The sequence below is a fragment of the Salvia splendens genome, chromosome 2 (assembly GCF_004379255.2).
Source record: "Salvia splendens isolate huo1 chromosome 2, SspV2, whole genome shotgun sequence".
Taxonomy (NCBI): Eukaryota; Viridiplantae; Streptophyta; class Magnoliopsida; order Lamiales; family Lamiaceae; genus Salvia; species Salvia splendens.
Window position 1 is genome coordinate 23,577,727 of NC_056033.1, and position 72,089 is coordinate 23,649,815.

Genomic DNA, 72,089 nt, shown 5'->3' on the forward strand with positions numbered 1-72,089 from the left:
TATTATATTATTATAATTATATTTAATTATTTAATAAATTATTATTATTATGATAATAAAAATAAAAATAAATATTAATAATATAGTTATAATTATGATAATTTGAATTATAGTTATTTATTATCCTGAAATTAAGTATGGTTTATACTTTTAAATTATTTTAAAAACATTGTAATAAATAATACCAATAATAATGATGATAATAATAATAATAATAATAATAATAATAATAATAATAATAATAATAATAATAATAATAATAATAATAATAATAATAATAATAATAATAATAATAATAATAAATTGTACTATATTGCATTAAATATGTAAGAATCCTAAAACTGGGAAAAAGAATACCTATGAAAAGTTAGGATTCAGAATCCTGAAAAGTTGTACTAACTTTCCTTGTTTCAGGATTTTGATTACTTTCCCAGTTTGATTAAAAACGGAAACAAACACAGGAATTTAAAATTTAAGGAATCAGATTACTTTCCCAGACAGAATCCTGGCAACTAAACAAGGCCTTGATAATAAGAATAACGAATAGTATTAAAAAAAAGATTGCATAATATTTATCTCCAGTATGTGTACTCCATAAATTTCCCATTACGCGTGGGAAAAAAGTGGACCCTTAGCTTAATTTTCAAGCAAAATTCCACTTTTAACTGTATGGTTTACATTATTATCGATCGATCTCCTGCTTGTGGAATTTAGTGATTATTTTTTTTATACTCCTTCCGTTCCCTTATAGTTGAGTCATTTTTTCATTTTGGTAAGTTCCCTCATAGTTGAGTCATTTTTATATATAGTAACATTTTCCTCTCTCTACTTATTCACTTTTACTTTATTCTCTCTACTTTTTCCCTCTCTTACTTTTTATCTATTTATTTACATACTCAACATCCATTTCTTAATAATGTGATACATTATTACATTACATAAGATATGGTTACCACTGCAAATTGATAATAAAGTGATTACAATGTCTATAAAAGCAAAATATAGTTATCCATCTCATTTTAATACAGTTGGATTTGGTCGCCGATGATAAAAATTCAACAACTATTTAAATTTGTGATATTATATGTCAAGTTCAAAGTTTATGCAATTTTTTTTTAAAATTTAGTGATATTAAGCGTCAATAAATATGTGATAGCTTCAAATGTAGCAAAATTAAGTGATACGAAGAGATGGCACAAAATTATTGCACTAATACAAAAATTACTTAATGTATATTTTTATATGTAACAAAATATGTATATTTTCTCTCATGCATGAAAGGTATAAGTATACATTCTACTATTATAATTCAATTATATAACAAGTTGGATAATTGAAAAAAAAATGCACAAGTAATTATGAAATATAAATAATAAATATATGAATCAGTTACTTAATTCAAAACGATGTGTATTTAAGTCTGTGGACAACACCAAGAAAAAGATATTACAATAAATTTTTAATATAATTTAGATAAAGAGATAGCTATATATATAGGCAATAATAATAAGCAATACTTTTTTAGTATATACAGAAAAGCACACAAACTGACTAATTATGGATAGATTCAATTCATTTTAAGCTCTTTACTAGCATCCACATGAATACAAATATTTGTGTGCTGACCTAATTGTTAAAAGTAAGTGGGAATGGAATTAAACGCAAGTGGAAAATGAAAATAAAAATGAACGTGAAATTATAATTATGAAAATTTGCTAAAATTAATGATTTTTGAGATCAGACTTAAAATTTGGGACATAAAAGGAACACAAAACTATAATTATTTGATACCACTCCGTCCCAGATTTCTCACTTTTCTTTTTAGTCTGTCCCAATAAAGATGTCACATTTCAACTTTTAGAAAAAGATCACTCTCACATTTATATAAATATTATATTTTCTCTCTCAACTTAACTCACAAAACAAAAGCTCATAAAATCTCGGGTCGTCCTACAAGTGTGACATCTTTGTGAGACGGAGGGAGTATAATTTTTGTACTATTACCTTCGTCCCATTAAGATATCCATAATGCTACTAAGATATCCATAATCTTGAGTAGCATGAAGTTTTAGAAAAAAATACTAATATAGTAAAGAGAAAAAAGAGAAAAAGATAGTTGTGTGTTTAACGATGAGAGAAGAAAGATGAATTTATTTCCAAATATAAAAGTAGACATTTTAGGTGGAATTTTTAATTCCGTGTCACCATATCTCCCACTCTCTTCTTTGTTTTTTTTCTCTCTAATCTCCCTTTTCCGTTCTCCTTTTTGAAACTACATGTGAAAGATATAGGCACTCTCAATTTAAAATAATTTCAGTTAGGTAACAAATTTTCATACTTTTGCCTAGCTCAAAATAAATAGTTAGTGAATTGCCCAAAGTGGCATAAGGCTGATCAAGAGAGAGAAATAAGAAGAAAACGAGAGAGAAAAAGGATTGAGGAGATAAAAGACACATAAATTTGACATGTGTTTCTTAATCTTCGAGCCTAAAATTTTTAACTCAACTTAGTTGGGACGGATGAAATACTAAAATTTATAAAATAAATACATTTTTTCCTATAATAGAAAATAAATTGAATTGAATTAAAATTTTAAATATATTCACAAATGTAATTTTTATTATAATTAAAAAATAAAGGTAAAATATTTTATCAATTCTGATGTAGTTTTAACTTTTATTATATGTAAAAATATTAATAAATTATAATATTAAATTAATTAGGTTAATTTGAATAATTAGATTCATAATTAATTATCTAATATGGTCAACACACGTTTGATCGTTAAGTTTTAAAAAAAATGTTAATTCCGGATCATTGCTTAGAACTAAAAGATAACACACTTGATAACACACTTAATGTATAGGACTGAAAAGATTTTTAGAGCAAATATAAAAGATAAAATTTGGACTTTAGTCTTAGAAAATAGATTAAGACTATTAAGTTTTTCCGAGATAGAAAAACATGGAGTAGTTATTTCTCTTGAGAACTTTTCACTAAATTTGAGCATACTTTCACCGAAATGTTGATAGGAGCTTTTCTCTTTCAAGCGGAGCATTATAATTCACATAACTACTAACTTAACGTCACTGCCGTTCAATCATTGAGAAAACAAGAAACATAAAAATCATTATCTAAATTCAAAATGTTGGAAAAATTTGAGATACAAACTTGCCAAGTGAAAAAATTACACTGAAAATAAAGGAAAAATACATGAAACATAACTGAACAAATTACACGAAAAACTTGTGAAAAGTGGTAAGCCGAGTCGAGGAGTCCACTTTCCGCAAGACGAGATACGCCCCGGTATTGCTCTCGGTTTAGAGTGTCGTCCCCAAAGATAAAACGGCTTCGTCTCTGAAGTAGCAGTACCGCTAGCAGTAGAGCTCCGGCGAACGAGAGTAAGGCGGGGACAGAGCTTCGATGGGAAGATTATGCAGAGAGGGAGAGAGCGTGTATGCAAGAATGCTTGTGTATGTTCTTAATGGAATGCAATGGAGTCAACAACCATTATGTGTGCCATGATGGCTTAACTGTAACCGCCGGGGGTTATTGACTGGTGCATTAGCCATTGGGAACTGAGGAGACACGACGCACATGGACATGCTACACGACGGGATACACCATGGGCAATCGGGGTCCAACGGGGACCTTTTGTCTCCCGTTATGCGTCGGGGTGCAGCGGGAACATGACGTGGACCGGACCCATCGGGGACGCACAAGGCACACGTCACCCGACACCCGGCGCACGGTGCGCGGCTCGCGCGTGTGCGCGCGTTTGGGATCTGTCACCCGTCTTGTTCCATGATAATTATTACACATAATAATTCATCTTATTAAATCATTCATCAAAGAAGTTTATCGTCCCTAATATGGGAGAATTAACACTTGGTTAATTAATCCCTTACTTTTTCCCATAGATCATTTTTGGCTTTATTGTGACCAACTTTAATATATTATTTTTCACTCACCGGGAATAGGATTTGAGAAAATGAATATACTACGGTCATCTACTCGGAATGTAGATCGTCGCTATTGCATTTAATTTCATAAAATTAAATGTTGTAATATTTATTATTAGTCAAAGTCGTTTGACCAAGCACGATTCCAACAATCCCCCACATGAGTGGAAATTGTCAAATGCAAATGTATGCAGACACAAGCCCAACCCTCAAAAGGTATGTAAGCATAAGGATAGGTAGTTTTTTGCTTTGAACCATCCATAGTCAACACCATCGGATACATAGGCGGACTAGTAGCACGATGCTTTGAACTATTCCTCCACGGCGTGCACCGAGACAATGATGTTAACACTTAAACACCTCAACCTCACCCGTTCTCACGTTTTGTGTCCATTTCAGGCCTTGGACACCACTTTGGATTCATAAGTATATTGTTTGAAGCGGCCCCACTTCACACTTACATAGGTGATTCCTCTGTAAGTATGTCACGACCGCACTTGCTAAGGATAGCATAGTCGGAGAACCGTGACTATGGGTGGGGGTATAAGAAGCGGGAAAAGAATTTAGGGAAAATAAAATCAAACATTGGTTGCGAGACATGACTAATCAAGTGCTGATACATAGAAGAAAAGATACTCAATCATGAAAACTCGAGTAATTGTTTATAAAAATCAAAATATTAGAGTTTTGAACAAAATAGACCTGAGTATTTTAAGATGCACAACGGAAGCAAATGAACGCGGTTCCATGTATGAAGACATGAACCTCCGAGAGTCAAAATCTGACTGAATTAAATGTCTTGTCTCAATAGCACTTCCCCCACCACTTCGCGGCTCAACCTGCACATTTAGAATTATATGCAGGGCTGAGTACAAAAGTACTCAGTGAACACATTGCCGAAAATACAAGTATACATTTGAAAATATTGTCAAGCCATCATCACAGTAACACTCGGGGGTGTTTATTGAAAAGGCCCGAGCTTACTAAAAATATTCACATTGGACTGCAGTCCCTTTTTCTGTACTTAGCCATATCTGATCACATTGTGCCGTCGAGATGGTGTTCTCGCACGGTCACCTTCCCTGCCCATCATGTCAGAGGTATTCTTGTGCCGAGAAGGTGGCCACCTTCCACGGTCATCTTCTCTGCCCAACATGTCAGAGGTATCCCGTGTACACTAATCCGAGCGGGGACACCACCCTCACTGGGACCCGAATTCGACTTATATCATCATTCATAATTCACTTGGCCTTAGCCAAACAGATAGGCATCATACACAAAATATTTATGGCAAGACAACATCTTTAAAAATCACAAACATGTGTTCGTGTTTTCATAAAATACGATTTGTATTTTTAGTATAGGAAAGCTCACCTTGATCGTTTAGATTCCTTAACTTGAATCTTTCGTTCCGACTTTACTTGCGAAAGCACCCTTTAAAAAAAAATCACAATATAATAATACACAAATTATACTTAAGGATAAAACTACTTAAATTAGAATGCATGCACCCTCATTAAAGTCTTTTATCTCGTTTCTCAATTTTCGCGTATTTTCGATTATTCAGCGGCCGTCCAAGGCGTCGCGTGAGACGCCGGTCGGCCGCTTACGCCCATAATTCCTCCGTTGGCTCCTCGTATTTCCCTCCACGATATCGAATTAAAATCTCAAAAATTATAAAAGTGCACAATTAAATTATCGCAACCATTTCCCCTCAAAATATATTTATTTCGGACTTGGGATAAATTATTCATACTTCAAAAATTATTCCAGAATTTAATTAAATAATTTCGTCACGATTAATTATCGACCCAAAGATTTACTTAAAAGCCCCAAAACAATTAAATGGAGCCCAAACTAAATAAATTATCCAATTTGATATGTAAGGCCTCGTTTCTCTGTTTTTTTAACAAACAAAGGCCCAAGTCTGTAAAACACAAAAGGCCCAATAATTAGAAATGGGCAGCCCCACATTCATACTCCCTTTCACCCATCGTGACTTCTCCAGATTCTTCCCCAAACATTTCCTTTTCCTTTCTCCTTCATTAATTCGAGATCCCCAATTTGATTTCTCTCTCAATCTCTCCTTCGATCACTGTCGAGCTCGTCGTCCGTCCCTCGAGTCGGCGCACCAGGCTATCGGCTACCTCGTCGGCGCCCTCCTTTCCCTCTCACTCCTTTCCTATTTCTCATATGCAAATTTCTCTCATATCCCCAAATCTGAAAATCCCTAATTGAAAACAAAGAAGCAGCAACGCCTCCTCCGTCTTCCTCACGGCTCTTCGCCATTTCAATATGTCGTCAGACTCTGCTGCTGCTGTCGTCCAGCCACTGCCTCCGTCAGACGCCGGAAGAGCTGCTGCTGTCACCACCGGGTCAGGCTGCTGCTGTCGCCGCCGTCGTCCAATCCGTCGCTCTCCAAACTCGCCCAGCCACCGCCGCCGTCAGCAGCGTCCAGCCACCGCCGCAGTCAGCAACGCCCAGCCACCGCTGCCGTCAAAGCTCAGAGCCGTCGCCATCGCTGTCGGCTTCTCCGCTAGTTCGTGCAGTTGTCTGAACTGCCCCGAACAGCTCTGAAACGACACCGCACAGCCCCGAAACCAACCCGAACCACCCGAAAGGTTCTAGACAGGCCCCAATTAACTCCGATTTTGCCCCGAACAGCTTCGAATAGCCTCAAAGAGTCCCGATGTAAGTTTCTACTTGGTTTCATGAGTTAAAGTCTGGTTCTTGAACTCAGTTCGCTTTGATTAAAACGATTAAAGATTGATTCCAGATTGTTCATTTAATTCCGAGTTCAGCGTGGGAGTGTTCAATTGTGTTAATTGCTTGAGTTATGCGATTAGTTCGGATGATGGTATGCAAAAATTGATGATTAAACTTGAAATAGGGGGAAGTATACCTTCGACGGATTTTGAGAGGATTATCGATAGCTCTCTCTCGAATTTGGTTCTCGATTTCTTGAGTAGGAAAATTAAAGAATGAATCTTGTTTTACCGCAGAGACGGGAGAAACGGATTGTGCAGCAAATATTATAGAGGAAGAGGATTTGGTTGGGATGTGGGGGTGAGTAAAAGAAATTGATTGTGCATCTATATGCGTACTCACCAAGGCAAGGCAAGGCAGTGAAAGTGACGGTGGTAGCAAGTGGCTGACATTCCTCTCCCAAATATTATCCTTTGTCAGTAGATAAGATGGCCATGAAACTTATCCTTAAAAATATATTCGTTCAGAGGATATGATTTCCTCCTGCTCTCTAATTAATGCAGCATTAAATGCTGCATGATGGCATATATTCTCTCGGATCTTTCCAATGTTACACCTTATTTTATTCTATTTATTTATTGTAGTTGTGATGAATCAGCTGGATGTTAAAGTGAAGAAGAGAAGCTCACTCGAGCTTCAGCAGCCGTTAGATGAGGTTCATTAATTTGGGCCTTTTAATCTGGGTCGTTAGATAAAATAGCCGTTTAGCCTCAGATTAGTTTTAATAGTTAGTTAGTGATTGTAATTTCAGTTTCACACACACACAATCTATCTCTCTCTCTGTAATCGATCGAGCTCTGTAACTCCTCAAGATTTCTCATATATGCAAGTTCAATTTCCCATCTTCTTCGCAATATCCATTCTTTAACAATTGGCGCCGTCTGTGGGAATCAAAGTAGATTCCTCAAAGAATTTTTGTGGGGTTTGCGATCTGGAATTAGATTTGCGGTGAAGATGGCCTCCAGATTTGAGGCGGAGAAATTCACAGGAAATAATGACTTTGGGCTTTGGAGAATGAAGATGAAAGCCATGTTGATTCAACAAGGTTTGGCATCAGCGCTGGAAGTTGAGGCGAAAGATTCCAAAGAGAAAGGGGTTCTTGATGAGAAGGCTATTCAGAAACGAGCTGAAGTCGAGGCAAAGGCGCATAGTGCTATTGTGCTTTGCCTCGCTGATAAAGTGCTGCGTGAGGTCGCGAAGGAAAAGAGTGCTGCGGGCATTCTGAAAAGATTGGAGGAGCTCTATCTCACGAAGTCTCTAGCGAATAGGTTGTTCATGAAACAACGCCTCTACTCCTACAAGCTCTTGGAAGGAAAAGGGATATTGGAGCAGTTAGAGGACTTCAATAAGGCGGTAGACGACCTTGAAAACATCGATGTGTCAATCAGTGACGAAGATAAAGCGATCTTGCTGTTGAATGCGCTTCCTCGCTCATATGACCAGCTCCGCGATGCGATTCTGTATGGCCGTGAGGGATCCACTACCCTATTGGAAGTGCAGTCAGCTTTAAGGGCGGAGGAGTTACAGAAAGGTGAAGTCAAGCCTAGTGATGCAAGTGCAGAAAGCTTGAATGTGAAGAAATTCAAGGGCAAGAAACCGTTTAAGAAGGCCCAAGATTTTTCCAAAGCCTCCACCAGTGATCAAAAAGAGACTCGTTCTTGTCATTGGTGCAAGAAGCCCGGTCACTTGAAAAGGGACTGTTATGCTTGGAAGCGAAAGCACGGAAATGGTGGAGGGAAGGCTGTAAATACAGCAGAGAGTGTGGAAGATGAGGAGGTTTCTGAGGCCCTGAATGTGATGGAGAGAAAGGATTGTGGATCCTGGATTATGGACTCAGGGTGTAGCTTTCACATGAGTCCAGATCTGAGATGGTTTGATAGTATTGTGGAGACTTCTGGTTCTGTAATACTTGGCAATGATCAGGTATGCTACATCAGAGGCATAGGTACTGTGAGATTAAAGGTTGAAAATGGAAGTATGGTTACTTTGAGTGGGGTAAGATATATCCCAGATGTAAAGAGGAACCTGATTTCACTTGGCTCCCTGGAGAAGAAGGGATGCAGTTTTGCCTCGGTTGGTGGAGTGATGGAAGTTTGCAGAGCAGGTAAGGTGCTCATGCGGGCAACTAGAAAAGGGAGTCTCTACTATATGAATGCCACTGTGCAGAGAAGTAAGCCGGGTGAACTCCATGTTGTTGGGGTCAGTAGCTTGGATCTGTGGCATAGCAGGCTGGGTCATCCAGCAGCAGGATGTGTGAAAGAACTAGTGAAGAAAGGATTGTTGCAATGCTCAGATGAGTCAGAAGATCTCAGATGTGAAGATTGTATACTTGGTGAATCCAAGAAGCTCCCATACCCAAAAGGTGTTCACTCTTCTACAAAACCTCTAGATTATGCGCACAGTGATCTTTGGGGCCCTGCCCAAGAAAAATCTGTTGGAGGTGGGAGATACTATATGAGTATCATTGATGACTTTTCAAGGAGAATTTGGTTGTATGTGTTGAAGGAAAAGTTAGAAGCATTCCAGAGATTCAAAGAATGGTGCATAGAAGTGGAGGCTGAGAAGGGAATGTGTTTGAAGTGCTTAAGGACAGATAACGGTCTTGAGTACCTATCACAAGAGTTTGATGAGTTTTGTAAGCTCAAGGGCATCAAGAGACATCGTACGGTACCCTTGAACCCTCAGCAAAATGGGGTGGCTGAGCGTGCTAACAGAACAATTTTGGAGAGAGTGAGGTGTATGTTGCTGGCTGCTGGGATGCAGAAGAGGTTTTGGGCTGAGGCTGCTTCCACAGCAGTCAAGTTGATGAATAAATGTCCTGCTTCAAGCATTGGTGGTGATACCCCTGATTTTAGGTGGTTTGGAAGGCATGGGAGTTATTCTGACTTGAGGGCTTTTGGGTGCAAGGCATTTGCACATATAAGGCAGGGTAAATTGGAAGCTCGGGCAGTGAGGTGTGTCATGCTGGGCTACCAACCAGGAGTCAAAGGATACAGACTTTGGTGTACAGAGCCTAACAATGGAAGGATCATAATCAACAGGGATGTGATATTCAGGGAGAAGGAATTTCCATTCAAGAAGGCAGAAAAGATGATTGAGAATGGTGACACTATTGAGATTGAGGTGGAGCCCGGGAGTATTGTGCAGCAGCCTGGGAACTCTCAGCAGGAACATTCTGATAAAGATGATACTCCAGTAATGGAGCAAGGTCCACAGCAACAAGTTCTGCTGATCTACAAAACTACAAGCTTGCAAGGGATAGAACAAGGAGAACCAACATCAAGCCACCTGCAAGATATTCTGATGCAGAATTTCTATTTTATGCATTGATGGTAGCTGAAGAGGTAGAATACTCAGAACCTTGTTCCTACAATGAGGCAATGCAAAGTGAGGAATGGGAAAAGTGGCAGCAAGCTATGATAGAGGAGATCAATTCACTGTTGAAGAATGGAACTTGGGTGTTAGTGGAGAGGCCGGATGGCAGGAGGGTTGTGAGTTGTAAATGGATCTTCAAGAAGAAGATAGAGGCTGCTGAGAGTGGGAAAGTCAGATTCAAAGCTCGACTTGTGGCAAGGGGCTTCACACAGGAACATGGGGTGGATTTTGATGAGGTTTTCTCCCCGGTTGTCAAACACACATCCATCAGGATTCTGCTTGCTATTGTTGCAAGGAGAGATTGGTTGTTGGAACAATTAGACGTGAAAACAGCTTTTCTCCATGGTGATTTGAAGGAAACCATCTATATGGCACAGCCGGAGGGCTTTGTTGTGGCAGAGAATAAAGGCAAGGTATGTCTACTAAAGAAGAGTATATATGGCTTGAAACAAGCTAGTAGGCAGTGGCATATGAAGTTCGATGAGCACATGCTTAGGTCTGGTTTTCTGAAATCAAAATATGATGAATGTGTATACATTAAGAGTCAAGGTGGAGCTGTTGTTGCTTATTTGCTATTGTATGTAGACGATATGCTTTTGGCTGGCTCTTGCAGTATTGAGGTTCAGAAGGTGAAGAAGGATCTCAAGGTTGCTTTTGACATGAAAGATTTAGGTCCAGCTAAACAGATTCTGGGAATGACAATTCACAGAGATAGGAGCAAGAAAAGAATTTGGCTGACTCAGGAGGGATATGTATCAAGAGTCATAAAAAGGTTTCACATGGAAAATGTGAAAGAAGTCTCCACACCTATGGGCCAACATTATAAGTTGTCTGTTGATCAAAGACCCAAGAATGACGCCGAGGAAGAGGAAATGCAGAAGATTCCTTATGCGAACATGATTGGTAGCATCATGTATGCTATGATAAGCACTCGACCGGATATAGCCCAAGCTGTTTCAGTAACCAGTAGGTTTATGTCAAGCTATGGGAATGAGCATTGGTCAGCTTTGAAATGGCTGATGAAGTATTTGAAAGGTGCTACTAATATTGGGATTCTGTTTGATGGATTGAGCTGTCAAGAGGGTGATGAGCTTAAGGGCTGGTGTGACTCTGATTATGCTGGAAGTGTGGATACTCGTAAGTCTCAATCTGGCTATATCTTCACTCTCTATGGGACTGTGGTCAGCTGGAAGAGCAGTCTTCAAAGTGTTGTTGCATTGTCAACAACAGAGGCAGAATTTATGGCTTTGACAGCTGCTGTAAAAGAAACCTTTTGGCTAAAAGGCATATTAGGAGATTTCGGCATAAAGCAAGAAGCAGTGGCTATAGGCTGCGACAATAACAGTGCGCTTTGTTTAGCCAAGCATCAAGTGTACCATGAAAGGAGCAAGCACATCGACGTGCGCTTGCATTTCATTCGAGAAGAGATAGAGAAAGGAATGGTGAAAGTATTCAAGGTAGATACAGCCGAGAACCCGGCTGATATGCTTACGAAGCCATTGCCAAAGGACAAGCTTGAGTTGTGCATGAAACTTGTGAACTTGGGCAGAATGCAATAGTTACCAGCTGAGACATCAAGGTGGAGATTGTAGTTGTGATGAATCAGCTGGATGTTAAAGTGAAGAAGAGAAGCTCACTCGAGCTTCAGCAGCCGTTAGATGAGGTTCATTAATTTGGGCCTTTTAATCTGGGTCGTTAGATAAAATAGCCGTTTAGCCTCAGATTAGTTTTAATAGTTAGTTAGTGATTGTAATTTCAGTTTCACACACACACAATCTATCTCTCTCTCTGTAATCGATCGAGCTCTGTAACTCCTCAAGATTTCTCATATATGCAAGTTCAATTTCCCATCTTCTTTGCAATATCCATTCTTTAACATTTATTATTACTATTATAGTAATTATTTGAGAATTTGTTCACTTGTTCGTTTAATTTGGTGTAGGTATAATAGGTTCAAGTTCGTGACTGTCCATGTAAAAGTACCCGATTTTCATAGAACACAGGATGTATAAAATTAAATTTTGTTGGATTTTTGTTGAATGTATCGGACATCTAGATTTTAAATTTTAGGATCTTATTTATTATTTATTTAAATTTATTATATTCATATAGGTGTAATATATTTGCGTGTTCTATTCACTTGCCTATCGTCAAAACAAATAACGACGACAATCTATTGTAACTCGGATTTAAACGCATAAAAGTCACTTATAGGTAATCAAGCTAATAATATTGTTTCTAATAATATTGGCTTAGCGGGTCGTTACATACTACCCCTCTTAAAAGAAATTTTGTCCTGAAATTTAGGAAGTGTTTCGACAAAAAGCTCGGGATATTTCTCCTTCATTTTCTCTTCTAGTTCCCATGTTGCTTCTTCATGTCCGTGGTTTTTCCCAAAACCTTCATTGTAGTAATCGACTTGTTCCGAAGCTGCTGCACCTTTCGATATAGTATTTCTACCGGCTTTTCTTCGTAACTCAGGTTAGGCTCTAGAGTGATTTCTTCGTGGCGAATCACATGTTTTGGATCGAACACGTACCTTCAAAGCTGGGAGACGTGGAATACGTTGTGTACATTCCCAAAGTTGGGTGGTAATGCCAAGCGATATACTACTGGGCCCACTTCTTCCAGAATTTCATAGGGTCCAATAAATCGTAGTTTCAACTTTCCCTTGAGTCCAAATCTGGTTATTCCTTTGGAAGGGGATACTTTCAAAAAGACCTTCTCTCCGATGTTAAATTACAATTCCGTCCGACGTTCGTCGGCGTAGGAATTTTTTTTTGGCGTTTTCTGCAGTGGTCAATGTCTTGCCTCCCATGAGGATCTCACGTGAGGAAATATAGAGTTGATCTAACCGTTTTAACTTTGATAGGTACTGAATTTGGGATTCCAAGAGAAATATTCGAATCATTCTTGCTTTGTGTAGGCTCCAAGGTAGCCATGAAAATAAAACGATTATAATTATTTCAATTATGTGAGTGTTTGGTTCACCACAAACTTTCACCAGTAGCTTGCAACAAAGTTTTTCATGAAGTGCAAAGACTAGGCTCAATTGGGCTCATTATGCTCACTCTCAGAAAAGAAAAGATACAACTTCAAAGGGCTTAAGCTATACCCATAGAGCTTGAGAATTTTATTGTGGGAAGAGCTTGCCAGATGGAATAAATTGCAAAAGTGAGGGTATGATGAATAGAATGTAGATGTCAATAATAGGTTGCCAATAAAATAATCAAAATGAACAGTGAAGTAGAAAAGTTTCCAGTATCCCTAGATGATAACAGGAAGACCTGAGATGGTTGGTTACAATGGATTTGAAAAGAATAGGAAAAACAAACAATTGCAATTTGCTCGACAACACTGTGATAGAAGATCATATCAACGAAATTTTTAGAGTTTATAGGCAATTCAGGGAAACTAACTAATAAAGAGGGCAACAAGAGGAAACTAGCCAAGGGAGAAGCAATGTGACAACTTTAACATGGAGCTTGCAGGAAAGCTCAAATCAAGAGACAATAATCATATTTGAATTCAGAAGGTGAGAATACTCATGTAAAACAAAGAGCTTGTCAATAAGTATGTCTGAAAACACAAAGGGTCAAATTAAAAGGTTCAAGGTCTCACCAGATGGCTGCTCCAAAACAGTAAGACTGAAAATGATTGGGCTCAAGTGGATTTGAGAAAGAAGAATGACAAGGAACTACCCTTTTGGGTCAATAACATCGTGATACTATATCACGTTAATGAATTTACAAAGTTTATAACCAAATCACGGAAATTAACTAGTAGAGAAGACAACCAGAGCAAACTAGTTTGGGAAGAGAGCAAATTACTTTAGACTTGGAGTTGCTAAAGAGCTCAAAGCATGACGGAATAATTCTAGTGGGATTAAAAAGAGGTGACTATTTTGTATAACTTAATGAGTGTCAGCAAGCACACTTGAAAACACTAAAGGTCTAGTAATAATATTTGAAGAATATTATCATTGAAGAGACAATAGTTTAGTAAAACATGTTCATTCTGAAGGCTATAAATAAAGTAGCTCCTAGTATATGAGTTTGGTGGCAAGAATTCAGAGAGTCAAAGTATTGCTTTTATGAGTAAAGAAGGACCGTAGTCACTGGAGGTTATCAGAAAACATGAGGGAGCAAGCTCAAAACTGAAAGTGATTCACAACCTTGACATAGAAGAGGGAACATAATGACACATTACCTTGCAAAAGAAGTCATTTAATATCTTAATTCAATAAAAAGTATTTTGATCAAAGGGGATGCGAGAAAATGGAATTCATGGGAGCCCAAGTAGGCGTTGCTGATGAATCTTCCTGGTTAACTACAATAGTGATACTCCCTTGTTTAATTCTTCATAGAGAATGGTAACTGAGTTATGAGAAACTTTGGTCACAAGCTATTATCACTTTACGATCACGTCAGACGACCATATATGGGGATTATGACTCATTGGTACTCTCGGTTCGTCATAACGATCATCCTCGTAACACGTCGTTTCTGTTTACTTATATTGTAGATCTAGGTTCTTTGTTTTACATTGTAATCATATTCTCTTGCTATGTATGTGTACATCGCTTAGTTGGATCAAAGGTATGACCCTTTGGAGTAATTGGATTGTCCAGAAAGACAATGGCTAACCCAGATTATTCATGTCATTGGGACGTAGAGAATGGCATCTAACCCATACCATCTTTCTAGAAACATCGTTTTGTTCTATGTTGGATTGCTTTTCTTGTGACGAAGTTTCTTTCTTATCGCGTCCCTTTCTTTTCGTCGCTCGGGAAAGCGAGAAATGTTCATATTGTACGTCTAAGTTCGAGTTCATAATGTGTTCTAGAAGGAACGCATAACTAAGTATTCTAACTTCTTGGAAATTTTTATTTCCCCATACTAGCAACATGATTCAAAGACTACACAAAAGAGGTATCATTTCACAAACTCAAAAAGAGACATCATTTCAACAATTGGTATCAGACTCGTATACTTTATACTTTCATATTTCAGTACCTTTTTCCATTTAGGATAGTTACTTCTTTTATTCATACATTCACAGTCTTTAGCCAAGAAAAGACATACTAACTCTTTCTTTAAGCATGCTACCAAATCAAGAAACATCATCTCTTTCTTTAAACTTAGTATTTTCACTTGTTCATTCAAATTAACTGCATGCGTTATTTCTCCATGTCAAACTTTCAAACATCTTGACTTTCTTTTGAAAAAGAACAAGTTACCTTTTTCCTCATTGAGCGCGATTGGTGGGAGTGCTAAGAGCATTTTCATCGATTAGATAGTCTAGTGGAACAAGGCTAGACCAAAGATTTTCAAAGAAGACTCTCGGGTTCAGAGCGAGGAAGAATGCTCTGATACCACTCTGTCACGACCGCACTTGCTAAGGATAGCATAGTCGGGGAACCGTGACTAGGGGTGGGGGTATAAGAAACGGGAAAAGAATTTAGGGAAAATAAAATCAAACATTGGTTGCGAGACATGACTAATCAAGTGCTGATAGGTAAAAGAAAAGATACTCAATCATGAAAACTCGAGTAATTGTTTATAAAAATTTCAAAATATTAGAGTTTTGAACAAAATAGACCTGAGTCTTTTAAGATGCACAACGAAAGCAAATGAACGCGGTTCCATGTATGAAGACATGAACCTCCGAGAGTCAAAATCTGACTGAATTAAATGTCTTGTCTCAATAGCACTTCCCCCACCCCTTCGCTGCTCAACCTGCACATTTAGAATTATATGCAGGGCTGAGTACAAAAGTACTCAGTGAACACATTGCCGAAAATACAAGTATACATTTGAAAATATTGTCAAGCCATCATCACAGTAACACTCGGGGGTGTTTATTGAAAAGGCCTGAGCTTACTAAAAATATTCACATTGGACTGTAGTCCCTTTTTCCTGTACTTAGCCATATCTGATCACATTGTGCCGTCGAGATGGTGTTCTCACACGGTCACCTTCCCTGCCCATCATGTCAGAGGTATTCTTGTGCCGGGAAGGTGGCCACCTTCCACGGTCATCTTCTCTGCCCAACATGTCAGAGGTATCCCGTGTACACTAATCCGAGCGGGGACACCACCCTCACTGGGACCCGAATTCGACTTATATCATCATTCATAATTCACTTGGCCTTAGCCAAACAGATAGGCATCATACACAAAATATTTATGGCAAGACAACATCTTTAAAAATCACAAACATGTGTTCGTGTTTTCATAAAATACGATTTGTATTTTTAGTATAGGAAAGCTCACCTTGATCGTTTAGATTCCTTAACTTGAATCTTTCGTTCCGACTTTACTTGCGAAAGCACCCTTTTAAAAAAAATCACAATATAATAATACACTAATTATACTTAAGGACAAAACTACTTAAATTAGAATGCATGCACCCTCATTAAAGTCTTTTATCTCGTTTCTCAATTTTCGCGTATTTTCGATTATTCAGCGGCCGCCCAAGGCGTCGCGTGAGACGCCGGTCGGCCGCTTACGCCCATAATTCCTCCGTTGGCTCCTCGTATTTCCCTCCACGATATCGAATTAAAATCTCAAAAATTATAAAAGTGCACAATTAAATTATCGCAACCATTTCCCCTCAAAAATATATTTATTTCGGACTTGGGATAAATTATTCATACTTCAAAAATTATTCTAGAATTTAATTAAATAATTTCGTCACGATTAATTATCGACCCAAAGATTTACTTAAAAGCCCCAAAACAATTAAATGGAGCCCAAACTAAATAAATTATCCAATTTGATTTATAAGGCCTCGTTTCTCTGTTTTTTTAACAAACAAAGGCCTAAGTCTGTAAAACACAAAAGGCCCAATAATTAGAAATGGGCAGCCCCACATTCATATTCCCTTTCACCCATCGTGACTTCTCCAGATTCTTCCCCAAACATTTCCTTTTCCTTTCTCCTTCATTAATTCGAGATCCCCAATTTGATTTCTCTCTCAATCTCTCCTTCGATCACTGTCGAGCTCGTCGTCCGTCCCTCGAGTCAGCGCACCAGGCTGCCGGCTACCTCGTCGGCGCCCTCCTTTCCCTCTCACTCCTTTCCTATTTCTCATATGCAAATTTCTCTCATATCCCCAAATCTGAAAATCCCTAATTGAAAACAAAGAAGCAACAACGCCTCCTCCGTCTTCCTCACGGCTCTTCGCCATTTCAATATGTCGTCAGACTCTGCTGCTGCTGTCGTCCAGCCACTGCCTCCGTCAGACGCCGGAAGAGCTGCTGCTGTCACCGCCGGGTCAGGCTGCTGCTGTCGCCGCCGTCGTCCAATCCGTCGCTCTCCAAACTCGCCCAGCCACCGCCGCCGTCAGCAGCGTCCAGCCACCGCCGCAGTCAGCAGCGCCCAGCCACCGCTGCCGTCAATGCACAGAGCCGTCGCCATCGCTGTCGGCTTCTCCGCTGGTTCGTGCAGTTGTCTGAACTGCCCCGAACAGCTCTGAAACGACACCGCACAGCCCCGAAACTAACCCGAACCACCCGAAAGGTTCTGGACAGCCCCCAATTAACTTTGATTCTGCCCCGAACAGCTTCGAATAGCCTCGAAGAGTCTTGACGTAAGTTTCTACTTGGTTTCATGTGTTAAAGTCTGGTTCTTGAACTCAGTTCGCTTTGATTAAAACGATTAAAGATTGATTCCAGATTGTTCATTTAATTCCGAGTTCAGCGTGGGAGTGTTCAATTGTGTTAATTGCTTGAGTTATGCGATTAGTTCGGATGATGGTATGCAAAAATTGATGATTAAACTTGAAATAGGGGGGAGTATACCTTCGACGGATTTTGGGAGGATTATCGATAGCTCTCTCTCGAATTTGGTTCTCGATTTCTTGAGTAGGAAAATTAAAGAATGAATCTTGTTTTGCTGCAGAGACGGGAGAAATGGATTGTGCAGCAAATATTATAGAGGAAGAGGATTTGGTTGGGATGTGGGGGTGAGTAAAAGAAATTGATTGTGCATCTATATGCGTACTCACCAAGGCAAGGCAAGGCAAGGCAGTGAAAGTGACGGTGGTAGCAAGTGGCTGACATTCTTCCCCCAAATATTATCCTTTGTCAGTAGATAAGATGGCCATGAAACTTATCCTTAAAAATATATTCGGTCAGAGGATATGATTTCCTCCTGCTCTCTAATTAATGCAGCATTAAATGCTGCATGATGGCATATATTCTCTCGGATCTTTCCAATGTTACACCTTATTTTATTCTATTTATTTATTATTACTATTATAGTAATTATTTGAGAATTTGTTCACTTGTTCGTTTAATTTGGTGTAGGTATAATCGGTTCAAGTTCGTGACTGTCCATGTAAAAGTACCCGATTTTCATAGAACACAGGATGTATAAAATTAAATTTTGTTGGATTTTTGTTGAATGTATCGGACATCCAGATTTTGAATTTTATGATCTTATTTATTATTTATTTAAATTTATTATATTCATATAGGTGTAATATATTTGTGTGTTCTATTCACTTGCCTATCGTCAAAACAAATAACGACGACAATCTATCGTAGCTCGGATTTAAACGCATAAAAGTCACTTATAGGTAATCAAGCTAATAATATTGTTTCTAATAATATTGGCTTAGCGGGTCATTACTAAGTATCTTGCCATACTTGGTCTCCGTGAGAACTTCATTTCAACGAGATCCTTTAGGGATCAATAAAAGTCATAGACTTAACCTCACCACTAGGCAAGTTTTTCAACACTCTATTGCTCTTTAGAGAATAGATATAGATGAGTGCTTCACACGAACTCTCATAGCTTAGTTTTCCCATTGAACCAAGTTCTTGGGATCTCCAGTCATCATGGTTGGGTTACCACTACGACAATTCTTTAGTTTGTGGATTTCAAACCCATTCCCTCAAGCAATTTATTCATTTGATCACAATTTACCCTTTGGTTAGCGGATCCCCTAGAATATCCAATGACTTCACGTAGTCAATTGTAATCACCCCTGTTGTGATCAAATGTCTCACGGTATTATGTCGTCGACGGATGTGTCGAGACTTACCATTGTACAGGACACTGTTTGCCCTCCCAATAGTGGCTTGGCTATCACAGTGAATTAACACTGGAGGCACGAGCTTTGACCAACATGGAATGTCTTCAAGGAAGTTTTTAAGCCATTCGGCTTCTTCCGCAGCTTTATCTAAAGCTATGAATTCAGATTCCATGGTGGATCGAGTTATACATGTCTGTTTTGTGAATTTCCACGAGACAACACCACCCCAATAGTAAAGACATATCCACTTGTCGAAAGTGAGTCTTTGTTATCGGATATCCAGTTTGCATCGCAGTACCCTTCAAGTATTGGGGGGTATCTCGAAAAGTGAGCTCATGATTTTGAGTATACTTGAGATACCTCAAAACTCTTACAAGAGCTTTCCAATGCTCCTTGCTTGGATTTCTCGTATAGCGGCTCAACTTGTTCACGGCGCTAGCAATATCAGGTCGAGTGCAATTAGTAAGATACATAATGCATCCAATGACCCGTGCATAATCTTCTTGTGCAACGGGCTCACCCCTGTTATTGCTCAAGTGAACATTGAGCTCTATAGGCATTTTAGCCGGGATGCCATCATTGGCGTGAACCTCTTTAATACTTTCTCAACATAATGAGATTGTGTTAAGGTGATTCCTTCAGATGTTCTTAGAATTTTCATTCCAAGAATTACATCGGCTAGACCCATATCCTTCAAGTCGAAGTTTCTCTTTAACATGGCTTTCGTGTCGTTAATCAATTGGGTGTTACTACCCATGATTAACATATCATCAACATAGAAACACACTATAACGTATCCATTATCAGTGTTCTTAATATAGACACATTTGTCACATTCGTTGATTTTAAATCCATTTGATAACATCACGTTATCAAATTTCAAGTGCCACTGCAACGGTGCTTGTTTCAATCTATAGAGGGATTTAACTAGTTTACATACTTTTTTCTCTTGTCCAGGTACTACAAAACCTTCAGGTTGTTCCATATAGATTTCATCTTCAAGGTCACCATTTAGAAACGCAGTCTTAACATCCATTTGATGAATCTCAAGATTGTGTACAGCAGCAATCGCGAGAAGCACTCGAATTGATGTAATCCTCGTTACAGGTGAGTAGGTATCAAAGAAATTGTACCCTTCCTTTTGTTTAAAGCCTTTGACTACCAATCGAGCTTTATACTTGTCCAATGTTCCATCGGCCTTAAACTTTCTTTTAAGGACCCATTCGCATCCTAAAGGTTTAGCACCTTCAGGTAGATCAACCAACACCCACGTGTGGTTTAGCAAAATTGAATCAATTTCACTTTGAACAGCTTCTTTCCAATGCAACCCGTCTAGGCCAGCAAAGACTATTTTTATCGATGTTGGTTCTTCATCCAACATAAATGCAATATAGTCAGGACCAAATGTCTTTGGTGTTCTGACGCTGCTACCACGTCTTAGTACCGTATCGTTTGGATCAGGCCTTGTTCGCTTGCGCGATACTGGCTCTTCATCCACTGATTTAGAACTAGTGGTTTCATCCTTAATTCTTGTCTTATAATTGGGTGCAATATTTTCCTTGTCTTTGCGAGGAAATATATTTTCAAGAAATACAACATTTCTTGACTCGATTATTGTTCCCACGGTCATAGTTATTTCAGACTTATGTATAACAAATTGATATGCACTACTATTAAGTGCATACCCAATGAAGATGCAGTCAACCGTTTTAGGACCGATTGTAATTTCTTTGGGCGGAGGAACCATCACATTTGTCAAACACCCCCACAATTGAGGTATTTGTAGGATGACTTCCTTCCCTTCCACAACTCATAAGGAGTAACGTCCTTACCTTTGCGTGGGATTTTGTTTAGGATGTAGTTGGCTGTCAAAAACAGCTTCCCCCCACATGTTCTAGGGCATCCCCGAACTGATCAGTAACGCATTCATCATCTCTTTGAGAGTTCGATTCTTGCGTTCTGCAACACCATTAGATTGTGGTGAATTTGATGCAGTCGTTTGATGAATTATACCACTTGTGTTGCATAATTCCTCAAACGGGGCTACGTATTCACTTCCTCTATCACTTCGAATCATTTTGATTTTACATCCAAATTGATTCTCGACTTCGTTCTTATAATTTTTGAACGCTTCTATTGCTTCGTCTTTACTTCTTAAAAGATACACATAACAATATCTTGTGCAATCATCTATGAATGTGATAAAGTATTTTTTACCACCTCTCGTTTGCACCAACTTTAAGTCACATACGTCTGTGTGAATTAATTCAAGGAGTTTTGTGTTCCGTTCAACCGAATGAAATGATAACTTAGTCATTTTTGCCTCAAAACAAGTTTCACATTTGTTTTGTGTTTTTACTTCATTTGTCTTTAGTAAATCTAAACTTACTAATCTTTTCATGGCATTTGGATTTACATGTCCCAATCTATTGTGCCACAAGTTAGAACACTCAGCCAAGTAAGAGGAAGTAGATGCATTCTTATTATTAGCCAACGGCTTAGGGACATGGCGTGTAGCTACACTAAGCTTGAAAAGTCCGTCGGTTACAAAACCTTTTCCGAATGACTTTCCAAACTTGTACAAAAGAAAACCTATCAGATTCGAATACAAGTTTAAACCCCTTATTCACTAGTATTGATCCTGACACTAGGTTCTTGGGGATGTCCGGGACGTGCAGCACATCCTTCAAAGTGATGGTGACGGTGGACGTCATCATGAGAATCACGTCCCCAATGCCGAGGACTTGAGACGAGGTTTGATTCCGCATATTGATTTTCCTCCCTTCAACAGCAGTGTAGGAGGAGAACTTGCTTTTATCGGCACAGACGTGGGCAGTAGCTCCAGTGTCGATGTACAAGCCAACTTTGTTATCAACAAGGTTGACTTCTTCCGTGACCACAACAACAAGATCACTTTCATCCCTGTCCTTGAACTCTTTTTCAACAACGTGGGCAGTCGACTTCTTTTTCGGTCTGCGGCAGTCTTTGGAAAAATGGCCAGGTTTGCCACAGTTGTAGCAGTTGCCTTCAATCTTCCTCGCAGGCTGCTTCCTCTTGCCCTTGTCCTTTGCAGTTGGACAGAAGCGTTTGTTGGAGGGACCGCCCCGCTCCAATAGATTGGCCTTTGCAACAGGTGGGCCATGGCCCTTAGCCAAACCATCACGTTTGCGCACGTCTGACTCGATGCTCAGCTTCACGATCAAGTTTTCAAGATTCATCTCCTTTCACTTGTGCTTAAGTTAGCTCTTGAAGTCCTTCCAGCCGGGTGGAAGTTTTTCAATGACCGTGCCCGCCGTGAAAGCTTCAGGAAGAGCCATTCCCTCGGCGGCGAGGTCGTGGATGATCAGCTGGAACTCTTGCACTTGGTCCATGATTGGTCAGGAATCGACCATTTTGTAGTCCAAGTACTTGGCTATTACAAATTTCTTAGTGTCCGCATCATCACTACGATACTTCTTATCTAGAATTTCCCACACTTGTTTTAATGGGGGAATAGTACAGTACACGTTGTAGAGACTATCATAGAGTTTTTACAAAGATAGTCTCCTTTGCGCCAAGCGTCATACTCGACGTACATCTCGACATGTGCCTCGTCCTCACTTGGCAGGGTTGGCTCATTCTCCTTGAGGAAGTTCACGACGCCCAACGTTGTTAGGTAGAACAATATTTTCTGTTGCCATCTCTTGAAATCCGTTCCCGTGAACTTCGATGGCTTCTCGGCGGGTGGCATCATCCTTGGTACAATTGGTGCCGAGTTTGTCCCATGAAAGGGACCAAGTCCGTTGCCCCCGTAGGAGCTAACAATTGGGTGGGACACAGTACCCCCTATAGTTGCGTGGAGCATGTAGGCCCCCGCATTTGTGCCGACCCTGAAGGATCCAGCACCCGTGCCGACCCCGATGGATCCAGTACCCGTGCCGACCTCGGAGGGTCCAGCACCAGTGTTGCCCCCGAAGGAGCTAGCACCCGTGCCGACCACGGAGGGTCCAGCACCCGTGCTGCCCCCGAAGGAGCTAGCACTCATGTTGACCCGGAGGGTCCAACACCCGTGCCGTGCCCGAAGGCCCCGATACTCGACCCAATGATGGATCCAATGGAACCACTGAAAGTGGAACCGACTGATCCACTCGAGGTGAATCCGGAGATGGTCCCAAAGGGGTTCAAGCCCCACTTATTCTTTTAAAAAGCGTAATAAGCGGCACATGGGGCACGAGTCACGGTGCACGGTGCGCGACTCGCGGGCGGGCGGCGACGCACACGTTTGGGCTCTGTCACCCGTCTTGTTCCACGATAATTATTACAGATAATAATTCATCTTATTAAATACTTCATCAAAGAAGTTTATCATCCCCGATGTGGGATAATTAATACTTAGTTAATTAATCCCTTACTTTTTCCCATAGCTCATTTTTTACTTTATTGTGACCAACTTTTAATCATTTTTGATATAGGAAAAATTAAAAAAAATGTTGTGGGAAGTGGCTTAAGCCCTCCCCCATCTATACGTGTGTCCGCCAATGTATGTCTTAAGTGTAGTACTACTCCATCATTCTCCAACTAAGTTGAGTCATATTCCTCTTTGGTTTGTCTCTAGTAAGTTGAATCATTTCCTTCTTTAACAAAAAACAGAACATCTAATCACTCGTACCTTATTCCACCATCTACTTTATACACTCTTTATCTTTCTGACTTTATTCCTCTCTCCTACTTTACAACACAATTTCTTAATCTTCGTGCCCAAAAGTTTTGTCTCAACTTAGTTGGGACGATGGGAGTATTAATTAGTGTAGTAAGAGAATTAAAATTTTAGCCTTTTATTTATTTTTATAAATAAATTTCACATGTCTTATTTTTTTTAGTGTATTAGGAGATGTATGATGAGATATCTTAGGAGATCTTTACCTTCCTACGAGGTAGGAACGTCTATAATGGAGATCCTTACTGAGCGACAACCCGAAGTTATCATGCTCTTCTTTCTCCGCATAGTTGAAGTCGATGGAAACAACTCTACCACTTCTAGAGTAGTCACCACTTGCCGAAATTTTTGATTTCTTAGACGCACCACTTCTAGCTCAAGTATCAGAGCCATCGCCAACTTTGGGGCTCCTCTAGAGAAATTGTCAGCCGTCTAAGTACTTGATGCCTCCTCCGCGAAGAAAACATCGTTCGCCTTATTGGCAATGTCGGCCAAGCTGTGTTCACTTGGCCAAATCTTCAAGGCGTTGGAGTAGAGTTCGCCCCACTTTTTCATCCTTCTTAACCCGGGCCCAGTGCTTCAAGTTGGAGGCACGAGGTATAGTGCCCCTTGACCTTTCAATGTTGTACTTCTCAGCAGCACAGTCCTAAAATATTCAAAACTTCCAGTTGTTTCCGATGACGGAGTCCTTGGAAATCCCATATGATAGTATAGGATTCTTAATTCCTTTACTAAAGAATGTTAGTATATGATTCTTAATTCATGTACTAAGGGGTGTTCGGTTTACAAGATTGTATCCCAAGATTATATATCTAATGTGTTTGGTTCATGAGATCAATCCAACCAAGCCTGGTGCGAGATTCCATTGTCTAGGGGTGACAGCCTGACCCTGGAAGAGGAGGACGTACATCTGACATTAGGTTTTCCAAGAGGTCCGACACCCATTCAACGGCCAACCGAAAGACAAACCAACTTTGAGTACAATGACTATGTTGCACTACATTGTAACAAGGGCGATTCAAAATGACCCCTGGAGACATTGGGGAGTTGATGATGCAGGATGTTGATGGCAGTCCAGATTTCAAGAAACTCTTCATGTTTATGCTGGAGAATGTCGTTATGGAGACACCGACCGACGACAATTGTAAGCCAAAGATTCTGCATTTCATCGACGATGTGGATGAGATTAGGAACATGAATTGGTGTGGGTACTTGTTATCGGTTCTTGAGGTCACGTATCCCAGTTGGACACAAGGCCTAATTGGTGTGCAATTTGAACCTCCCGTACTCCACTACCCCAACTACTCCGCAAATTTCTCATCACGATTTTCTCTGCAGATTCCGGCGTGAGCAAACCCTGTGCAATATAATTATGCAGAGAGGTGATTCCTCTCAACCTAAGAACTCTAGTTCACACAACAGGTTTTTATTATGTTGATATCGCTTAACTGATCCAGTTATCCAGTCGTTGGTTATGCAAACGGAGAGGCTTATGGCCTTCAATACCTTAACCCATAATACTATAGACTAGTTAAGGGAAGTAAGGGTTGAATCCCACAGGGACAGAGGCATGCAGTGTAATATCCCTAACTTTTGAAAATTTAAAATTTAAAGTTAAGAGCTAGAGTTTAATACTCCCTCCGTCCCGCACTACTCGCACGTATTTCCTTTTTGGACGTCCCAAGTTACTTGCACTCTTTCCATTTTTAGTAAAAATTTTCACCTACAACCGTCATTTTTGACTTTCCTATACACTCATTCCTTAATCTCCGTGCCGAAAAGGAAATGAGCGAGTAGCTCGGGACGGAGGGAGTATATGTTTTGTTGTGTGTATGTATGTGCATATGATAGTCAATATATGGAAAAGAATAGCCAATAGTCTAAGTAAAGGAAAAGAACTAAATAAAAGAAAAGGAAATGGAATTGAAGTGATAATGATAAATGGTAGAGATGGAACGTGTCATGCATAGAATCAAGGAAAAAAAGAAGATGAGAAGAATTCATAAAATAGAAAAAAAAGGGAGTTGGACATATGAATCAAAATTAATCCCTCACACTCTCCTCTCTCTCTCTCCCCACGTCTTTTTCCCTCTCTCTGCAATCTCCATTGCCGCCCCTGCTCTCTCTTTGTTCAGCTGCACCTTTCCTCCCCGAGCTCGCCAGCGAAGTCGCCGAGATGCCAGAAGCTCACATAGCTCCCCCCAAGTCCTAATTTCCCTAGTTCCTCCTCATTTCGGATATTGAATTTAAATCCCACCTTGACCCAACATCCAAAATAGCTATGTTGGAGGTTAGATTCTTCTATAAACGTCGTTTGATTTGATCATCGGAGTGAAATCCAATTCTGGTAGAAATTGTAAAATAACCGAACATAGTTGGCTATAATTAAATAGTTTTGATATTATATAGAGTAAATGGTTGTTGATTTATGGTTAATGGGATGATTAAACATAAATGGAAATAGAATTTGATACAAAAGTATGAGTTAGATTTACTCCTCTGTTTTTCATCCCCATATTCCGAATTGTTTTGAATATTTAGGACTGTGATTTATCAATTTTTATAATAACTCTGATGAGTCTAGAGAGTCCCTGATTTATATGGAGAATTTAGGAGTTCATTTACTATGTGTATAAATTGTTATAACGATACAACTATGAACTGTCAAAATTTTGGTACTTTGTCATATTTTGGTATGTGTCATCCGAAATATTCAGGGCATGTAAGTTCGATGAAAACTTGATTTCATAATTTCTAAATTAACTATAAGGTGTTTAGTTGTTCTCTGAATTTTATGATTAATTAAAGAGTACAAATACCATTTATAAAAATTATTTAGAAAATGCTGCCAGAAATTGTTTGATTTTGGTAGTCTATGGGAAAACAAGAATATCTCTTAAACTATTAGGAAGCCTTGAGTGAATCATGTTGAATTATAACTGAACTTCTTTGGGTAAATATGAGTTATTAATAGTTACGCTATTTATATTATGCATAAAGGCGAAGGAACCTATAGTGCGTTTTGGAGACAAAGGAGTGAACCTAGAAGGTAGAGAAGTATCAAGGTGAAATATGCTTATGTTCATAAGCCTAAGAGGTAGGATATCCTTACTATGAACTTTACTTCTGGTTTGAACTATGTGAACTAATTGAATAATAATATGTTATTCTATGTGATAATTATGTATATGTCATTAGAAGACACAAATGGAATTATTATGATATTTGTAAACCTGATATGAAAGTTCTACAAAGAAACGGTATAAATATAATTATATGATGATGATATAAATAATTTGGTGTATAATGTGATAATATGTGTTGAAGTGTGTATGAATCACACTTTTAATTTTACATATATTATGTGGTTGATTGCTATATGTTGATTGTGGTGAATATTTGGGTTATATGGTGTGAACTAAATATGGTTATGCGTTATTTGATATTGATGGTGGAATACGATATGGATATGTGATTGGTGTAAAACATATGTTTTATATGTTATATTCGAATTATTTGGTAGGATAAGATATGGATACGTGATTGATGAAATTGATATGGTTTGCATATGATATTGGAATTATATGAATCATTCGACTAAAGAGAATTTGTGACGGTCTTGCCCTGGATCTGAATCATATTGGGACCTTCGGGTCAAATCACAGTGGGACCTTCGCGTCAAATCACAATGGGACCTTCGGGTCAAATCATATTGGGACCTTCGGGTCAAATCATATTGGGACCTTCGGGTCAATCATATTGGAAATCCCGGGCAGATACCAGGCCTGATCCGTCACAGAATAATAAAAAGGAATAGAGAGGCATATGTAAATGGATATGAAATTGTTTATGATATAGGTTGTATATTATTACTGATTATATGTATTTCGGTAAATGAGTACTTTGGTGATCGTTATATGTGTTTGAAATGAGTTAACGTTTGCGATTTGTCTGCTTTGGTGTGTGGATAAGAATGTGACATAAAGTTATAAATTACTGAATGACTTTGGATATGGAAATAGGACGTATGACATATTGTGGGAAGTAATATGCTTATAAGATAAGAATAAGTGTGAATAAATAATAATTAGCTAATTGAATAAATTAAGGAATTATATGGAAATATGTATTTTGTAAGTAAGTATATGAAGAATTATGGTACAATGTGATAGTATTGATATGAGATATTATTTGGAAAACACGGTGAACGTATAGATGTTGTAATAAAGTGATATATGGTAATACAAGAAAAGAATGATGATATATGATGTCTTAAGAAATGACAACATGTGGAATGTGATACGGAAATTAATATGTGTTGACGAGTAAAAGATTAATATAGTAAATTATGAAAGTGGGAAGTGCTAAGAATGATTGTTTATAAGTAAAAGATAAATAATGTAAAAGTCTCAATATAGTTTAGATTAGATAATTGATTTTCATAGTTTGGATATATCTACTGAGCTGTGGAAAGCTCACTCCTATATTCTTTTACCCCCCCTGCAGGTTAGAGTTGATAGTATGTCAGTGGTGTTGCGCAGCTTTGCATCTTTGGCGAGTCACTGGTGGTCAATCTGGTTTAGTAGTCGTGGCATGTTGTGAAATAGTTTAATCTTTAATCATCCGCTCGATAAATGTTAAGTTTTTAAATGTAATAGATTTTAATTGTGCTTTAAAAAATAGGAAAATTTCAGTACGGGTTGTCGATACTGAAACGTGACATCACGTATTCGGTGGGTTTACCTACCGGGTAAGGGATGTTACATGCAGGGTTGTGTATGACACATGTTTGGGGATGGCTGCTGCCACGCTTTATTACGAGTGGGTTAACTAAAACTACTAAAGCGATAAACTAATTTGATCCACTCAACTATCAACATGAAACAACATAACTAGAACTGATCAACTTGGACAGAAATCACACGTCAACATAACAGCGGGGACCACTGAAAAAAAAAAGCGCACTACAAAAAGCTGCAAGCAACGAAAAGGTGACATGGACTGCGATCCTAACTAACTATGATTACCTTCTTCACTAAGAATCTATGATAAACATCACGGCAAAGGAAATAGAGCATACGACATTAAAGCAAGAAACAAGCAAATCAGACACAGATCCATGCAATTTAACTGAAGAGAAAATAGATTAAGGGGGCCTAACCTAAACTCATGGAAGTTAACGAAGTGAAACTTAGATCGAACCACGAGAGAATGAAAAACAGAGCAACGAAGGCAATCCAAACAAGCTCTAACTCCCAAAACACCATACTCAGCTCAACATGTATCGCATATTTCATCCTAAATTCAGATCAGAACATCAATCACAGAGTGCGCAGAGATATTTCCGATTTAAAACAAAACTAAGCTAAACGAAAGAAAGCACGACAGAGGGCATCAGATCCAAGGCAGCTTGTATCGAAAACTCCATTTCATAAACGATCTTCAACAAACAAAACAGAATCCCAATTCTCAAAATCAGAAGAACGATCAGCAACAAGGAACAGAGTATCAACTAAACCAAAATAACAACTAAAATATGGAAGAAAACAGGAATGAAAACTGAGCAACAATTGTTTCGACCCCTCGAGGTTTTAAAGAAAAACAAACTATGAAGCCTTCTTAGGCGGATCTACGTCTTTTCTTCCCGATGAGGAAGAAAAGAGGACGGTTGAAGTAGAACTGCGACTCCGATGACTCCTAGCTCCCGCTCTCCATGCTTGAATATGTAAAGAGGACTGTGTGATAACTAAGGTGATGTTGGACTTGAAAGGCCGAAGACTACTTTTGCATGCATTCTCCTTGCTATTTATAGGAAAGTGTTGGGCCTGAATTCCTAGGTTAAATCCATCCTATCTTGACATTTATGCCCCTTGAGATGACATCTTTTCTTCTCTCTCCTGTGACTCATCACTTCATGGGGTGAACTCCACTTGATCAACTTGTCGGTTGGGAAATTCCACTGCTCGTACGCAACTAATCAACTTAGCTCCAATTCTGTCCATTCTTCACCCCTTTCCGATCCTGCATTTTCCACTTTTACACTTTATAGCCCTTGCACACTCAAATTCACCATTCTTTTCGCACAATATCAGCCATGTTAGTGTAATAAACCCTACAAAACCATGCTTGTAACGAACCCTATCAAACACCCATGCATTCAATGAAATGTTTGAACAACCAAGCAAATGCCCTTGTTTTCTCGTTGCACACCAATCCAGCGGCGAAGGTTACAGGTCTTCCATGATTGTCGTTTCCCGTGAATGGTGTGAATATCATACAATACATGCGTATCACAATCGAAAAAATGCTTCATTAGCTACGAATAATGTACAGGACAAGCGTTGTAATGCAGAGAGTAATGTAAAATACCGCGCGTTGTAAAGTAACTGTAAGTAGTAGGTTAATAAGAAAATAATGTATACCTGTTTGTGTTGTACGTAGAGTCAAACGCCACAATATCAACAAACATATGGTAATTCCTCTTCATCAAACCATCGCACCAAAAGAGAGCAACCAACTGGTTACTAGCGTTAACTTCATAGTTATATGTGAATGCCTCAGACAGTTCCTTCTTCTTAGCCATATCATCCAACATCATTTGTACGTCGATCCCATCTGCGTATGCTTTGATGTCTCGAGAAGCATTCCTGATATCCCCGACAGTGCAACCAACAAGTTCAAACCCACCGAGCATTTCCTTCAACACCTTAAAGGTAAGTGTGGGGCCTATATTAGCTTTCAAACAGTCAAGAATGAATTTGTGATGTATATCATCCAATTTTGATTAAGTGTCATAAAATGTTGATGCTCAATCTCAACCATATAATGGTTATGACCCTCGTTGAACTCCTGAATAATATAACCTGGAAGTCCTCCTTCGAAGAAGAACTTAAACGATATACTCGCTTTACAACCACAACGCTTGGATAACCGTCTGCATTTCATAGAAAAACCAAAACGTGCATTCAATTGGTTATCCTCGTTTGACTTCTTGTTGTCTTCCCTATTGCATACAATATAATACCAAGTAGTAACATCGTCTGTCTTCCTTATTCCTTGTTTACGCGTATAAATCCAACAGCATGGGCATACACATCGTAAAACGTGAAGTGAAATCTAGTGATTGGAACTTTTGACCGATGACGAGCTTCAATTCTGGAGAACATTCAGGTACAACCAACACTGTATACAATCACAACAAAAACATCTCAGAAAAATATACATTACAGTACACACATCGTCCATTACTGGGTAAATAAAATACATTACACTGAAATATTTGTACATTATATTTACTAGTTAATACTACTCCCTAGCCGAGATGATAACTAAACCCTAGAGGAATGACTGCAACTCGTGGACTTTGGCGACGGTTGTGTTACTTACTCCATACTACACCGTAGCACTAAGGATTGCTAAACCCTTGGGGAATAAATTTAACTTGCGCCATACAATAAAAAACTACCAATCTTAAATTACTCATGAAATTGTATAACACAACCAAACAAAAGATACAGTAAGTTTCTACAATGAACGATTACTCCAACGAATCGGTATTTAAGTGAACAAATCAGTTTAATAATCAATGAATGAACAAATTAAATTACATGCTTCCATTGTTAAAGAAAACGAAAACAATGAACGAGTGCTCCAAAAAATGGTTTTTAACGAGAAAAAAAAACGATGAAAGTTTAGGGAGAATGTCTTCAATAAGGTTTGTCTTCAACGGAGAAAAAATGATGAAAGTTTAGAGAGAGAAGAAAGATTGTATCGTGTAATTCCGTAACAAAAACCGTTGTGATCTTTTGATGGAGAAAATCAAGCAATATACCATAACCAACTTAATTATGTATACCAAAAATGACCTTTTCGAATTATTTAAACAATTTAATTAAATACATGTGGCATTATTTTCGGCAATCATATCTTGAAATTGAAGGGCTGAGATTTATTTGGAAGATTTAACAAAAAATAGTAAAAGGATATGAATACATCCCTAGATATAGGGATGTATTCAAGCCAGAACGATAAGTATTGTCAGAACGTCAAACCATGTACATTTTATGCACATAACGCTAAGTATTGTCAGGCCAGAACGCTAAGATACAGAAGACCATATAGAGCAGAAACTGTAACACAATAATGTAGCACATCCGTATCGAATAAAGTAAAATTTTGAGTAAATAATGTATAGAAAAAATGAAAAAATGAAAAAATGAAAAAATGTAACATATCATACATTCATACTATAACACAGAATAATGTAGCACATCAGTATGAAGTAATGTAAATATTGGGTTAAATAATGTGCATATGCCTTTTAAAAGAAGATACAGAGGACCATATAGAGCAGAAACTGTAACTAAAAAAATTTAAAAATTGAATCCCAATAACAACCCATTCAAATTAAAATTAGAATAATGTAGTAACAAAACATTTCACATAAACACATAACTATGCACAGCAAATGACCACATTAACTGTATCAAGATTCAAATTTGACAAAAATTGGATCCCAATAACAACCCATTCAATTAAAATCAGAAATAAGTAGATTCATCAAAGAATTACTAAAACCTAAACACATCCAAATCAACCAAAATCAAAAAAAAATCCCTGCATTTTGGTTGAGGGTTGACGGACAATTTCACAATAATGCAACTAGGCAACTAAAATCAGTTTTCCTAATGTTGAATCAACTAAAAGTTGACCAAAAATTACATTATTACTGACCAAGGAGTAAGCGACTGTGAGATGATGTATGGTCGATCGTCAACACACGTTGAGATGAAGGAAATCAGTATACTGATAAGTCGCATTCTAGGCATTGGTTACTGGTCAGTATAACGTGCGTAATTTGGATTATATCTGCAAAACAGTTGCTAAAGTGTGCAGGAAAAGGGTACCAGTCAGTACGAAAGGGGTCGGATAATTCAGGTGACAAAAGCGCCAAAAGGGTGCAATACTGACCAGGATGCATGCCAAAAAGGCTCGAGATGGAGAAGAAGGATTGCTGGGAAGGATCAACCACAAACAAGGGCAAAAGAGTCATTTCACGAAGAGAGTCTACCCTAAAAACAGCAAGGGCAAGCCCCCTATAAAAGGAAGCCACTTGGAGAGAAAAAGCATCATCGAAAATCGACATTCACACTTAGTTAGAGTATTCTCTCTCGGTAGATCAGTTCCTTCAGCATAATCCAAGATCTTCCCATTCCTCACCACAGCCATGGTCACCTGAAGTTCCATCAGTCCGCCGGAGATTCGCCTTCCATCGTTCCAGCCAGTTTATCCCGTAGTCGTAGCAGTTTCATCGCCCGGAGTGGCAAAACAATCTTTATTCGCTTTCCTAGTTAATCTTTACTTGTTTCCTTACGTTGGATCTATTGCATTTTCGGTACTTGTTAGCTTTTGAAGTATTTTGTTGTGATCCAAACGTTTTATGCAATGAAGTTGTTTTTATGCATCTCTTTAAGTTTGAATCTGCTTCATTCTGCCTAGGTAGCTTAGATCTAGTTGTTGCGGTAATTTCTAAGTGTTGAAAGCATGATATCATTTGGAGTTGCTCGATCTGTGATTGTTAGTTAAGTAGCTATTTAGATTTAGTTTCTGAAGTGATTAAGTGCGAAATCTGAGTTTACGTTATTCTGCCACCTTGCATGTCGTCCAGTATATGTAGTTCTTGATTTCACTCGTTTAATCTTCAAATTTTAGTGTATTAAATCGTAGATCTGAATTGTGAAGTTGTTGATCTTTAATCTCATCTATGGAATCTGAGTTTGTTTGATTTGTGCTCATACAAGTTGAAGAAGACAACATCCACATCCAAGTTTGGGACCACTTTTGCTTTTTAGTTACTTTTTGTTTTTGTCATTTGCTTTTCTGCTGGTACCCTACAGATCTGACAGTGCAGCCACCCAACCACCACTTATTATCTGATATTCCGTTTAGCCTTTTATAGTAACTATCTACTTTCCACATGTCCTTGAAACACCGTGTCCCCCACTCTCACGTACACAGCTGCATGTCGATCACTTTTACACCACCAGTCAGTAGAGTACAACCTTTAATTTCTGTCTAGGTAGAATCTCAACCCAAGCGTGGTAGATAACCAAACCCCTCCAGACTATCACCACAATTACCCAAAGCGCATCCATCTCTGTGGGATTCAACCCTTACCTCCACTATACTAGCCAGTAGAAGTGGATTGAGGAATTTCTTTGATGCCAGGTTCAGGTTGGCTGAGACTTCTATCCTGATCAGTAGGATACACCCTTGCTTAGCACGACACCCGAACACCTGCGTGCTCATCTTCATCATATACGAACTACTAAAAGTCGTCGTAGGGGATTGAATCAGCGTTGATTGGAGTTTTTTTTACTTATGAGCTGTGGTTAGGGTTTTTTGGGTGATTTCAGAGGCGGTTAGGATTTTGGAATAGAGGGGAATTGAGGGAGAACAGGGAGACCAAGTGATGGTGAGAGAGTGGAAGGTCAATGGTCTCTCAAAATTGGAATGATATCATTTTGCTGAAATCTCGGATTTTGCAGTTTTGAAACGCATGTATAAAATCTTGTGTTTCCTATTCTACCCCCATAATGTACAATTTCGACCTAATAATGTAACACGGACTATCACATCTCCTACTAATCTAATCCGTCCAACATCTTAATCCAATGGTTGATATTAAGTTGGAACTTAACACTAAGGAGGCAATAGGACCTTAATGATCCCCTGTGTGTGTGTGTGTATATATACTCCCTCTGTTTTCTAAACATAGCAACTCTTTCCATTTTAGTACGTTCTTTAAAAATAGCAACTTTCAAACTTTCTATTTTAGGAAATCTTTACACCCCCATACATCAATTTATTTACCACTTATACCACTACAATTAACAACTTAAAGTGGGCCCCATAATCTACTAACATTAATTTCATTACTTTTTTTCTCCCCCTCTCTCCTACTTTACCAATTTTTTCTCCATCTCTCTTACTTTACCAATTTTTCTCTCCATCTCTCTTACTTTACCAAATTGTGCATTAAAACCCGTGCCGTTTCAAATGTCCCTATTTTTAAAAAATGGAGGGAGTATATTTTATAAAAAAAATTAAATCCTATATGAATGAGGAAATTACAAATAAACACATATAGAAAGGAGGAAATTACAACTTATGTCAAGAGGGCTCGAACTTGGCACCTTATACAATAATGTCTAAGCTCATTGCCGCTAGGACAAAGGCTCTGGACATGGGCTTAATTATATATTATGTGCAAGAAAGTTGCTGAAGTGTGCAGGATAATGTACAAGTCAGGAAGAAAGGTCCCGAAGTAAATTCAGGTGAAAGGGACACTGGAGGCGTGTAATACTGGCCAGGATGCATGCCGCAGAGCTCGAGATGGAGAATGAAAGATCGCTAGGAAACGAACAACTATTTGAGAAGCAAGGATGACATTTCACATGAAGAGACAGCCTTAGAAATTAGGGCAAGCCACCCTATAAATAGAAGGTCACTTGAAGAAGAGAGAGACTTTTCTAGTAGGTTCCAATTCCACACTTGGAGACTAGCTCCATTCCTTTTCGTTCATCGCTCTTAGTCCAACATTCACCTGAAGACTTCGGCCATCCGCTGAAGGGGAGTCGTCGTCGTTCCAACCAGCTGTTGTAGTTAGAAGATCTACTGTTTCATCGCTCTGAGGAGTCAAACAATCTTTACTGCTTTTGGTTTTAAGTTTTATGTAGTTTTAAACTCATGCTCTTTAAAATCTTGACGTGGATCATATTTCCTTTCCTTGTTTAAACATCATGTGTTTTGAATCTCGCTTTATGTTGTTTTGCGTTGATTGTGTCCATTGGAATTTTCTCGTAGGCTAATTCTGGTTATTGAGTAAGGATTGTAGGTTTCTGATCGGTTTAATTAGAAGAACATGTATGAGATTGGTCGTCGTTTAGTTTTAGTCATCTTGCATGTTAGTCAGTTCGCGAAAACGTATGAATTGCATACTTAGTCATTTCGATTTCGGATTTAATTTTAGATATGAATTTCTAGCAAAGATTAATTCAAGCTTTTGTCCATGGAGTTTTCTTTCCCCTGCATTTTTGTATACTTGTTACTCCCTCAGTCTGGCATTAAGAGTCCCGGTTGAGTTGGGTGCGAGTTTTAAGAAATGTTTGAGTGTGTCATAATTGGAGTGTGTGATAATGGAATGTGGGACCCATTTGCATTATTATTTGATTTATTCTTTGGATGTGTTTTTACTTGTGTTTTTTAGTATTTTATTTTATAATATTTTTATTTCACTTTTTATGGAAATGTCTAACCGGGACTCCTAATGCCGGACGGAGGGAGTACGACTCTATTAACGTGGAACAAATGAAGTGTATAATAGAGCTTCGGCTAGAAAAAAGTTTTGCGTCCGCCATTGCGAATAAAAGCATATCCAATCATTTACACTAAACTCACTGATTTTAGCATAAATATCCCATCAAATATGATTTTACTCCAACCATTTACATTAAACTCCAACTTAAAAGAATATTCTCTATATTATGCTTTTTTTTTACTCACAAAATTTGAAAAACTTTTGGGTTTGGTTTAGTGTAAACCTAAAGATAGATATTTTTTTCCCAAAAACTAAAAATAGAATAAGTTTTGGAGTACACTATTAAAGCTAATTACCTACCTCGGTTTAAATTTGAGTGTACCATATGATCTAATAAATCTTTTGACCATCACATTCCACAAATATGCAAGCCGAGATGTTTAAAATGACAATACTACTATTTTCATCGGATACCACAAATATGCAAACCTGAGACATTGTTTGCAGTTTGATCGATAAATATATAAATGGATTCAATTGATATGAAATAGGTTGTTTATGGTTAAATTCGTTTATTTTTATAATAATATTAAATCTATTTAAAAATTAAAATTTTTAAAATTTAATGTAAAATTAATAAAATAAAAAATAGAAAAAAAGTGTATTAGTAGAAAAGGGTCATTGGAGAAAGAAGATTACTAAAGTAATGTTTCAGTTTTTAAAATACAGACAAAAATGAAAAAAAAATCCATTTAAAGAAATGGAGGAAGTATTTACTAAAACGAAAATAATTTGAAATTTAATCAGATTATTCATCAAATACTGGTGAAATGTAAATTTAAAACATATATCCTATTTCTTTAATTCATTTCCTTTTCCGATATTCAACCAAACGGCACCTTCGATCATGGCGACGCCATTGTCGAGAACATTCAGATCAGTGAAACCCCATTCAAATACTGTTCTTCCCTTTGCCAAAACACCCATTTCATCTGAATTCCCACCAATTATTTTGCCCCAAGTCAAATCTCCGGAGAAACCCTCATCACCCGCTACAACATCTCCACCTAAGAATCCTTGGACTGTTTATCTAATCCTCTCCACCAATCCGCCCATCAAGACTTATGTCGGTGTCACCAATAATTTCTCTCGCCGGTATTACATTCTCCTCTCCACCTTCACTTTGGTATAATCTACAATTTATGATAAAAATTTTGAATTTATTTCTTGTTTTAATCTATAATTTGATTGGAATTTTTTCGATTTTCACCATGTGATTGTTTAGTCTGTATAAGATAATAGATGTGTATATAAACATCTCTGTTATATATCCTTCTTACCATTAATTGGTGTATTTTTAGTGTCTGTCGTCAGTGAATTTTGTGTAATTTTAGGCAAATTCATTGTGTTTTTGTGTTGATTGAAGTTTTGAAAAAAAACCTAGCTCAATTAGAATAATTGGGACTTTTATTAGCCTGATAATAGATGTGCATATAAACATCACTGTTGTATATCCTTCTTCTTGCCATTAGTTGGTGCATAATTAAGTGTCTGTCATCAGTGAATTTTTTGTTAATTTAATCTCTATCTCCTGAAAGGTATCTTGTGATTTGTAAGTGTTGATTGAAGTTTTGAGAAAACCCTAGCTCAATTAGCACAAATGGGAATTTTATTAGCCTGATAAATGCCAGTGTGTTAGTTCTTTAGGATATGTGTCTAGTGCTAAGATGTTCCTTTCGCTGAGTTTTTCTCTTTTCTAGCTTGAAACAGCACAACGGAGAGTTAATAGGTGGCGCAAAAGCCTCGACTGCTGGAAGGCCGTGGACTTGTGCATGTCTTATACAGGGATTTGCGGATAAATGTAAAGGTAACTAAGCCATTTAAGAGTCATTGAAAGATCACTCGGAAATATCTGCAATGTTGGTGCTGCAACTTTGTTATCCTTTTACAGTGAAATTCATTCTATTCTAACAAAAATCCGCAGTGGTATTCACATATTCGTTTTACTAGTGCAATGGATTTTCTACACTCTTCTAGAATCTAGACAATAAAGCTTCATCTATCGTGACCGTTTAATTTAGTGAAAATATGTACTTGAGGAATGTAGTGCAAGTGCTCTATTATCTTCCTGACGGTCTTCCGTTTCTGCCTGAGTTTACTGTACTCATAAGTGATAACAATATATGTCATTCAGACCATATTAAATCATATGAACGATGTTCCTCCAGAAAAAAAAAGAAAGCTTTTTTATATTCAAACTCAGTGATTAGCATTTCAATCTTATTTGGATGTTGAAGTTTTAGTTACAAAACCCGTTGGATGTTTAAGTTCAACAATAGGGCATTGTAGTTTTTTATACTATAGGAAGTCTATTTGTTTGCACTTTGTAGTGCACGTATATCCTCAACCATGGTAGTTTAAACTTATAGCTAGCCCACATAACAGTTTGACCTGGAGAAGGATGCATAAAGGTTAAACATGGAGCTATGTTTTCTTTACGCAACAATTTTTCTATGTCAATCTCTTCAGGCAGACCTTTTGCTCCCATCTTATATCTTGTAGTTCTGTCTTATTGTTGAGATTGTGTGTGCTTCTGCTTGCCGTTGTGGTTGTGTTCCTTTTATAAGTAATGAGCTACCACTTTCAATTTTCAAATAAATTATAAGCTCATTGTTCCTTTTCTATTCAATCCATAAACTTTCCTTATATAGGTTTAGAAATAACAAGCATATCAAGATATGATATGTGCGTTTACAAACCAAATAACAAAAACGAATATTTTACTTTCATGAGAAAAGTATGAGGAATTATAATACTCCTATATCATAAGCGATCACTTGCACAGTCGACACTATGTACTGCTTTACCAGCTTTAGTGCAGAGTGTGTTTTACTTGCTATCTTTTTTTGTTTGTGGGAATTATTCTTATGTCTAATGTATAACTCAGACAAGATGGGTGATGCAGTCTCCTGACTTATCACAAAGCAATGTCTAAATTTCTCCAGTTATGACACACTTATGTCTAAAACTGATGGGAATGTGGTATGAGGAAAAGTCATATATAAAGATGGCGCAACAAATACTACTACTTGCTAACACATAGCGACTAGATATACTTTAAACTGCTAAAATGGTCTTTTAGAGCGTGGAACATGCATACCCTTTTAAGAGGACTTTAGTTCTTTGTAGGTACTTCTCAAAGTTGAGAGTCGAGTATTTTAGAGTTTTAATAGGACACATTACGAATTAGGTTTCCCTAGAATAATCCCTTGAACTATGTAACATACAGATGCTTTTAACTCTATCTTTGCCATCTCTATCACTATACTTTTATTCGACGCATGTGTATATGCATCCTATCATGTATTGACTAGTAACACGGTCATTTCCACACATGTTGATGTAGCTTATCAATTTGAAGCAAAGTGGAAAAGCATCTCAAAAAAATTGCCGCGGAAAAGAAGTGGCAAGAATCAGGAGCAAGCAGAGAATTCGCAGCACTTGCTATTACAACATAGATATGCAGCTCTAAATCAACTCAGGGATTTCATTTATTGCAGTGATTTGGATATCAACTGGCACTTGGATCCGACATAATTCGTTAACTATAACAAACTTCAAGTTGAGTTCGTTGGTCAGATACACCACAGCTCTAAGCGGAATAATACTCTGGATTAAACAGATTTAGTTGAACTATAACTTATGATTAACTCTCAGGAACATTATTTTATCTCTTACTTTATTCTCACTACTTCATTCAGTTTTCTACTTTATTCTCTCTACTTCTCTATCTCTCTATCATTTTATCTACTTTATTACCTACACATTTAATACACTAAACAAGTTCATGCCATAAAGAAATGTCTCTACTTTACCACAACATTTGACGTTTACCGGGAATTTCCATTAGCAAGACGATTAGATGTAAGAGAGGTTGCATAAAAAGATGGCAAACATGATTTTGTACCAGAGGCATCCCAATCTAACATCTAAGACATACTAGGAGACACAACCAGCACATCTACAAAGGTATATGCAACAGGAGTAAATGAAGAAGTTGGTGTGGTAAACGTTGTGTTGTTAATTAAATTTGGTCAGCCAAACTTCTTCCAATTTTTATGGACTCATGGTTTGAACAACCACAATGATTACATAGCCGGTCATGAAGCCCACGACCTTGACCACAGCCATGGCCACACCCACCATACGAACCTCGACTGCGAGCACACATAGTTGAATTTATCAAAAAAGTTGTATTTGGTACGACTAGTAGACACGAAGAATTCGAACATGACTTAGAAGGGCTAGCAGAAACATAAGACCAAAGCATATAGCTGGACACATTGAACTTAATGGTGGTTCCTATAGACGATCTAGAATTAGACATGATAACAAAGAGTACATGCAAATGCTAAGCACGTAACCAAAAGTCGTAGAATGGCTAGCAGCTGTAGCTGGAGAGTTGTAGCTGTGACATCCGTGACCCAAATCATACATTATATTGCATAATTACATATTTTATTATATATATATATTAGTTATGTAAATGTGTATGTGTGCTTAATACTAAGAGTCTTGTGCATGGAAAATGTGTGCATGAGATTTAAAGTAATATGTAGTGAGAATATAGAAAGAAAAGAAAGTAACTCCTTGTATTAATTTAGCTTATGAGGCAAGCTTCGTACTTAGCTTACGAGGTAAGCTTCGTATTTAGCTTACGAGGTAAGCTTCGTACTTAGCTTATGAAGTAAGCTTCGGTAAATATATATAAAGGAGTTGAAAGAGGTTAAAAAAAGGAGGGGGGAAGAGAGAAATCCTACACTTATGAATTTTTGAGAAGATCAAGGAACGTAGATCAAGAAACAGGGACAAGGGCACGGCTTGATTATCTGTCCTAATCAGGTGTGTATAAATCACACTTTTAGTTTTACATGTGTTATGTGCTTGATTGTTATATGTTGAATTGGAATAAATTATGTGATAATATGGTTGAAATTGATATGATTATGAATTATTTGATTTTGATGGTCGAATATGATATGAATATTTGATTGTTGAAATGGACATGTTTGTTTAGATATATTGGATAATTTTATGGAATATGATATGGATATGTTATTGGTGCAAAGGATATGTTTATGATACCGATTATGTGAATCATTAGATTAAAGAGGATCTGTGACAGCCTTGTACTGGATCTGAAATTTTAGAGGGACCTATGAGTCCAAATACAGAGGGACCTTCGGGTCAAATACAGAGGGACCTATGAGTCCAATTACAGAGAGACCTTCGGGTCATAGAGGAATCCCGGGCAGATACCAGACTTGACTGTTACAGAATAATAAACTGAATAGAGTGGCATATGCATATGAATATGAAATGGTTTGTTTTTAAAGTATGTTATATATTGTTTCTGATTATATGTATTGATAAAAGAATATGTTTGATGTTTGTATCATGTAAGATAACAGTAAAGTTTTGACTGACGTGGGTCATAGGAACTCCACATGTTATCAGGTTCGGCGGTTGACGCATATTAGCAACCTTCTCTTTCTCATCATTTTTGCATGTAGAAAAATGTGTAGTATATAGAGTGGTGAGAGGGTTCCACTACTTTACAAGATATTTTGAAATATGTATCGGATAAGTGTTGGTTTGAACTTATATTATATGGGTGTTCTATGAATTATACACGTGTATTGATTGTTTTTATGATAATGGATTTATTTATTAAAAGAGTATACGTCAGAGGGGTTGAGGTATGACAGTTTAGGTGGTATCAGAGCAGGGATAAGGATCCCGCTGGGACATTGCATCCATGCATTGCATATGATACGTATTGGTTATAAGTGTCATTTGCATTTGTATTGTCATGAACATGTCTCACTGAGGAGAGAAGGGTCAGCCGCCCTGCATCGTCAATTAATTATAGAAACATCTCATATACATATTGCATCATATGGTGACTTCCAGTAAATACATGGACCAATGATGAGTCAAAGAGGTAGAAACATTAAACAGCACCGAAAAGTGGAATTGTTGACTTGATGATACTACTGATACGCTCGAGGCTGAGATATGGTTGAAAAGGTTAGAACATGTGTTCAATCAGATGAGTAGGATGTCATAGTAGCATTACACAGTGTCTCTTCCTTGAAGCAATACTTACTATTGGTGAGAAACAGTCCCACAATCTATGATACAACCTCTGGTACTCAGTTCAGACGATTTTCCTAGAGAATTTAATGATAAATATATGCAAGAAGTGTATTGTGATGATGAAGTAAAGAGAGATTCTGTCTTTAAACAAGAACTATGTTTATTGTTGATTACGAGCTGACATTGTTTCAGTATACACGGTTTATCTAGACTACGTGGTGCGAGTTAATTCAGTTGAGCTGCCAGCGAATATTGATTCTCTTGTTCATACACAAATTTGATATTATCACGGGTATAAATTGGTTGTCACTTCATCGAACTAAGACAGCTTGCCATGTTAAAGAAATGGTAATATAATCATCGAGAGGAGATCGAGTGATATTTAATGGTATCGACCAATTGCAACTTGTCTTATATTAGCTACATCAACTTTTCAATTTATTCGAAGTGGAAATCTCTATGGATTATCACTTGATCAAGAGACAAACTTCACTATTGAGTTACTACCAGGTACTGCATTTATTTATATTCACCATTATCAAATGTCTTCATTAGAATTTCAGGAGTTTAAGAAACAGTTACTTGTCAGACAAGAGATATGTATGACTCCATGTTTTACCTAGAGATTACTAATATTAATTTTGAAGAAGAAAGACGACACACTGCGACATTATATACACTATTGGAAGTCGAATCAAGTGACTGTGAAGAATAAATATCTATTACCGAGAATAGAAGACTTATTTGATCAATTTCAAGGTATGCAACTGTTTTCGAGTATTGATTTTCGATCAAGATACCATCAGTTGAAGATAGCTAAAGAGAATATTGCAGAGACATCATTTTAAACTCAGTATGACCATTATGAGTTTTGGTTATGCCTTTCAAATTAACTATTGCACCTATAATTATTTATGGCATTGATGAACAAAGTCTCTCAACCATTCCTATATCACTTAGTGATTATTTTTATTGACTTACTATTATATTTCACGAAGTACAGATGGGCATGTTAATCTCTTGCAGTCAGTGTTACAAGTTTTGCGAGATAAACATCTTATTGCAAGGTTGGGTAAGTGTGAGTCTAGCTAAATCATATGGTATTATTGGGACACATGGTATCAAGTTGAAGAATAGAAATGGATATACAGAATATTGAAGTATTTGTCAACTGAAAATGATTTTCGATTATGGTTGAATTGATGAAGAAGTTATTACGGAAAAGTTCTCCTCTTATATGGAGTGAAGCATGTCAAAACCGTTTTGATGAGTGGAAGCATTGATTGACTATGTCTATATTGGTTATTTCCACAGGTACATGATATTATGTTATTTACAGTAATGCACTGCAACATGGATTTGATTTTCTTCTATTAAAAAAAATGGAAAGTTTATTGCTTATGCGTCAAGGACAATCACGAGTACATGAAGCTTCTTATTCTATTTCTGATCTAGATTTAGCAGTGTGGTTTTCCTTCGAAGATTTGGCATTATTATTTGTATGGAGGACTACGTCGAATTCTGGTTGATCACGAGAGTTTGAAATATTTGAAGAGTAAGAAGGAGTTGAATATGAGACTAAGACATTGGATGGAGTTTCTTAAAGAATATGATTGCACCATCGAATACCATCTTAAGAGGTGAATGTTGTTACAGATACTTTGAGTTACAAGTCCAGCAGAGTGAGCACACCTATGCAAATAACATCATTATTAAAGTATTATTAGTGGTCGAAGATGAAGAAGAGAGTCGTAGAGTTTGTTTCAAGGTGTTGATATATCAACAGGTTAAAGCAGAACAGTGTGTACCTACAGGTTTGTTGAAGCCTTTACCTATTCTAGTCTCAAAATGAGAACACATAACCATAAATTTTGGTACAGAGTCACCGATAGTACATTTCTCACCTATAAGATGGCGTTGTTCGTTATATCACTTAGCTGAAAGGTATGCGAAAGATGCAGCACAATTATATGGTATTCTATCTTTTATGTCTAGAGTTCCGCAATTCACTATCTATGGAGACATGATTACATTTTAGTAATATTTTTTTTCACCAACAGAAAGATGGTAAGACAGAGAGAATTATACAGATGTTAGAAAGAAATGAATTTTGCGGACAAAATTCTTAAAGAGGGGAAGATTTGTGACATCCGTGACCCAAATCATACATTATATTGCATAATTACATATTTTATTATATATATATTAGTTATGTAAATGTGTATGTGTGCTTAATACTAAGTGTCTTGTGCATGGAAAATGTGTGCATGAGATTTAAAGTAATATGTAGTGAGAATAGGGAAAGAAAAGAAAGTAACTCCTTGTATTAATTTAGCTTATGAGGTAAGCTTCGTATTTAGCTTACGAGGTAAGCTTCGTATTTAGCTTACGAGGTAAGCTTCGTACTTAGCTTATGAAGTAAGCTTCGGTAAATATATATATAAAGGAGTTGAAAGAGGTTAAAAAAAGAAGGGGGGAAGAGAGGAATCCTACACTTATGAATTTTTTAGAAGAACAAGGAACGTAGATCAAGAAACAGGGACAAGGGCACGGCTTGATTATCTGTCCTAATCAGGTGTGTATAAATCACACTTTTAGTTTTACATGTGTTATGTGCTTGATTGTTATATGTTGAATTGGAATAAATTATGTGATTATATGGTTGAAATTGATATGATTATGATTTATTTGATTTTGATGGTCGAATATGATATGAATATTTGATTGTTGAAATGGACATGCTTGTTTAGATATATTGGATAATTTTATGGAATATGATATGGATATGTTATTGGTGCAAAGGATATGTTTATGATACCGATTATGTGAATCATTGGATTAAAGAGGATCTGTGACAGCCTTGTACTGGATCTGAAATTTTAGAGGGACCTATGAGTCCAAATACAGAGGGACCTTCGGGTCAAATACAGAGGGACCTATGAGTCCAATTACAGAGAGACCTTCGGGTCATAGAGGAATCCCGGGCAGATACCAGACTTGACTGTTACAGAATAATAAACTGAATAGAGTGGCATATGCATATGAATATGAAATGGTTTGTTTTTAAAGTATGTTATATATTGTTTCTGATTATATGTATTGATAAAAGAATATGTTTGATGTTTGTATCATGTGAGATTGAAGGTGAAAATTTATATATACTGAGTTGTGGCTCATATAAACCACTAAATTTTTCAGGATTAAGATAACAGTAAAGTTTTGACTGACGTGGGTCATAGGAACTCCACATGTTATCAGGTTCGGCGGTTGACGCATATTGGCAACCTTCTCTTCCTCATCATTTTTGCATGTAGAAAAATGTGTAGTATATAGAGTGGTGAGAGGGTTCCACTACTTTACAAGATATTTTGAAATATGTATCGGATAAGTGTTGGTTTGAACTTATATTATATGGGTGTTGTATGAATTAGACACGTGTATTGATTGTTTTTATGATAAGGGATTTATTTATTAAAAGAGTATACGTCAGAGGGGTTGAGGTGTGACAGTAGCAGCGAGTGGCAGAGAAAATAACCTTTATTTTTAATCAGCACAGCATAACAGAGAAGCAACAGAAGAAAAGAACAATTGTAGCAATAACAACTAAAACTAGCAACTGTAGCTAGAGAGTTGTAGCAGCGAGTGGCAGAGAAAATAACCTTTATTTTTAATCAACACAACATAACAGAGAAGTAGCATAGTAGAAGAGAAGAAACCCTAATGTTTTTTTATTATTTTCAAGACTAAACTAGCGACGGATTCAAATCTACTCTAGTACCATATTAATTTTATTGAATCATAGTAATATTTATAATTTAAAAAATATAAATTATATTTTAGTCCATATTTCAAATTTATTGAAACATAGTAATTTTTATATTTAAAAATACCATAAAAATAGGAACTTTTTGCATCTACTATTACCGAAATGATTCATTTTAATTGTTGGGGTTTATCAGCCGTAAAAGGCATGCATGTTCCACACTCTAAAGGAACTACACGAAATGATTCATCTTCAACCCATCTCCAATTTCCAGTTGTCAGCATTTTATCATCCAACCTATCCTTAGCATGTCTTAATTTCCACATCATTATCTCTATAATTCATTTTAATTGTTGATGTTTATCAAATATAAAATAACATCAAAATAAGTTTGAAGAAAACAATATAGAAAAAACCATAATACATTAAAATAAAAAAAATCTACAATTTTAAAAAAATGTACAAGCCTGTTCCATTACTTGTGGGCAACATCCCTATTATACCCAGCATCCCCACCAGCGTCAGGCTTCCCTATCATTCCCATTGGCCCAAGCAAGCGTCGACCCAACAATTCGCAATAGCAAGTGACTGAGGTAGAGTGTAGTTCATCCTATTGGACCGACCCTCGGGTTGAGCTGTCTGCCGACATCGACATAACTGCCTTGGAAAAATGGTGAGCTGCCGCCCTGGAACGGAGAGTAGCCGCCGGGGAATGTTGATTCGCCGGTGTTTGAGAAGTCGTTATCAAGATTCATTCTTTTGTAAGAGAGAAAATTGAGAGAGAGGTGTGAAGATGCATATAGGGGTGGGAAAAAAATGAAAAAGAAATGGAAAATCAAGATCGGTGGCCAAGATGCCCACTTTCCATATTTGGAAATAAATTCCTTTCTCATCTCTCCTCATAAATGGATATGAACTTTTTTATGGAACGGACAAAAAAAGAAAATATACTCCCTTCGTTCCAAGGAAGACAACCCCTTCTTTGGGCGGTACGTGATTTTATGCAACTTTATTTTGTGTGTTAAGTGGAGAGAATAAAGTAAGAGGAAGAGAATAAAGTAGAGATAAAGTGAGTCATCTTTAATGAGAGGTGAAGTAGTATATTTAGGAGGGACGAGGAATATAAGTTTGTCTGTAATGAGGAGTATTAGTTAGTAGTTTGTTTTTTTCCTAAACTTATATTTTTGTTTATTGACTAGTAAAAATGACTGAAACCGAAGACCAAGCAAGTATTCATTACGCGTTGAAAATGAATACTAGTCCTCATTTAAGCAAAATGCAGTTACTTTGAATCAACAAACATAGTTGGACATTGCAGGTTTTGATCCCTTCAAATCGAAGCAATTAATTGTAGTACCACATAATAATCTAATCTTGTTTAGATTGATGACGTGCGAGTGTTTTCTACTTCATTTAATTTCATAATCCAAATCATTTAGTCTTGGATCTCCTTATCCATTCAGTCAACTCCCAAATCGATCCATTTAAAAAATTGATGTGTTAGAATTAGAGGGGGAATAAAGTAAGAATGAGGAAGAAAGTAAAGTATATTTGAGAAAATAAAGTTTTTGTCATAAAAAAGAAATGACTCAGCTACCATAGGACAATCAAAAAAAGAATATGACCAAACTATTCTGGGACGGAGGGAGTACTATGTATATGGAAATTAATTTTTATAATTTAGAAAATATAAATTGTATTTTAGTCCATATTTCAATTTTATTGAAAGGCAGTAAAAATTTTATATTTAAAAAATGTTTTTTTCCCAAAAAAAATAGAAATCAATCACTTATGATAGAACAACCTAAAATATAAAGTTGATCAATTATAGTGGGGCGGAGGAAGCTTTGTTCATTGTTCAGTTCAAAATGATGTTACTTCTTTCAAAAATGTTGATGTAATTATTTTAAAATGATGTCATGTTAGTTTATTGAGGTTATTATATACACGTATAAAATAAAATTATACTTCTCATTCCTTAAAAATATACTCCTAAATTTGTCATTTTGAGATGTCCAAATTATATACACCTATAAAATAAAATTATACTTCTCATTCCTTAAAAATATACTAAATTTGTCATTTTGAGATGTCCCTTAAAAATAGACTGATTCAATTTAAGGAATTTTTCTCTCTCCCCATTCTCTGCTAACAATACTCAAATCACTTTTTCTATCTTTCTCTTACTTCACTAATTATGCATTAAAACTTGTACAGTTATAAAATTGTCTATTTTTTAAGGACGGAGTGAGTACACGTATCAAATCACACTACATAATATTGAAGTATCACAATATATTTACGACGGAGTAAGCTATACAATTTTGTACTTCTAAACTATGAAATTGTCATATAAATGATAGAATGATATATTTTTTGTACCTAAACTTTGAAATAGTATCAATTGCGGTATTCAAACTTTAAAAATATTTCCACTTGTTCCTAGATTTTAATGTAATATCGCTGGAGATTTTTTGGACTTTTTTCTGGTTCAAAATACTCCCCAGCCTTTAAAGGGGATTTTAGTCTATTTGTGATGAAATAGAAATGACAATTTTCTAAAACACTCCAAATTTTTATACAAATTTTCTTATTCTATTTTCATAGATTTATTATACTTCATTTGTCCCATAAAAATAAGTTATTTGGGGTTGATATGAGTTTTAATGCGTAATTGATAAAATAAGAGAGAAGGAGAAAAAGTGGGTGAACTTGTGTAGTCGATGGTGAGACTCATAAATAATAAATAAAAGACAAGAAGAAAAAGGTTTCGATAAATAAATATGGACTATTTATATGGAACGGACGAAAAAAAATATAATCTATTGTTGGATTCTGGGGATTACAAGAGATAAAAGCCGGGCGTAATACAACCCAAAAGAAGGAATACAAAAGAGGAAACTGAACTAGAATGAGATTACAAATGCAAAAATGAAACAGTAACCGTGAATAATGTATAAGCCGAGTCGAGGAGGCCTCTTCCCGCAAGACGAGATACGCCCCGGTAGTGCTCTTCGGTTTGACGTGTCGTCCCCAAAGGTAAAACGGCTACGTCTCTATTGATGCAGCACCGCAATCAGCAGAGCTCCGGCGAACTGGATGGAGGAGAGGGCAAAGCTTCGACAGAAAGACAATGCAGAGAGGGAGAGAGCTTATGCTGTAATGCTTGTGAATGATGTAGTGGCTAATGCAGTGGAATGACTAGCCTATTTATAGGCCGAGCCACCATGCAGGGTCAACCAAGCCATGAAGGCTCATCATGGCAGATCCGTAACCGCCGACGGTTACGAGCGTGTGGCAGGAATGTGCCATCCGTGTGTGGAGCGTGCGGATTTCTCACGTGGCAGCCGTGACTGTGCCTCACTTGACGACGTGTCAAGCCAAAGACCAAGTCCAAGTCCAAGTCCAAGACCAATTGCCAATTGCCAAGACCAAGTCCAAGATCGAGATCGAGATCCAGATCGAGATCGGGCTCGGGCCCGGGCCCGGGCCCGGGCCCGCGACCACGAGCACGGGCTCGGGCGGGCGGCGGCGGCGCGCGTTTGTGGGCTCTTTCACCCATCTTGGTCTACTATAATTATTAAGTAACATAAAGTCACTTAATTTATACACATTAAAAGATGTGTTAATCCTCCAATGTGGGATAATTAACACTAGTTAATTATTCCCTAAGCTCCAACTCCAAGCTTTAATTAAAAGCTAATTATGCCCAACTTTAATCCACTATTTCTCACTCACCGGAAATCGGATTTGAGAAAGTGAATATACTACATTTATCTACGTAAAATGTAGATCGACGATATGTCATTTAATTTCACAAAATTAAATGTCTCGTCACATTTATTATTTGGTCAAAATCCATTGACCGGGCATATTTTAATCCATGATTTTTTACATCTATTTCTATGGAATGGAAAAAGTACACAAATTTTATCTAATATAGTAGTAGTGGTGGATACATCTCTACAAATATAAAAAAGAAAATGATGACAAAGTCTCTCATTTCAAATAGATTAAAATGTTCCTTAAGGACTGGAAGGAATTTTGTATAAAAAAAGTTTTTAAAAAAAGCGTAAAAGTCCCTTTAACGATATTACCTTAAATTCTAGGAACGTGTAGGGATAATGTTTAAATTTGGTTACTGCATTTTACAGAATTTTTAAATTTAGATATTAAAATATAATTCACGCTACGACACATAAGAGAAAGGTATAGTGCGAAGAGTGGGATAATTACACCATACGTACAAAATGTTTCACTAGTGTTTCAATTTAGTATAAAAAGTCTTATGTTAGTATATCATACAAAAAAGTTTGATTAGTGTTTCAAATTTATACATTCCGTCTAAAATCACTACTACCATTACTTTTTATTTTTCATCCTATCCACTCCAAAATTATGCCTGGTGAAACATGATATTATTTCTGTAAATAATACTCCATGTATTTTCTTATAGGCATTTTATCAAATAATGAATCCACTGTAATTTTTGGCTAGTATTTATAGCTAATTTTGGAATTGATAGGATCAGAAAATAAGAAAAATAACGGTGTTAGTGATTTTAGACGAAATGTATAAATTTGAAATACTAATAAACTTTTTATATGATGTATGCTAACTTAAAACTTTTTGTACTAAATTGAAGCATTGGTGAAACATTTTGTACATACGGTAGTTATCCCGCGAAGAGAGGAAGGGAGAGAGGTTTTTAGCCCTTTTTAAGTTTATGGATAAAAATAAAAGTTAAGAACCTCAATTTCATTTTTTTCAAATTCAACAATAATTTAAGAACTGAAAGATTAAAAAGTAAATTCATAGAACGAAATCTACAAAAATTTAAGCTGAAGTTTATTCTTCTATCATATTCAGCAGTTCGTTTTCCAAAGATTACAATAAAAGTTTGATTTTATTTAAGTTAATACTACTTCTTCCATTCCATAAAAATATACTCAATTTCCTATATTTATCCATCCCAGAGAAATAGTCTGCATTTATTTATTAAAATCTTTTCTCCTTTTTTTGTTACATTGTCATTTCTAAATGGTCTCAATCTATTATTTTGGGACTGTCTTAATTCAAAGTTCCATTTATTTATTTTTTATTTTAAGTAGTGGACCATACACTCACTAAATTTATATATTCTCTATATTCAATTAACTTTTGCCTTTATTTTTCTTTATCTATATCTATACATATATAAAATTATATCTATATATAAAATGGGAGTTTTGAAGATATCTATAAAATTATCATTTTAATTTAAAAATTACAATCTAATTTGAAATTATTCTTTTTTAATGAATATAAGGGAGTTAATGAATACAAATAAATATGGTAGTATATTAAATATCGCGTTTATTGAGAGAGAGAGTTTTTCCGTTTCAAAAACTCCATGAATTCCAGCCTTTTCTTCTTCCAACACGTTCATGAAGAAGAAAGCCATGGGATATATTTCATGTTTTAGCAAGAGTGTGAATTGTTACTGTTTCATTGAATGAATCCAAAAGAACTTATTGAAAGTATGAACAAAATAGATCAACCAAAAACAAGATTTGAAGAGAAAGAGATGAGCTATAGCTTCAACCAGAAACGGGTTTCATTCAATGGAGTTCTCAAAGTGTTTACAACTTGAAAAAGACTTACATTAAGCAACTAACTTTCTACTACTTATACTCAAATATTAAGTTAACGAGAGCTTCATAAAATTTGTTACAACTAAGTGTGGAAACTGCCATTAACGGCTAGTTTCTCAACCAACTTTTGAATCCCTTCTTGATCCATTGCAGCTACTCCATCCTATGATTTCATGCGCCTTCGGTGCTATGCTCAGCCTTACATCTAAACAATCTCCACCTTGGTTGATATAGTAACACTCGAAGTCTATTGCATACAAACTCACAAGCCTGCAGCAGTATTCAAACTTTTCCTTGCTCGAGCGCTTGGTAAGCATATATGTGGGGTTATGTGTAGTATCTATTCTGATCACTTTAACCCTGCCACTTTACACCTCATCCCTGATAAAATGCAGCCTTACATCAATGTGTTTGCTGCGCTCATGGAACATTTGATGCCTCGCCAAGCATATTGCCCCATTGTTATCACAGTGTACTGCTACACTCTGTTGATCTACTCCAAACTCAGATATCAGGCCAGGTAGCCACTTACTCTCCTTCACTGCTGAAGTAAGAGCAATATATTCTGCCTCCGTAATTGATAGTGCAACTACATTCTGCAAGCTAGACTTCCAACATATAGCAGATCCAAACACTGTGAAGATGTATTGTGTTTGTGATCTTCTTGTGTCAAGATTAGCCGCGTAATCAGAGTCACAAAAACCAACCAGAGGCTCATCATTTGCTCCTCCCTTGTCTGTAAACAAAATAACTAGTTTATCAGCTCCTTTTAGATATCTCAAAGTCCACTTTAAAGCACTCCAGTGCTGTCTGCCAAAGTCAGCCATGTATCTGCTCATTGTGCTTATAGCATGGGCTATATCTAGCCTTGTACATATCATCATGTACATCAGACTGCCAACTATATTAGAATAAGGAATCAACTCCATTTCCTTCATTTCTTCTTCACTTTCAGCCTTCTGCTTCTTTGTCAACTTGAAATGCACTGCTAATGGAGTTGTTGTGCTCTTCATATTCTCTACATTGAATTTCCTCAGAGCTGTCTGAAATAACCACAACTTCCCTTTACTTCTATCCCTGACTATATCCATTCCAAGGATTCTTTTAGCAACTCCAAGATCCTTCATTTCAAAGTTTGCTTTTAACTGAGCTTTTACCTTTCTGATTTCATTGGCATCCGGTCCAGATATCAACATATCATCTATATACAGTAGAAGATATATAGGATCTTTGTTCTCCTGCTTCTTTACAAACACACAACTATCATAGAGTGATCTACAGAATCCCAACCTTGCTAGACTTTCACCAAATTTTAAGTACCATTGCTTGCTGCTTTGCTTAAGGCTATAGATGTTTTTCTTGAGCATACATACATTCTGTTCTAAGCCAGGGACCTCAAAGCCTTGTGGTTGTGCCATATAGTTTGTCTCTTCTAAATCACCATTTAGAAAGGCTATCTTCACATCCAACTGCTCTAGTTCCCAATTCCTCTTGGTTGCAATTGCCAGTAAAACTCAAATGGAATTATGCTTGACAACAGGAGAGTATACCTCATTAAAGTCTGTTCCTTCTTCTTGGTTAAATCCCTTTGATTTTCTGAGATTGTGTTGATTCTATTTTCTTTTTGAACACCCATTTGCATCCAATAATTTTTCTGAATTCAGCTTTCTCCACCAGAATCCAGGTTTTGTTGTTGATCAGAGATTTAATTTCCTCCTTCGTGGCTTGAATCCATTCCTTCCTCTCTGACCCATTTACAGTTTCTGTATAGGAGTTAGGCTCAACAAGCTCAATTTGCTCAGCAATATGAAGTGCATAAAACATCATTTCATAGTCACTAAACCTTGTAGGAGGCTTCACATTAGTTCTCCTTGGTCTATCTCTAGCTAGCTGATGATCTTGCGGTGGAGGCTGACCTTGGTGAGTCTCATTCCATTCTTCATGGTCTTTCATGGCTCCATCTACATCCTCAATTTCTTTCTGACTTTCACTAGAGAAAAGATCTGACTCCACCTCAAGATGAGCATCAGCTGCAGTGCCAGCTTTGTCTGCAAATTCTTTTTATCATAAAAGGCATTTTTTCTTCAATGGAGACAACATCTCTACTTACTAGTATTCTTTGATTCCCAGGCTCAATAGACCACAACCTATAACGCTTCACACCTTTCTCATAACCAAGCATAATACACTAAACTGCTCTAGCATTGAGCTTCCCTTATTTCTAGTGTGCAAATGCTTTGCAACCAAACGACTTCAATCTAGAATAATCTGACTTTGCCCCGTACCACATCTCATCAGGTATTGAACCTCTATTCTAGAAGATGAACACTTATTATTCAGATAGGATGCAATAGACACTACTTCTGCCCGAAAATGCTTACCAACACCAGAAGACAACAAGCATCTCACTCTCTCTAGCAGTGTTCTGTTCATTCTTTCTGCTACCCAGTTTTACTGAGGGTTAACAGGAACGGTCTTGTGCCTTCTTATGCCCTTCTCTTGACAAAAACCATCAAACTCTCTTCACATATATTGTATATTAATTATATAAAGTTATATAATTTAGCTCTTGTTTATCATTGCATCATTAAATTAATGGAAATTATATAGGTTAGCTCTTATTTTATTTTTATCATTAAAAATCATTAATTAAATGAAAATTATACTTTGCACATCATTATTATTATTAATTAAATGAAAATTATATAGGTTAGCCCTTATTTCATTTATGTCATTGCACATCATTTGATAAATGAATACTTATATAGTTTAGCTCTTGTTTTATTTTTATTATTGTACATCATTAATTAAATAAATTATTTATATTATAATTATTCCAAATTAGTGTAGCACCTATGCGTCATATGTAAGTAATAATTATATATGGATGTATCAATATTATATACCCATTCTCCATTAATTCATATTCCATCCATTTCCAATCTCAATTTCAATTTTATTATTTCTCTTCACAATGATATAAACTTCAGCAACAAGGTGCCCGACATGAAGGGGAAGAAGAAGGAGATAGTCAGGGAGGCGTCTAAAGCTGGGCGGACGATGAGTACCTACTCCATAGAGGAGTCGATTGCTCTTGCTCATTGTTGGACAGAGATCTCTGAGGACCCGGTTGTAGCCAACTATTGCGAGGGCGGTTTCTGGGGGCGTATCACGAAAATATAGGAACAAGTAAAGCTCGCAGGGGTCCCGACACACTAGCTCGACGATTTGGGGGTGTATGTTGTTTTATTTTGTTTTTAATGAATTTGTTTTTTGTCGTATATTACGTTGTCTTTAATTTACACGATAATTATAAGTGAAATAGATAAAACAATGATGATGTGAAAATGAGATTAGGCTCTGAAATGAGCTCTCATCGCAGGGAGATAGACTCTGAGATGACATGACAGTAAAAAATTAGAGATAGACTCTAAAATGAGCTCCGGAAATGGATCTCACCATTGCTAATGCTTTAATTTAAAGTGGGACTATAACTCATGAATGGAGGAGTATTTTTTTTCCCCCAAAATTTATTGACTAGTTCAAGGACTGAGGCTGACAACCGAAGCACCATTCATTACTGTGGTGAAGAATAGAGTCCTCATTTAAGCGGTGAAAACTTATTGTAAACAGTAATTCCTTTGAAACGCAGTTACTTTGGTAATGGTTGAATCAACAAACATAGTTGGACATCGCAAGTTTTGATCCCTTCAAATTGAAGCGCAATATAGTACTTAATAATCTTATCTTGTTTTCTTCTTCATTGAATTTCATATCCATTCAGTCAACTCCCAAATCGATCAATTTACAATCTACAGCTCCCCACCACCAACCATCTCTTCCTCTCAATTTACATGCTCCAATTCAACATCACTCGCTCGCAACAGTAGTTGAAGGAATCGCGATGGGTTATCTCTCCTGTAAAGCAGAATCCTCCATCTCCATCACCGATTCCCACCTCGCCTCAACCCCCAATCCCATCAAACTCCAAGAATTCAACTACAAAGATCTCGAATTGGCCACCGACAACTTCTCCGCCGCCACTCTCCTCGGCCGGGGCAGCCACGGCCTCGTCTACAAAGGCGTCCTCCGCGGCGGCCGCCTCGTCGCCGTCAAAAAACCCTCCAGAGCCCCTCACAGACTGCCCGAGAATTCCACCGAATTCGAGAACGAATTCGACATCTTGTCCAAGCTGCAGAGCCCTAGATTGGTCAATCTCGTCGGATTCACCAAGAATCCCTCCCAAGATCGCCTTTTGGTGGTCGAATTCATGAGCAACGGTACACTTTTTGATGTTTTGCATTCCACCTCACGGCCCCCGAATTGGGGGAGGAGGATCAAATTGGCTTTGCAGATTGCTAAAGCTGTCGATGTGTTGCATTCTTTGAATCCCCCTGTGATTCATAGAGACATTAAATCTGCTAATGTTTTGATTGATAGAAATTTCAATGCCAGATTGGGGGATTTTGGCCTGGCTTTGAGGTGTGTGGATGATTCTAGGTTGAAATCAACTCCACCTGCAGGTACAATGGGGTATCTTGATCCTAGCTATGTTACCCCGGATAATCTTCGCACGAAAACTGATGTATTTAGTTTTGGGATATTGCTTCTTGAGATTATTAGTGGGAGGAAGGCGATTGATGTTGCGTATTCGCCTCCTTCCATTGTGGATTGGGCTATACCTTTGATTAGGAGGGGGAAATTGCTGTCTGTGTATGATCCGAGGGTTATGCCGCCTAAGGACGCTTCCACGTTGGCTGTGGTGGCTGCCAAGTGTGTGAGGTCTTGTAGGGAGAGGAGGCCGTCGATGAAGGAGGTGGTTCAGTGTTTGAGTGAGTTGAGTAGACTAGTCCCGCTTCATTCTTGGAATGGTATTGCTAATCCTTGTTTGATGGTGGATACTGTTGGCAAGCCGGTGCAAACGCCACCAAGAAAGGCTATCAAGGGTGTTGGTGATGATGTTTCCAAAGCTGGAACACCATTGTCAACCCCACGGAGAGTGCACTCGGACTTGGGGGTCCGGAGCAATCTGATGGAGTTGATGTCTGGCCCTGATGGGGAGTCTAGGTTTCTCGTAGAGGAGGGTGGTGAATCTAAGTCCGGATCCAAGAAAAGGGTGTCAAGTTTGAGGTTCGAAAGTGGTAAGTTTGTAGGAAAGAATAGTATTCGCGCTATGGTACTTGGCAATGATAGAGATGCCTTGGCAAACAATTGATAGAGCCTATTGAAAGCGAGCAAAGCTCGAATGTCTGATGTTTCTGTAGCTTCTCCACATTGTTGTAGATGGGATTCGATTGAATAGCTTTGTGTTTACAATTATCAAATCAAGTTTCTATCCTGGTGCATTAGCTGTGAGTGGTCTTCAATTTTTGATTGCTAACGACGAATAATTGTATGTGTTTTTGCGTTGCAACGAGCATTATCTTGTGTCCCGGTTTGAAGTTTGTATGGAATTCTTATATATCTGGATTTATTGGATCACTATATATGAAAGAGTTGTACGTACCTACCATTGTAGCTTCTCTCATTTCTGCCTATACATCATTGAAGAGAAGATTTATATGAAGAAGGTAAGTTGTAAGCAAGGTGTCTAATTCTCCCTTTTACTGTTGCAAGGTCATTGTTGTACCTAACACACAAAGATGCTCACCATTTTCATTTCTATTTTCTCATCTTACTTTTGGTACTAACTGCTTTTGTATTGAATTTTTGCTCTCGTTTTCTGGAGCTATTGGTATATCGAATTTGAATTTGTGATTTTCTCCTTCATATTAAAATGATTGTTTGTTTATCAATAAGTGAATTTTGTTTTTTCCATACAAACTCTATATATTGTATAAACTCCAAACGATGATCTGGATCGTTAGTTTTGACAATGTTGGTGTTCTGTTGACATTTTCTGTTGACGTCATTTGTCATTTGTTGATATCAAGTTTTGGAATCTAAAGGACTAGATCATAGTTTGAAACATGGGCGGATCTATATGGAGGGTTGGTGGAGCATTTACCCCTCCTCAAAGTTTATACCAATGATATTTTTTTTTATCAAATTAAAAAAATTACTCCATATTCTCTTTTGAATGCGCCTTCTCATTACTAAAAAATCTATTTATAAATATATTTTTCTCCTCCTTATATCAAATTGTGGCTTCGCCCCTGATTTGGAATTTGTAGATAAGATACCGTTTGCATTTTATCATTACGCTACGGGTCCTTATATTAAATTGTGGCTTCGCCCCTAATTTAGAATTTGTAGATAAGATACCGTTTGCATTTTATCATTACGCTGCGGGAGCGCAGGATAATGAAACATATTTATATATGGTTGACTGGTTGTCACTTTATTAGATAGATTTGTTAAGAGCCATCATATCCAATTAAGCATTTAAGTACTCATATTTCGTCATAGGGAGTTGTCAATCTTTACATTATTTATACTGTATACTATGTTTGACTGGGATTCCAAAAATAATTTTGTTTTGTAAATAATTTATATTCAGCTCTTTGCTGTCTTAAATATGTGATATAGAAGATTGTTTTGCAGACTTCATTGCTGTCACATATTTGTTTAATGTTTTCCCTACAATGGCAAATCATTAATCAATTTTGAAAGAGTCGGAATTATTAGAAGCAATGAAGGATCCAGATAACATTTAGAGTAAACTACTATTTTAGTTATAAATATATGATCAAAATATGGAATTGGTCTACAACATTTACTTTTTGAAAATTGAGTCCTAAAAAAATATTATCGTCGGATTGGTTCTCTTTTTTATGATTATGTCAAAAACTAACGGTCAACGGAGGATTAGTGAAATTTTCACTAAATTGGAATATTAATTCATGATTAATTAAATTAAAATAAAATAGAAAATAAAAAATCACTTTTATCTCTCTTCTTCTCTCCCATCCCATCTCTCTCTAATTTTTTATTTTATATTTTATTTTATTTTAATTAATCATGGATTAATAATTTAGTCAAAATTTAATAATCATCCATTAACCATTAGTTTTTGACCGAATCATAAAAAAAGGACCGATTCGACAATTTCATTTATTTAGGATTCGATTTTCAGAAATTAAATATTATGGACCAACTTCGTATTTCAGTCATATGTTTTAAAAAAAATAGAACTTTTACTCCTCTTTGGTAAAGTCTCATCACCATCTACATCCTCGTATTTCAACGTGAAACTCCATTTCCAGATTTAGATTCGTGGCCACTTCTTCACTAAGCTTTGTCAATCCTAATAATGATATAGAAAACTCAAATTTTATAAAATCCTCGTTATACTTCAGCTTTACAATCAAGTCGTCTACTCTTTCCGGCGTTTATTATTTGTCTCACATTCTCCAATGGTGAAGTCTGTTTGTTGATGGCAACACGTCTTGCTGTGGATCTGCAACACTTTTTTCTTCAAGAAGGGATGGATTTCTCTTGTGTTCAACTATTTACTGTTGATCTTCCAACTATAAGAACAAGTTAATTCTCATTAATGTCAGTAGATAATATACATTTAGTTTTATAGAAGATTGAACCGTAGTTTATAGTTATACTCACCACTTTGCAACATCTATTAGCTTCTTCCCAAAATGTGATTTGAGAACCTCAACACTTCGATTCAGGGATTTTTTTCTCTTATCTCTTTCTCGTGTTTTGGAATATGAAGCATTAACAGTGCATAATTCTATGTTTTGTTCTTCTTTGATGTGATGGTATTCTTTTTAACTGTACACCACACTTTTAAGAGTGTCCACACTAATAGAGCCGCGGCGCCAATTGCTGGGCGGGGGAGGGGCGGTCGCGGCGGCCTAGTGCACGCCGATGACTGCTGCGGCGGAGCCGGCGATTTTTTATATATTTTTATTTATTTTCTCAATTCATTTTTTTTCATTCCATTCCAATCTCCAATATCAAATTTTACTTAATTCCACTATCAGAAAATGGATAACGACAAGTATCAACTGATACGCTCGGATTTTGCACAGTTTTAAGGCCATCTTTTGGTCCGTTTTTAATGTCAAAGTTGCATTACAGGTCCATTATTTGCATATTTTATCTATTTTGGTATTTTGACATGTTTTGTGAGAAATGTGCATATTTGAGCCTAAAAAGAGAGTCAAAACGCGAAGTTGGAAATCCGGAGTTGTTCTGCATGTCCAGCGGTCCACTGCAACATTGCCGGCGACCGCTGGTGCCCAACGACCGCTAAGCCAGTAGTGGCCCGCTCCGGGAAAGTTGTGCATGAAGTCAAGACACGCCCAGCGACCGCTGGAGAATGCATGACGACCGCTACCGAGAGTCCTGAGAGTTACGGGATGATGGATGGCGACCGCTGGCTAAGGTGCAGCTGCCCGCCAGGAAAAAGCGGCGAGCAGAATTTGCCATACTTTCTCTCCAAGATTTACCATATTCTGCAACTCTTTTCCTTATATGAGAAGGGGCGATTTCTTCCCTATAAATATCCCCCAAAGCTTCATCAAAAGGAGATCTTTTCTTTGTTAAATATTTCCAGAGTTCAAAAGTTAGAGTGCTTCATTGTGCAAGGAGTTGAAGAAGGATTCAAGATCATCAAGGCTACAAGGATTCAACCTTTGAGTTTTATTGCTTTAGTTCTTATGCTTTCATTGGCTTCCATTCAATCTATGTTTTTAGCTTATTCTATCATGTGTAACTAAACTCATAGGATTTTAGGGATGCGTTAGTAACTTTTATTGGTTTATACAATTACTATTTGTATTTAGCCTTCGTTTGTTCTTATTTTGTTTCTTCCTTAAGTTAATGGATAATGCTTCACGCTTGAGTGACACATTCAGTGATGATTTAATATAACTTGCTACATAATCGTGAGAGGAGGTTGACGAGTTAGATCCACTTAATAAACACTACAATTAGCTTCCTTTAAAACGACACTGTTAATTGAGAGTAAGGACTTTTCAAGGGTCTTAGGAGCTTTTGGAGTTACGTATTTAGGATTGACAACTCTAATGTTTGTAATCAATGTTTGTATCTCATGAGCATAACCTAGGTGACTCGTTCTATCAAAGTAAGAACTGTGCTAGGGTGTTGTAGTTGGAATTTGTATAACCATAATTGTGAAAGCACATCCCTGGAATTCCATTATCTCTATACTTTTATCTCCTTGATTTATTTGCAATTAGTTGTTTCTTTGCTTTCAAAAGTTCTTTGTTTTTTAAAAATCTCCAAAACTTTCGGTTTTCCAAATAGTAATTGAGTTTTAGTAGAAGATAGACAGTCTGTGTTTGTTTTCCCCGTTATTGATATCCGGTACTAACCTTTAGCTATACTATTCCTACTCTGTATACTTGCAGGTATTTATAGTGCTAACAAAAAGTGCATCATCAACGCGCATGGGATGAGGTGTATGATGAGGTGGTTGGAGAGGTGGAGCGGGAAGTACATGAGGTTGTGGAGCGTGCGGCGGCGGTCCCTTGTCCGATCCATCGTCGGCAGACAATCCGACGTGACCATGCCGGGGCTAACTAACGGCTGATGGATGACTACTTTGGTGAAAACTCTCGTTTTACGCCAGAGCTTTTCTGTCGGTGTTTCAAAATGTCTCGACGGCTCTTCATCCATATATCGTCGTCATTGGCTTCGCGATACATGTGCTTCACTGATAAGGATCCATGTAGATTACCCTTGATGATGTTTGATCTAGCAATTTTTTTGTGAAATGATTTGTAATTTCCAAGGCAATCAAAGATAAAATAATAGATCCAACAAAAGCTATTGAATCTAAACTAAAAGAAGGAAGATCAACAAAAGATAATGTGGATTAAGATATGAATGTCATTGATGGAATAAGCTAAGGCATTTACATTATACTAACAAGCATCCATGGCTAAGTCTTCAAGGAAAACTACAATCCTCAAACCATACCTCTACTTGATTCATGCTTCACTAAGAATTGATGGATTCAAGCAACCTATAACTAAAAATTGGATAAGAAACCGTATTCAAGATGAACAAATCTCTCAAGCATCTAATTTCATCAAAAACTAAGGAATAAAATGATAAAATGTGATATTTATAGTTTATGCCCAAAATTCAAGAAAAGGCCCACAAAATCTAGCTTATGCGTGAGCCACCCGCTCGGGTGGCCTAGCCGTCCAGGTGCCACCCGCCCGGGTGGACGTCGCTGCCTCAACTGTGCCTTCGAGTGGCCACCCGGCCGGGTGGCCTAGCCTTCCAATAGCCACCCACCCGGGTGGAATTCGCTGTCTCAAATGTGCCTTCGAGAGGCCACCTGCCCGGGTGGAGCATTCTGCATTGCACGACTTCTGATTGGGGCGTGTAAGATACTCACGCGAAGCTCTCTCGAATGGAAAGACAATGGTGGCAGTTTCATAGCTTTTGGACGTCATCGAGATAGGTAGAATACTGATTGAAGCCAGCTGCAGGTACAAACTTTGATGCACGACTTCCATGATCGTATCATTCACCCTCCGATATGATGCAAGTGGCAAGATCGAACTGTCTACGTTGCAGAAGTGCACCGCAGCTGGCCTATGCCAGACCGGCTGACATGTTCGACGAATACATACATATGGGTGAGATGACTAGCTTAGAGGTTTTGAGGAGGTTTTGTAGGGGCATCAGGGCCATCTTCGGTGGAGATTATCTACGAAACCAACCGCCACTGACTGCCAGATACTACTAGATATGCACGGGAGGGTGCACGGTTTTCCAGGGACAATGGGCAGCATAGATTGCATGCACTGGGAATGGAGGAATTGCCTGGTGGCTTGGAAAGGACATTTCACTACCGGGTTGAATAGCAAACACCCGTCGATGATCCTGGAAGCCGTTGATGACTACCGGCTATGGATTTGGTATGCGTATTTTGATGTTGCAGGGTCTAACAACGACATCAACGTTTTGCAGTCGTCGCCTCTCTTCAATGAGCAGTGCCGGGGTGAGGGTCCGGAGATCAGCTTCGTGGCCAACGACACACAATACAATAGGGGCTACTATTTGGAAGATGGGATATACTCTCGTTGGCCCGTATTTGTGAAGACGATTCGGCATCCAGTTGGTCTGAAGAAATCTTGGTTTACCTAACGTTAAAGGGTGCGAGGAAGGATGTTGAGCGAGCATTTGGTGTGGTCCAAACATGATGGGGCATTATACGGTGCCCGTCACGAGTTTGGCACGAAGACGATGTCGCTGATATCATGTATGCATGTATCATATTGCATAACGTGATAATAGATGATGAAGGACCATCTGCGGAGCATTGGTCATCAGACAATGATACTGGATCAAGTCACGGTGTTGCCACTGCCTCCTTGCAAATGGGAGTACCGCGTAGTGATGAATACTTGCTCCAAGCTTTCCGCGATATGCGCATGGAAAGAGAACGTTTGAAGAGATATGAGAAAGGGGAGCGAGCACATCGTGATATGAGCGGTGTCGGTGTTTTTTAAGTGTTTTTAGACAATTTTCGTTGTATAATTTTTCAATATTTATAATACAACGAAGATTTGGTTTTATTTTTTTTAACATATTTTTTTTCTAATTAATTTTATTCTAGTCCAATTAAAATATACTAACAATTGATAAAAAATAATGTGATTTGTGACTGTGGCGTGACTGTTATTGGACTGGACAAGTTTTTTGTGGCTGTGCTGACTAGGCAGAAGTGTTTTTGTGGTTGTGGCGTGGCTGTTCCGCCTCTATTGTGGACACTCACTTTTATAGATATGTCTCCAAGTATTCCTTGATCATTTCTTCCAAGAAGACGATTTCTTCTAATTCTATGAACTTTTCTAGAATACTTTTTTCTTGAATATCAGTCAAAAAAATTTCGGATTGGCCGATATTCGCCCAATTAATAACCCAAGATTCCATACTTTAAGTATCACTTAGTTATAGAAAAAACAGGATTCTTGCGTTTTTTCCCTCCTGCTGAGAAAGCATTCGTTCTTCAGCCCAGTTCCTTTTCTCAAAATACTTCAATCGGTACGCGCAAGAAATTGGCCAATTCCGCGGCTTTTTGTTCAATTTCTCGTGGAGTCAAATTCTCATCAATACGAGTCAACAGAACAGCCCCCGGCCTCTAATATCCATATAAAGGACGGGATAAATTCCTCGTACTAACAAAAAGAAATGGTTAATGATACCTAACACAAAAGTTAGAATTCGTTAATTTAATTTGAATTACTTTTTAAAATCGAATAGAAAGGCTTTCGTTTTATATCGATCTATTACTAATCTATTTCCCTGTTTCATATTTGTTAGAATCGAATCAATTCAATTATTGTTCAGATTAAAACAAATCCAAATTGATAAGGAGTTGATTAATGATGCTCTAGCATATACTTGTTTTGAGTGCCTATTTATTTTCTGTTGGTATCTATGGATTGATCACAAGTCGAAATATGGTTAGAGCCCTTATGTGCCTTGAACTTCAATCAACTAAAGAATTACTGGATACATATTTGTATTTGCAGGCTCTAGTTCAGAGGAATCAAGTTTGTTTGCATCAGAAAATTCAATAACTTCAACAACCAAATCCTTGGGATGAGATCCCCTAATGTGGAGGAAATCACAGCAATTGGTGTTGTGGTTTGTTGGAAGGAAAGAATCTCACCACATTCTCGGCAGATCCTACACAATCAAGGCACACAAGATTAGTGATTGATTAGTATCTTTTCTATACCTTGTATGAAATTAGGAATAGGAATTAATAGCTTACCATATTGAGGAGAATTGATGGCCTATATGAGGCGTGTAAAACCTTTGTAAATCAATCAACCAATAATGAAATTATTCCCTCAAAAACCTATATTCAACATGACTTCAGAGCAGGTTATGAATTAGGGCTCAGAAAAATCTCATCACAGCCCCATACCAATCCCGACCAAAAAAAACCAAGAAGCAAGTGAGAAAACCAAATCCCAATCCAAAATGGCCGACGATAAACCAACCACAGAATCATCAAGCAGCAAGATACGATCAAGCAAGAATGTAACTGTTGCATTCAAACTCAACGGAGGAAATTACCCGTTGTGGTCGCGACTGATGAAAGTCGCAATGGGGAGTAGGGGAGGCTACTCCCACATAACTGGAAAACCAGCCCCACCAGCGCCGGACAGCAAGGAGTACGAAGATTGGGAGGAGACCGATCTCATCGTCTTCTCCTGGATCGTGGACAACATCGAGAACAATATAATCGCGGATTTTGCCCACCACCAATCTGCCCAAGCACTCTGGGAGAGTCTAGCCACCACCTATGAAAGTGAGGCGGACCTCTACCTCGTGTACGACCTGGAGGACAAGGCGAACACGATTAAACAGGGAGATATGGACCTCGAGACTTAATATCGAAAAATCCATGGGATGTGGATCAATATCGATCGGTGCCAAAAGCAACCGATCGACTGCTGCGACAAAGGGGTAAGCCAATTCCGAGCATACTCAAAGACCAAGCGAGTGCTTCGATTTCTCGCTGGACTGAATGAGGAATACGAGGGTGTTCGTCGCGACATCCTCAAAGTGGTGACACCACCTCCAATCGAAGCCGCGTACAGCTGGGTGAAGAAGGAGGCGGCTCGACGGAGAATCGGACCACCAATGTCCCTCAACAACACCACTGACAACAGCCATGGAGGAACCGATCTAGCATCTGGAGGAATTGGCCACGGCCTTGCAGCACAAGGACGGAGACAACCTCATCTGGCTGGGAACTCACGACCAACGGCCACCACACACCGCCCGGGAAGCAAACCGGTGGACAAGTCCAAATTGTGGTGCTCTCACTGCGGAATGCAGAAGCACACGCGAGAAAATTGCTTCCAATTGGTGGGATATCCCGATTGGTGGGAAGAGAAGCAGACGGGAAGGGCCAAAATGGCCGTCGGCTTAACCGTCGGGAATGAGACGAGAAAGTCGAACTCTGAGAAATGGGAAGCACCACCAAATGGGCGAGGGAAGCAGAAGGAAGGGGGACCAGAAGCCTCCAACGGAGGCGGAGGCGGAGGCGTCGTCGGAGCCAGTAATTTCGCCGAGAGGCGGAACTGGAACGAGAGAGGGAACGACGCCTCGTCAAATGGAGGTAAAGGGTTGGGGATTCACAACCCTAACCCTAGTAATTTGTGTTTATTACAAAGTCCCCCCACCACTTTCCGAAAAATATACAATGAACCCCCACACTTTGCACAAAACCCCCCAAATTTATGATGACCTGCATAGTGACCCACAACTTATAGAATTTTGTGAAAAGCCCCCTGACATTTCTGAAAAATTCGAAATATGCCCTATTTACCTTAAAAACCGATTTGAACCTCTAAACCGAATTTCCGCTGCATATATCGTGAACTGTGGGATTGAGGGGGAGAAAAAGGGATGGATTTTTGATTGTGGGGCCACCGATACCATGACCCCAAATAAGAATAATTTTATCAGTTTTAGTGATATTACTAAGACATATATAAAGACTGCTAGTGGGGAATTAATCACTGTAGCCGGGGCGGGCACTATTGAAATATCCCCGACATTGAGACTTTCAAATTGCCTCTATGTTCCTACCTTGTCCCAGTGATTACTGTTTATAAGTCATGTGACGAAGGAATTAAACTGCACGTTACTGATGCATCCCGACTTTTGTATCTTGCAGGATATTCGGACGAGGAGGATACTTGGGCGTGGCACTGAGAGCCAAGGACTCTACTACGTGGATGAGATAGCTCAACAAGGAAGTGCGTTGCTGGCTCACGGGTCCACGAAAAGGGAGGTTTGGCTTTGGCACCAACGACTGGGACACCCCTCTCCTGGTTATTTTAGTTTACTTTTTCCTAAGATTTCGATTCCAAAAGATTTTAGTTGTGAGACTTGTGTTTTGGCCAAAAGCCACAGACAATCATTTAAACCTACAAACACTCGTATGAATTCCATTTTCTCTCTTGTGCATGCTGATGTTTGGGGTCCTGCACCTGTTGTGGGGGGGGGAATGGTTTTAGATACTTTGTCATATTTGTTGATGATTGCACTAGGATGACATGGATATATTTTTTAAAACACAAATCCGAAGTGCCAGACAAATTCATTCTTTTCTTTAAACTCATTCAAACCCAATTCCATACCACTATCAAAACTCTTCGGTCTGACAATGGGAGAGAATTCGTTAACCAAAAAATGCTAGATTTCTTTATCGAAAAGGGCCTCATCCACCAAACTTCTTGCCCCTACACCCCCGAGCAGAATGGGGTAGCCGAGCGAAAAAACCGAGTCATCCTTGAAACCACCCGAGCCTTGATGATTGAGTCCAAAGTCCCTAAATCCTTTTGGCCAGAAGCAGTTGCCACCTCGATCTTTCTTATAAATCGACTCCCGACCAAGATTCTAAACAAAAAGACACCCCTTGATACTTTGACCAAACTCACCAAAATTCCCGAACAACTGAACCTTCAACCTAAAGTCTTTGGATGTACAGTGTATATCCATATCCTAAAACACGAGCGAACCAAATTGTCACCCTGTGCCACCAAATGCGTCTTTGTGGGTTACGAGGTTAATCAACGAGGGTACAGATGCTATGATCCAAACACACGAAAAGTCGTAACCACAATGAACTGTAATTTTTTAGAAACCGAATTCTTCTACCACACCAACTTTAGTAGTCAGGGGGAGAGTGAGTCAGAAAATACTTTTGACTACCTAAGTTGGTTTGTGCCTCGGTCAAACCACTCCAACGAGGACTCAACAGAGAAAGTTAGCACGGCCACCGAGCACGTCTCAAACACCGAGTCCTCTCAGCCACCACCTGATGATCCTCCTCAACCGATATCCGAGGTAACTTCTGATGATCCTCAAACAATTTCGATCCCTAACAAAATTGATACAGAGACTGTTCTGGATGAGAGTACTGGGAGGTACATCCTTCCGCCCCGGAGCACTCGGGGAGTTCCACCGAAAAGATACTCCCCGGAGAAGATAGGAAGGCGGAGTCATTATGCGGTTGCAAACTTCTCCCAAGCAAACCTAACCAAAATGGCGAGAGCCTTTGAGGCTGCACTCTATGAAGAGGAAGAAATCCCTTATACGGCAGGGGAAGCTTGGCAGAAGAAACAGTGGAGAGATGAAATGCTAGTAGAGATGGATGCACTAATGAAGAATAAAACTTGGGAAATTAGCAAACTTTCCAAAGGAGCAGCAACTGTGGGGTGTAGATGGGTGTTCACCATAAAAAGGAGGCCAGATGCGTCTATCAATCGATACAAGGCAAGGCTAGTAGCAAAATGGTACACTCAGACTTACGGTGTGGACTATGCCGAAACATTCTCACCAGTAGCCAAAATCAACACAGTAAGAGTACTATTTTCAATCGCAGCCAATAGAGACTGGCCTCTTCACCAATTTGATGTGACGAATGCCTTCCTACACGGTGTACTGACCAAGCCAGTCTACATGGAACCTCCTCCAGGCTTCGAAGGAGATTTTTTGGATGGAGATGTTTGCAAACTCAAGAAGATCTTGTATGGTTTGAAGCAATCCCCGAGAGCTTGGTTTAGCAGGTTCACTGAAGTAATGAAAAAGTATGAATACCAACAAAGCAACTCGGACCATACATTGTTCCTTAAGAAGAGAAAGGGTAAGCTCACTTGCCTTATTATTTATGTCGATGATATGATTATCACCGGGGATGATGAAGAAGAGATAAGTTAGCTGAAGAAGAATTTATTCAAAGAGTTCGAGATGAAGGACCTTGGTGCCTTGAAATACTTCTTAGGCATCGAGGTGAAAAGGTCGAAACAAGGTATATTCATCAATCAATGAAAATATGTACTTGATATCCTTGCAGAAACAGGAATGGTCGACTGTAAGCCATCAGACACTCCTATGGTTCAGAATCATGGATTACAAATCCGTGAAGGAGCTAAACGGGCTGATCGGGGAAAATATCAGAGACTAGTGGGAAAGCTCATTTATGTATCCCATACTCGGCCGGATTTGGCCTATGCTGTTGGAGTAGTAAGCCAGTTCATGCATGCACCCCAGGAAGAACATTGGGAGGCCGTCCTAAGAATAGTACGGTACTTGAAGGGCACGCCAGGACATGGAGTATTATTCAAGAAGCACAATCACTTAGAGATACATGGATATACAGATGCAGATTGGGCAGGAAACCCAAATGATCGAAAGTCAACAGCCGGGTACTTCACCTTTCTAGGAGGGAATCTCGTCACATGGAGAAGCAAGAAGCAGAAAGTAGTAGCTCTGTTGAGTGCTGAAGCAGAGTTCCGAGGAATCAAGAGTGGATTAGCCGAAGTGCTATGGCTTAGGAGACTTATGACTGAGTTGGGACTCAAATCGGAACAAGCATGTCGATTATTGTGTGATAATAAGGCTGCTATTAGTATCTCCGAGAATCCGGTTCAACATGATCGAACCAAGCATGTGGAGGTGGATAGACACTTTATAAAAGACACAATTGATGCAAAGATCGTGGAATTACCATATGTCAGGTCGGAAGATCAACTGGCCGATATCTTGACCAAGGCTGTGAACTCTCAATCTTTTCATGGAGTATTGGACAAGTTAAGCATCGGTAATCCCGTCACTTAACTTGAGGGGGAGTGTTGGAAGGAAAGAATCTCACCACATTCTCGGCAGATTACACAATCAAGGCACACAAGATTAGTGATTGATTAATATCTTTTCTATACCTTGTATGAAATTAGGAGTAGGAATTAATAGCTTATCATATTGAGGAGAATTGATGGCCTATATGAGGCATGTAAAACCTTTGTAAATCAATCAACCAATAATGAAATTATTCCCTAAAAACCTATATTCAACATGGTTGAAACGCACAACTTTCTGAATGAAACACAAATAACTATGTCCTTTTTTTCTTCTTTTTTTTATGATATGTTTATCAAACCTTTAATGAATCCTGCTTTTTAATTTCTCTATATATAAGCATAGGTTTGCTTTCTGACGTATTCTTCAATTATATTTTTATTTAATATATTATCACATTCGATATTAAGTATAATTACAAATGCATAATATATCAAATGCAAACTCCATATACTATATAAACTATATTAATGAGTTAACAAGTTAGTAATTTAAGAAAAGTTAGCATTATGATGCACCCATTATATTATAGATATAATAGTATATGATTATTAAAATTGGTAAAGCATTTTAATTTATAGATCTAACTTGATTTTTAAGTATTTTGAATTTTGAAATAAAAAATATTACAGTAAACTTGTAACACTCCAAAAATAGGCATAGACGGAATTCACTCATCAATATTAAAAATACTACTCCATCGTCATTCATTCGGTTAATTAATTATTTCAAAATAATTTCATTGCTTCCACTTCCCACTCACTTTTCAACTCTCGAATTCTTCTCCCACTCCGCAGCGGCGCTATTCCATTCGTCTTGTCTTTTTTATCCCTACTTATCAAATTAATTTGTGGCGGGCCAAACTTAACCGTATTTATTGTCTTGAATTTTGGTTATAGAGGAGCGGAATTTGCGTTCCAGATCTGCATCCGATGGTGTTGAGTTTAGTGCATATGTTAATTTAGTTCAACTTCATGTTTTTTAAATTCTCCTTCTTCAAATTAGTTCACTTTATTTTTTCATTCATTCATTATGAAACTTACGAGATAAAGAAAAAAATTTCGTTCAACTTAGTGGTGGTATTCATTGGATGAAGTTTGGACTGACGTAACTAAACTTATAAAATTATAAGATGAAGTATTTTTTTTTCTGATTTATTTGTGTTGTAATTGGATTTATGTGTGATGCATGTAATTGGATTTATGTGTGTGATATATATAACTGGAACTTATGAGATAAGGAAAGTTCATTCATTCAAATTATTGGTGATATTTATTGGATGGACGCAACTGAAATTATAAAATTATAAGATGAAGCTGTTCAACATCAACTGAAGTATATATATATATATATATATATATATATATATATATATATATATATATATATATATATATATATAGGGTCCTGTTAGGTTGAGATTATTTACCTAAATTGAGAAATGAGATGCAATATCGGCCATTAATCCACAAGATTAACTAAATGTCAACAGCTATCACATTATGTCAACACAGGGGTATAACTGTCATTTCATTAATCGAATGGTGGAAAAAATAAAATTATATTTCAAATCATTTTCCAAACTCTCTAAAACACTCGGTGAAATATTTTCTGTGCAAACACAAATTTGCTGAACTTCCTTCAAACATACATTTCTACAACGACGAATGAAGACGAAATTCGAAGAAAATTGGTTGAAGCGCCGATTGTAGCTGAATCGGTTGAAGCGACAATCGAAGAAAATCGGCGTTCCACATCAGCGCTGGTTCTGCCTTCTTCAGCGGTGATTCCAACTTCTTCCGCGGTGGTTCCGACTTCTTCAGGTTCAGCAATTGATTCAAATTTGAAATATATTGCTTCGATTTTAGTTTATTAAATTAAATCTGGATTTGTTTTTTTATGAATTTGATTTGTGCTGATTTTTTTTGTTGATTAGCCATGGTAAAATCGAAATTGGAAGCATCACCTACCAGTTAAGGATTTGGTTAAATTCTTAAGATTATTGACATTTCATACAATAGCTACTGACATAGCTATGATAACAGTATATGCTTGTTTGAATAGCTGTTAGGATGACTGTAGATTGAACCAGAAAGAGTTATTGATACAGATTTATTTTATTTCATTTCATACAATAGCTATTGACATAGCTATAAAACAGAGTATCTGCTTATTTGAACAGAGTATATGATTTGTTTAACATGGCTATTGACATAGGTATTGACATAGATTTATTAACAGAGTATACTTAATGCTTTAACTTATTATTGATATAGATTAATTGTGATTCATTTTAAACCAGAAAATAGAAAAATATCAAAGCGAAAAAGGAGTACCTCGGTATCACAGGAAGAGTTAATGAATGTTGAGAAAAAACAAAAGAAAAGTATAGAGAATGAAAAAATTGAGTCAGAATGCTGAAAATGTATCTCAAAGGCTTCTAGTGAAAAGGAAGTCTTTGTTTTTTGTTGATGCAATAAGCCAATTGAAATGAGGCACAGATTAATTCTGTGGAGGAGATTGGTTTTGAGAGTGTCTTGCATTACATAATAGAATACATTCCTAGTAGATTAGCATTTTCTTTGTTGAAGAGCTTTGATGAAGAAAAGTGTAAGATAAAGCTTTATAATGGGAAAAAAAATTCATATCACGGAAGAGGATGTGGAGCTTGTGTATGGATTTCCAAGAGGTAACATTACTTACTGTAGAGAGAAGTGGAAAAGTAATGAACCTTTCATGAGGGAGTTAGCAGAACAATGTGATACGAA

General features: G+C 37.7%; 2 protein-coding genes and 1 long non-coding RNA gene across 3 annotated transcripts; all 3 read left to right on the forward strand.

Moving 5' to 3' along the window:
* Positions 1-25,860: 25,860 nt before the first annotated feature.
* LOC121769796 lies at positions 25,861-28,536 on the forward strand. The gene is made up of 3 exons (XR_006043692.1): positions 25,861-26,130; positions 26,841-26,937; positions 28,347-28,536. It is a non-coding gene; the product is annotated as an uncharacterized LOC121769796 (long non-coding RNA).
* An 8,468-nt stretch (positions 28,537-37,004) lies between these two features.
* LOC121762995 (structure-specific endonuclease subunit SLX1-like) lies at positions 37,005-39,941 on the forward strand. The gene is made up of 3 exons (XM_042159031.1): positions 37,005-37,314; positions 37,920-38,026; positions 39,566-39,941. The coding sequence occupies exons 1-3, from the start codon at positions 37,067-37,069 to the stop codon at positions 39,754-39,756; spliced, it is 546 nt and encodes a 181-aa protein (XP_042014965.1). The 5' UTR covers positions 37,005-37,066; the 3' UTR covers positions 39,757-39,941.
* Positions 39,942-55,424: 15,483 nt separating this feature from the next.
* LOC121763000 (serine/threonine-protein kinase-like protein At3g51990) lies at positions 55,425-57,299 on the forward strand. Its single transcript, XM_042159044.1, has one exon. The coding sequence runs from the start codon at positions 55,619-55,621 to the stop codon at positions 56,927-56,929; it is 1,311 nt and encodes a 436-aa protein (XP_042014978.1). The 5' UTR covers positions 55,425-55,618; the 3' UTR covers positions 56,930-57,299.
* Positions 57,300-72,089: the final 14,790 nt, after the last annotated feature.

What these genes read in the sequence shown, in the direction of transcription:
- LOC121762995 (XM_042159031.1), top strand. Translation starts at nt 37,067, where the DNA reads ATGGCGACGCCATTGTCGAGAACATTCAGATCAGTGAAACCCCATTCA. An exon ending in ACCAATAATTTCTCTCGCCG is followed by an intron (nt 37,315 to 37,919) that starts GTATTACATTCT and finishes TCTCTTTTCTAG; the next exon opens with CTTGAAACAGCACAACGGAG. An exon ending in ATTTGCGGATAAATGTAAAG is followed by an intron (nt 38,027 to 39,565) that starts GTAACTAAGCCA and finishes ATGTTGATGTAG; the next exon opens with CTTATCAATTTGAAGCAAAG.
- LOC121763000 (XM_042159044.1), top strand. Translation starts at nt 55,619, where the DNA reads ATGGGTTATCTCTCCTGTAAAGCAGAATCCTCCATCTCCATCACCGAT.